Source organism: Ochlerotatus camptorhynchus, unplaced genomic scaffold (genome assembly GCF_037179485.1).
Source record: "Ochlerotatus camptorhynchus isolate MF236.1 unplaced genomic scaffold, CSIRO-AGI_Acam_v1.1 ptg000592l, whole genome shotgun sequence".
Lineage (NCBI taxonomy): Eukaryota > Metazoa > Arthropoda > Insecta > Diptera > Culicidae > Ochlerotatus > Ochlerotatus camptorhynchus.
In genome coordinates this window covers 4,838-75,628 of record NW_027041072.1, presented here as the reverse complement: position 1 = coordinate 75,628, position 70,791 = coordinate 4,838, and the positions used below count along the sequence as shown (strand labels likewise).

The 70,791-nt window shown below is 38.0% G+C and overlaps 2 protein-coding genes and 1 pseudogene across 3 annotated transcripts; 1 reads left to right on the top strand and 2 right to left on the bottom strand.

Annotated features, from left to right (window-relative positions):
* Positions 1 to 12,229: 12,229 nt before the first annotated feature.
* LOC135713913 (uncharacterized) lies at positions 12,230 to 16,206 on the bottom strand (annotated as a pseudogene).
* Positions 16,207 to 24,845: 8,639 nt separating this feature from the next.
* Positions 24,846 to 49,008, top strand: Wdr33 (WD repeat domain 33). The gene is made up of 8 exons (XM_065237106.1): positions 24,846 to 25,468; positions 25,556 to 25,825; positions 25,975 to 26,126; positions 42,551 to 42,648; positions 42,713 to 42,839; positions 42,912 to 43,145; positions 46,835 to 47,388; positions 47,455 to 49,008. The coding sequence occupies exons 1-8, from the start codon at positions 25,205 to 25,207 to the stop codon at positions 48,714 to 48,716; spliced, it is 2,961 nt and encodes a 986-aa protein (XP_065093178.1). The 5' UTR covers positions 24,846 to 25,204; the 3' UTR covers positions 48,717 to 49,008.
* Positions 49,009 to 63,148: 14,140 nt separating this feature from the next.
* LOC135713909 (uncharacterized) lies at positions 63,149 to 66,615 on the bottom strand. 2 transcript variants are annotated; one of them, XR_010518791.1, is made up of 3 exons: positions 66,415 to 66,615; positions 63,699 to 66,140; positions 63,149 to 63,662 (listed from the first exon to the last, which is right to left on the bottom strand). XR_010518791.1 is itself a non-coding variant. In XM_065237132.1 (2 exons), exons 1-2 carry the CDS (start codon positions 66,417 to 66,419, stop codon positions 65,030 to 65,032), a joined length of 1,116 nt encoding a protein of 371 aa, XP_065093204.1. In that variant the 5' UTR covers positions 66,420 to 66,615; the 3' UTR covers positions 63,149 to 65,029. The 2 variants fall into 2 exon arrangements, 1 of the variants encoding a protein (XP_065093204.1); XM_065237132.1 differs by having other exon boundaries at positions 63,149 to 66,140.
* Between the last annotated feature and the right edge of the window lie 4,176 nt (positions 66,616 to 70,791).

Here is a 70,791-nt window from a genome sequence, read left to right as displayed (position 1 = left end):
CGCATAGTCGATTCCCTTGCGTTTGACGTTTACACACTACCGCCATCTGTTAAACGCAGTGCCCACCACAGTGTACTCAACAGATGGCGGTAATGACCTCTAAATGATTCATAGTTTGGTGACCCCAAACTTATGATCGATGACTTTAATCAGTACTTTATTGATTAAAATATTTTCTACATGCTTCCACCAGGATTTCAATAAAGTTCCTGATCGGGAGTGTTGGTCTTTATTTTCAAATGTAAGAATTTTTTTTTTAATATCAACTAATTTCAGAACCACCCTATTGTTTTTTAATCAAAATGAAGGGACTTCCAAAGCAAAAAAAAACTTCACCGAAGACACCAAACGTCTATATACTGAAAAAAAAACAGAAGTACTAGCACATTTTATTTAAATTTGTCTTTAAGGTACCCAACAAACAATTTGAACTGATTCAAAGCTGAATAAACTAAAAAATTGCTGAAGAAGCTAAATTTTGCATGAACAACAGCTATCAATAATGTGTAACTTTTTTATTTCAAATTTTTTAAGAAAGCCATCTTCAAGAGACTCTTGAAACTTCGTAAGAAGCATGTTTTGCAGTAAATAAATTTCTGTATCTCTTTTTATAAAATGTTATATCAATTATATTTAAAAAAAAATGAAGTAAGGACTTTTTTGAGTTTAAAAAATAGCATATCCCTATTGTCGTCTTCTTTAAGTTGTGCTCTTTCAAATGCAGGCTTGAAAATTTGTATGTATTTTCCCCATGCTGAGTAATTAAGCTTTGAAAAGGGCTTATTTTATAAATAACATAATTAATATCGCGTGATCTTTAATGGATATCAATTTACATGAATCGGAATAAAGGGTGATACGGTCAAAATTTGGTCAATATCAACTTGACGTATTTCTTTCAATTTTGCATTTAAAAAACCTGAACACCCCTCATTTTGAAGGTGTGTGTGTGTAGAATGTTGCTCCTATTTTGATTTTGGAATTCACTCTTCAGTTGTCAAAATGCCGTCCAAGCAAGAAGAGCAGCGTATCAAAATTTTGCTCGCGCATCGCGAAAATCCGAGCTACTCGCACGCAAAGTTGGCAAAATCGCTAAAAGTTGCCAAATCAACCGTTACAAATGTAATTGAAGTGTTTGGGGAACGTTTGTCGACAGCCAGGAAGTCTGGATCGGGGGGAAATCGAAAACCGGAAGCCGCTGAGACGACAAAGAGAGTTGCCGGTAGTTTCAAGCGAAACCCTAACCTCTCTCTCCGAGATGCCGCAAATAAGCTGGGTGTATCGTCTACAACCGTGCATCGAGCCAAAAAACGAGCCGGACTATCGACTTACAAGAAGGTAGTGACTCCAAATCGCGATGATAAACAAAATACGACGGCCAAAGCGCGATCCCGGAGGCTGTACACGACGATGCTGACGAAGTTTGACTGCGTGGTAATGGACGACGAAACCTACGTCAAAGCCGACTACAAGCAGCTTTCGGGACGGGAGTTTTATACGGCAAAAGGAAGGGGAAAGGTAGCAGATGTTTTCAAGCACATGAAACTGTCAAAGTTCGCAAAGAAATATCTGGTTTGGCAAGCCATCTGTACCTGTGGCTTGAAAAGCAGCATTTTCATAGCTTCCGGGACTGTCAACCAAGAAATTTACGTGAAAGAGTGTTTGAATAAACGTCTGCTGCCTTTCCTGAAGAAACACGGTTGTTCCGTACTGTTTTGGCTGGATTTGGCATCTTGCCATTACGGTAAAAAGGCCATGGAGTGGTACGCCGCCAACAACGTGCAGGTGGTTCCCAAGGACAAGAACCCTCCCAACACGCCAGAGCTCCGCCCAATTGAGAAATACTGGGGTATTGTCAAGCGGAACCTAAAGAAGACCAAAAAACTGCTAAGGGCGAGCAGCAGTTCAAGGCAAACTGGCTTTCTGCGGCGAAGAAGGTGGACAAGGTGGCTGTACAAAATCTGATGGCAGGGGTCAAGCGTAAGGCCCGGCAATTCGGATTTGGAAAAGCGGAAGCCTAACTGAATATTTTTCCTGAATTTTATACTAATTGAACTTGAAAAAGAAATTTAATTTGATTTTTTAAATAAACGATTTCACCGATTTACACGCGTTTTCCCTTGACCAAATTTTGACCGTATCACCCTTTAAATGTGTATTTTAGTGAGTGTTAAAGTTTCTTCCAGACGACTTTCACGATAAATTTGAAACAAAAGATTTAGAGCTAAATAGCTTAATTTTTCAGGTTCACCCTAATTTAATTCACAACCTCCAAACGAAGGGACTCTTCTAGCACAAAAACTTTACCAAAGACACCAAACGTCTAAATATAATAGCAAAATCTCTCGGACTTCTATTCCTGCTAAATTTCCATTCTTTGTGCATTGACTGAGACATTAACAGTAGAATTTCTTCTACGGTACGATCATATGATATGGTTGAGATATAATTGAAAACGCAATTAGTAGCTGCTTTTAGGCCCCACATAAGCGACACATACCCTATGTAGAACAGTATACCTAACTATTCTGTCCGGAAACACTCGTTGTAAGGTTTTTTTTTCTCCCACTCACCAATGAAAATTATTTGTTGATTAAATGCTCAGTCCGTCAACATTTTCACGGTCGAGTGGTTCAAAAATAAAACTCGTTCATTAGAGCTAATTCGCCGGAGAATATCTCCCGCGAGAAAGATCGTTGTCTCTGACCACTCCCTGCCCTGCACACATGTGATGTGTCGTTCACTGTTACACTGGTTAAAAGCGACCCAGTAAGATCTCAAGACAGAAAATTTGCACGTCATTCAAAACAGAAGCCGAATTTCAATTGATTAATGTGTGACACATCTTCTTGGTGGGTATTAGGGTGGTTCAAAATATCGATTTTTCTCCACCAAACTCATTTGATTGCAAATCAGGTGCTGAGCATTCTCCCAATAATTGAGTTCATTTGGTTGTGCTCTCATATTACACTGGCCTTTTCCAATTTATACATATATGGAAATTACTAAGGGAATAGTGAACTTTATGTTCGAATCATCCTAGCCATTTGACATTTGATGAATTCGCTTTTCCCATAAATAGTACTTCCCATATAAACTTCAAAGGGCCAGTATGAAATCGCAACCAAATGAGTTCGAATTTTGGGAGAATAATCACAATTTAGAACCTGATTTTGATTCGATTGAGCTGGGTGGACTATATTAGATATATTGAACCACCCTATTGTTGCTTGATGTATTGTATTAATTGTTAGTTTATAACAGTTGTTCTTCGTTCATGTCTTTGTTTGTCGTTTATGTAGTATGTGGATGAGTTATATGATTAAGCCTTCTGGAAATTTTATTACTCCGATACCTATTTGTTTTCTTGCGAACGTGTTTTGAATATTTGTAACTCAACACAAACGACCGTGCTTCAATTAGCTAAAGCAAGCTAAATAACGAAAATAATTTATCACTTCAATTGGTTCCGGCAGGATGATAAATTGATCTTTGGTGGATCTGTTATTCAGAAGGTTAGCTGAACAATGGTCATTCCACGCCAAGAGATCACAAAAATATGCATATACTCATTTGGAAACAAAATATTCAGGCACCTATTAATATTTTTAAGCGTCGATATATCCGAGCCAAATTGAGTTTTCAGCTTGGACATTTGCAAGGAATCTGAAAAAAAAATTGTCTATTTTTGGCAGTGTTGACAACTATGTTATTTTTGCAAAAGGAATAAATAACGCATATTTCTCGATTTCTCAGCGGAATCGTATTCTTAAGACATTTTTCAGCCTAGAACACTGAAATGCGCCATTGCTGAGATATGGCGTTTTAAAATAATTAAGCCAGTAGGTTTTCATATAAAATGTAGATTTCATATAAAATGTAAAATTCATATAAAATGTAGATAAACTATGAAAATGACGGCATTTTCATCTTTCTATTGATGGATACACTCCAAAACAATGTAATTCTTATCATAACCAAATATATGTCACAAGTTTGATAATAGTGTTGCTATTATTGTAATCAATATCTATAAACAGAAGGAGCACGAAGAACCGTCCAATGTATCTCATAATTTGACGTCAAAACATATTATTTTGTAATTTCCATAAAAATCGACATTACTAAGGTTGTGGTGCATGGTCAGCTATAAAACAATAAAAATGTGACATATGGGACAAAACTATATTTTGGTCATGTTTGGTATTCGAACGTTAATTTTAATACATGTCTTTGAAGATGTCATCTATTAGCGTATACAAAATATTTTTTTTGGGTTTTTTTTTTATATAGGGGAATTTACGTATTCTCGGCAACCTAAGCAGCGACCTTCTTTCTTTAGCCTTTTTCTCTAAGGAACGCACACATATGCAGTATTGGTTTGTTTACAATCTTTTGCTGCCAGCTGCTCTAACAATTTCAGTCGAAAGAATTGTCAAAAACTGTTTTGAAACGCTTTTACAAAGCTCCAATCTTCTCTAGTGAGAGCGAGTATTGTCGGCAACCAGTTTTTCTTCGGCAACCGTTCCATTTGAACTGCATGTAAATCTGCTGTTCTATTATCGGCAACTCGAAATCAGCTACAATTTGTAGTGCGTGTGATGCATTTCAAGAAAACCTTGCTAGATTGCTTTTTCTCAGTGGTAAAAATATAGTCAAATTGAAGCTGAAAGCATAAAGAATCGTTTGCATGCATTCAGCGAAGTGTTTTCGTAAGAAAATCCAGTGAAAATAGTGTTTCAGTTTGGGTTGCCGAAAATAGTCTGTCATGCCGAAGCCGTCATTTCCCCTAGTAGTCGTCAATTTTTTTAATCAATCGATATTAATGCTTACAAGTTATTCTGAAGCTACTCATTTTTGAGTTGAAAGCCAGTCAGTTTGGCCAAAAGGGCACTAACGCAAAAATAACTAAACTAATTTGGAATTGACAAACTGACAAATAAACAATATCGATTGGATTCAGGTAGTTGTTGTTCATTTGTTTACTGGTTACTCCCAACATAGTTTACTCATTTTTGGGTAAGGCCCTTTTGAGCAAACTGAGTGTTTTTCATATGAGTAGCCCCATAATAGCGTGTATAACGTGGCGTCTAGCTCAAACAAACACTTTATCTCTGGCGCATCTGTCAAGTTCGTAAGAAGTTTACAAATACCGAGTGGAAAATGGTGTGTTCTATTGCAGTATTCTTAAATAGAAATTGTGCCGTGAATAAGCGGCTTCGTAAACAGTTCGCTTCTCGACAATATGACCTTTTCAAGCTTCGTTCTGATGTTCCGGAATTGGAAAATGTTTGTGATGGCCATGCTAATCAATATGGGGTCCTATATGTGACAGCGCAACAACAGTGTTGCAACCCATTAAACCTGCATACAGCCATTCGTCGCAAGAGTTTGAAGCGAATTTCTGCACGGTTTCATGATGAGTACAATAAGGGCCTTATTACGGGTGTCACTACACGGTGATAAGGAAGTGATACTCATAATAAGAGCCGTGATTGCCGTACAAATCAAATGGGAATCATTTCACCGTGACGACAAGTGACAAATTTTCACCGTGAAGTGACATCCGTAATAAGCCCCTAAGTACTCGCCAAAAGAGGGTCGGATACTTGCCAAAAGAGTACCAATAAGTACTTCGAGGGTCGGAAACTACACTGATAGGCAAAATAAAGTGCTCATTTATTTGGTTCAAATTAAGGTAGACACACTGTAGAATTTTTTGATATCTTGTTTTTTTTTTTAATATTATTTTAATGTTTCATTTATGAAATACTAAAAATTGCATTTGCATTGAGAAATAAAAACAGTGACAAAAAAGTGCCCGCTTCATTTTGGCTCCAGAAAAGATAAATTAAAGTATAAGAAATGCATTTTAATAATTAATATGTCCTCCTTTGGCCTTCAGGACCTAATGCAGGCACTTTGGCATACTCTCCACCTGGTTCTTTAGGTGCTGTGGATCTTGTTCTTTCCAGGTGTGCTCCAGGGCTTCAAAATAGTTATTTTTATAGGAAACACCAGTTTTTTCAACCCTGGCATCGAGAATCGCCCACAAATTCTCGATGGGGTTGATGTTCTGGCTTTGTGGAGATCATTCCAGCGGTTTGATATGACAATACCGAAAGAAAGCCTTGGTCTTCTTGGCAGTATGCTTTGGGTCGTTGTCCTGCTCAAATACAAACTTCTCTCCAGATTTTCCCGCAGGATGTTGATGTAGAAATGTGCCGTCGATTTTCACGAGGCTTCTCACTCCGCCCCACGAAAAACACTCCCAGACCATCACATTTCCTCTTCCATGCTTCACCGTGCCTTGGATGTGGTGCTCCTGAAGCTCCTCACCCGATCTGCACCACACACGAACCCGTCGCTTTCGGTTAAACAGCTCGATTTTTGATTCGTCCGTCCAGAGATACGTTTCCAGAACACTAGGGACTTATCAGCATGCTCCTTAGCAAACTTAGTAGTTTTTGTTTGCCTTGCTGATAAATGGGCGCTTCCGGGTAAATGTGCTATTAAACCCCTGTGCTACGCGATAAGATTAAGATGAGAATAAAGATAAAGATAAAAACATTATCTTGAACTTCTAGTCAAATGCCTTTGCAATTCTCCTTAGATTCCCTTTAAAGTTTTTTCCTCAACAATTCTCCTCATAACTTAATTCCCTGCGCTTTGGTCAGAGAGCGTATAGGGCATCGTTGTGCCAGATTGGTCGAGGCACATTTCGAGTATGAGAAGGTGGTTACAGTTTGCTCAAAAGTACCTGAGCAAAATGCAAGTACTTTCAATGATTACCCGTAGTTGCAATACCCAAGCAGCAACTTTGACTTTGTAAGAGTTGTTTACACCAGTATTTAAACTTAAAGAAGGTTTTGAAACTTTCATAAGGTGTACAATGCTGTTTGGGTAGTGAAGGTATAATTTTGAACTAAAATAGGATACAGTCAAAACATTGAGAAACATAACGCATAATTTAAAAAAAAAATGCCTGAATTTGCAACCGATGAACCATTCTGATGGCCTATGGGTACCCAAGTAACCATATAGTCGCAATAAAGCTTTGTATATACTCACTTTGCGATAATATGGTTAGTTGGGGAATCCGATGAAAATAATCACTTCTTCAAACTAATCCCGGTTGCATGTATTTCTTTCTTTCTTTCTTTTGCAATTTGCATATAACACCGACGGAGTGCACATTCCAAGTGCTGGGTGACCTAAAGATGACCAGTGACATGGGACGCGAATGTCCTCCCAGAAAAGCAGGGGAATACAATAAAATTTGTTTTCGTTGAAGGATGTATCACAACAAATGTAATTTAGATGCATAAAACAAGTTTACATTTATGGGCTGCTGACCTCCACAAACATATAAATAAAAATAAAAAAGATAATAATAATAATAATACTAATAATAAACATTTAAAAGTAAAATAACAATCAAATAAATAAATGACCTTTTCAAATACAAACATCCCTAATAAAAAGCGAAGTCGCTCCGGATTCAATTCATAAACTGGCAGGTTCAAGATGATCATTTGTGCTCCGGTTTTCTATAGAAGGATGAAGTAAAAAGAGACAAACAAAAATGATAAAATAATATTAACATAAAAATAAACAAATTAAAGACTAAATACGCAATCCAAGTAAACCCGATAGTCATTTCAACGTAGCCGGCTATGTACCATTTTTATTAGATCAGCAGACAGTCACAACAGGCAACATCATCATCAGACTGTAAGTATTATTGATAATCATTATACCTAACTAAATGAAACATAAATACATATTCATCAGCACTCACTCTCTACCAATTCTGTTTTTCAATACCTTTTTCTCTCCTTTCTCTTATCCTTCATCTATGCATCTACGCTTCTATGTTAAGGATCACCTAAACCCTCATTCAATATTCGGCTGATTTCAATCGACTCGCATAAGTCATTATCTAAGAGCCATCTCATCTTTATCTATCTGATTGCTGCATGGAAGGTGTATAATTGGTCACCAAAATTACACTGGCGACCAGGCTCAATGCCCCCTCCAGCATGACACAATAACAATAACAATAACAATAATAACAATTCTCCTCATAACTTAATTTGCATTCTCATTAAAATTATATAGACAATACTTCAAACTGTGCTAAGATGTTGTCCATATCCAAGAGAAACGATTTTTTTTTAATCGGAGATCTTGAAACTTACACCATATTTAAAATTTTACATTTTTCAACGTCTGATGTCTTGAAAAGTTCACTTCGGTAAAAATCTTTCCTTTTAATGTTTTCTTATTTGATCTAAAAAAAATCTTAATATGGGATCTAAAATGTCATTCCGTTGATCTCATTGTTTTCTTAAATAATGTCTATGTTCAAGTTGCACCCGGGAAAACCCGAGGGGGGCGACACATCTAAATCTCAATTCTAGATGCTCAACAAATCTCACTCTAGCGAATCAATCTTCGAAAAATCTTCAATCATTTCTCGCATCTACTTGCATCGCGCATCATCTTTTTGCAGTTAATCTTCAGAATCGTCATCAATCTTCTTTGTATCTACTCAGCGTGCGCGCAGCTAGCAAAATACAAATCTTTCTTGCATCTTAGATAGAGTCGTCCAGCTCGGGAAAATCTGGGAATTATTATTTTTTAATTCAGTTGCATCCCTGACGTAACATGATACCTCACCAATTTCTGCACACAGTTAGATCCCCCTTTATCATTAGGGCCTGTTTCAGGTGGCTGGTTCGGACTCACGCCGACAGTTCGCTCACCTGAGGACGGGACAGAAGGACCAATGTTTCAGGCGGCTGGTTCGGACTCACGCCGACAGTTCGCTCACCTGAAGACGGAACGGAATCTTCTTCACACGCTTGGTCTTGAACTCTTAGACACAGTTTCTTATAAAACTGTGTAGAGGAATCAAACACACTGTCAAATTAACGGGGTAACAAATTTTTAATTGATCTTCAATTAACAATGGTTGTTAGGGGAATGAAAATTTTCTCCGATCTCGCTTCCTGGCTTACTGATCTCCAACAGGGCCTTTACTATAACGCCAGTCAGCCAAAAAAGTTGCGGTGTCTCAAATATTACAGAATAATTGATGCATCATTTGTACGGATACCATGGGGTCAGCTTTCAGCATATCTGCTAATATGCGATTGATCCTGGGAGCCTTGTTGGAATTCATACTCCCGATAGCTGCTTCTATCTCCAGCAATGATGAAGCCTTTGAGCTGACACGAGTGACGTGCATGTTCCAGAACAATTATAAGCTTGATGGAAGATGAAACGATACATCCGAAATAACCAAACGCATAGAAATTTAGGTGTACGCGTCATGGAAAAGGAAACCACAGGCTAAAAGAATTATTTAATATTCTATTATTTTTTCCATCATCGGTTTTGGCATTTAACGGGCACACGATCATTGATCAATCAAACTCGGGAAAATTGTAGGTAGGTACGCTGAAATGGACAGGGATAAGCTTGCTTGGGGCCTCCCTTAGCTCAGTCGCAAAAGGGGCAGATATGAAACAAGACCATGCTGGAGGAGGCTGGGTTCGTTTCCTGGTCCGGTCTATGTTTTTTTTTCGGGTTGAAACATTTCTCGACTTTTCTGGGCATAGAGTATGATTGTACTTGCCACACAATGATATTAATGCAAAAATGGTGCTGGCTTAGAAAGCTCTCAATTAACAACTGTGGAAGAGCATCTAGAACACTGAGTTGAGGGCTGTCTTAAAGTCCCAGTAGGGACGTAACAAAGCAAGAAAAGAAGCTTGCTTAGCTTTAAGGTAAACGAACTTAAAAACCACAAACGGCTCTGAGAACTGAACGATCAACGAATGTCTGCTGATCGATTTGTTTTGTAGGTCAGAACCTGGCAGCAAAATGTTTCATTTGTTCAACGCAAACCGGTCCCAGAATGCTGCAAGAAAAGGTAAACCATAAAAATAATAAAACAAAAATCGATGTGCGAAAAGAAACCTGAAGGAATAAAAATCTGGATATGGAGGCAATGTTAACAAAAATGACATACATTTGATGAAACGCTGGGCGTGCCGATGGAGCTATATGCATTAGCCTAATTGGTGGGCACATCCGAGAACCGTTACTTTGTGATTAAACTACGCACAGGGAATCGAAGTCGATTGTGTCGTTTCTTGAGCATGGTTGTTTCATCTAGTTGAGCATTCGCTTTTTTGAACAGCTAATGAATAATTTGTTTGAGAAACCGCATAAGTAACAGGTTTATAAAAAACGATTGGAACCGCTTAGATTTATACACATCTTCTAGGAATATCAAAAAGCTTAATGAGCTATACCACTTCAAATTAAAGTCCAAAATATTGATTTGTTTAGGAAACACATAAGACCCAGTTTCGATTTATTGTTGTTTTCCAGCATTTGCATCGATTGAACATATGCGGTTTCTCAAACAAATGATTCAGTTGTGAATAAGGGTGATTTTGAAAAACATTAATAACTTGTCATTCAAAAGAAATAGCAATTTGAATGCTTGAGCATAAATATGCACCATCAAAATTGCTTGAAGTGCCTTGAATAAATTATATGTGTGAAACCAATGTGAAAAATAAGTTAATTAAAAATACGATCCACCCCAACACGTAAACCATAAGAGATAGAAATTGTTTTTTTTTTCAGCAATGGTGGTTCAAATTAATTGTCCTACAACTTTGTCCAACATTGCGCTGTTTTGCCTCAAATACTGAAATAGTTGATACTTTGAACTCACTAACTAAGGTTGCAAAAGCTTATTGCGTCTAAAAAATCATTTCGGAATTATTGAATAATTAGATATGTTATCCGAGATGTTATCTTGTATTTGCAAATTACAAGAAGAGGCTATAAAGTATGTGTTTGACTCAAAAAATCTGTCAATTTTGGTTTCAGAGAGTCACAATCAGCGGTTTTTATCATATTCACTCGCTTACTTGATCATAAAATTGCTCGTTGTGATTTTCTGAAAGCGACGAAGCTGCAGCAACTGGCGATATTCGACTACTTTGCTGAAATTCTTAAAACAATTTTTGACTGAGTTTAAACTAACTTCCAGAAAAAAAAACTTCCGGAGAAACTTGGAAGAAAGATATCTTCCAACATTTTCCGGAAGTTTCTGTTTTTTTTTTTTTTTTTTCCTTTGGTTTGTTTTTTCCGTCGATCTAGTTTTCCGTGCTGAGCACCAATGCTACCGACGTGCCAGGAAGGCAGCTCCCACACCTGGACCCTACCTATCGACCCATCAACTCATGAACCTGGGACCAACGGCTTTACTTCCCATCCGAATGAAGGCGTGATCAGAAATGTTATGCCTCAGAACATCCCGGCGGCGCCGACTGGGATTGAACCCAGGCCTGCTGGGGTGAGAGGTAATCACGCTTACCACTACACCACCGGCGCCGTTGGAAGTTTCTGTCTGCACACTTAGATTTTTTTTTCCGAGATGAGCAGCACCGAGCAGCTCGGCATTTTATTTTGCTGGATCTCAGTGAAAAACTTGTCGATAATCAATCATACTTTTTTAATGGTATGAATAAATTTGGCCAGCCTTTAAGCAAAGACATCATACCGAGAAGACTGGCAACTTTGCCAGAATCCAAGCGACAGATACAATAGCGCTACCCTTGAGTGAAGGTGGAAGCAACGCATAGAAAAATGAGCAAATACACAAACCTTTCTTCTGAGGATGTAATCTTTGCTATCAAATTCGTTCGAAGCATTTACCTTTGAGCGGCAGATGAGGCGATTGTACCTGTCTCATAGCGTTCGTGTGAGAAAATGGAAGAGTTGCCAGTCTTCTTGATTTGTTGTCTTTGCTTTAAGATACACATGTTTTATCGCTTTACAATTTAATTTAAGGATAACATTTTGAGCTTTAGCGGCGCCGGTGGTGTAGTGGTAAGTGTGATTACCTCTCACCCTAGCAAACCTGGCTTCAATCCAAGTCGGCAGCATCGGGATGTTCTGAGGCATAATATCTCTGATCACGCGTTGGTTATCGATTAACCCTGCTATCCGAGCGTGGTTACTTCTGACAGAGAAGAAGTTAAATTTTGACAACCTTGGCTAAGTTCTTCTCGAAAACCGGTCTATCGACAGCACAGGGATTTTCGAACATAGAAAATAACTTTCGAAATCTATCTTTTAACCACGAGTTAAAGTTAACTCGGCAAATGGTTCATAGCTTTAGAAAACCAAATTCATAACTTCAAATTCTTACCATAAGTCCATTGTAGGCCAGCAAATGGGGAAATATTCTCAAAATTGATTTGCAGACATCATTTTTCTGCTTGAGCAACCATTGATGCAAAACCGTGAAATGCACCATTTTTCTGATATTTCGCGAATATTTTGTGGTGACGGTGTTAGTGCTTCTGTGTACGACGCGGTTTCGTGGATACCATTAGGCAATTAGCGTTGACGGCGAATCTGTAGCTCTTTACTCCAATGGTAAAATCCATAAGCAAACGTCAGACTGTGCGTGAAACATGGCGGACTTCGATCTATCCTTTCACTCCACTGAAAATCCCAGTAATAAATTGTCAATATTTGCTAGAAGACACGATTTTTCGACGGTGCCGTCAACGCCAATTGACAAATCCAAGTTTCAATCGACCACCGTGACGCTGCAATCGTAGCGGTGATAAGTCCGAAATAATGTGTCAAACTGAATACATTTTTGAAATTTCATCCAAAAAACTATTATTTTCTATTTATTCTAGCGAGTTTCTGTGGAAGTCAAAACATGATCCGAGCAAAAAAGTAGTACTCGTAATAATAGTATATAATGCTGAATTTTATCGTGCTTTGTTTCGAAAATATCTTCCAAATAAACAAACATCATCCAAATCACCCGATTCGCCAACCGACTAAATCTATTGCCACTTGTAATTAATTTTAGTTGGTGTATTAATCAGCATATTAAATCGTTTTTCGTTTGATGATACACCGAGCAATCGGCCTATTTTATAGTTTTTCGTCGATGGATTTAGTCGGCCAACTTCGTCTTCTGTTTAATCGGCAGATGATTTCAAACCTTAACATGTTTTCTGTAATTTATAAGTCTTATAGTAGCTTTTTTATTTAGGGACAATGCATTACAAAGTAGTTTTATGCATTTTGTACAAGATTAATCCATTCTAAATAGAAATTTGCATGAAATTACATTGAAATTAATCAATTTTGAAAACAATCTATGAAATTATCAAGGGCTGTCACAAACTTATCACCGTCGGTTAGTGCTTATTCCTGCCACCTGGCGCGCAGGAGTTTAAGTTGGATTTCTCAATACAACGGAATCATTCTTTGGAACCGTCGTTCCTTCGAGGGGAAATCCTTACGCATTATTTCGTAATGGGCACCTTTTCCTCGTCCCTCGTTGCGCCAGAAGAAGTATGACTGAAAAAAAAATATATGCGATTTTAAGACAATTTATTTTTGTTTTGTTTTGTTAAATTACCTCTTAGGAGCATCTGCATTCACTCTTGTTTTTTTTTCCTGTGGAAAAGCTTCAACGATTTCTACTGCTAATTCTTGTTTTTCATGCCACGATGGATATCTCTGTAAAAGAAAAAAAATCAAGCAATAAAACGATGAATTTCTCGCCTGACATTTTTAAAACGGCCTGTAAACGTTTGTAAACAATCTTTTGTAGGCCCTTTACTCGCCACCCGAAGTACACCCACGCAAACCAACATCATCGGGAAAGGGAGAATTTGCGGGTGGCGAGTAAAGGGCCTACAAAAGTCGGTTTACACAAGTTTATAGGCCGTTTTCAAATGTTACGCCTGATTTTCTTACCAAAGCCTAACTTTTTTTACTTCCCGAATCATGCGTTCAAAATAGAAATTTGTGAGAATTCAGTTCACATATCACATATCTTAACATATCTTTGTTATCGGGTATGGTACCAGCGTTAAGGAGCTTAAGAGCCCGCTGGAATCTCGGTTCCCTTGCCAAAACCTATTGAACTGTCTGCAATACATACTTAAATAATATTGCTATTAGAAATCATAATGCAAAAATAACTGTTATCTGTATATGGAACAAAATAGGATAAATATTTAATTGAAGTAATCATTACCTTTTCATGCAGTAGGTGAGTTGCCTCCGGAGGAGTCTCAATGGTTTCACGTTCCGAAATTAATTGAGCGATGACGCTGAGGATCATCTTTCTTGGGCCTATCTCAGGAATGCCTAATTCTGCCAGGTCATTTGCATCCAAATGGATCAACGGCTCATCAGTGATAAGATTTGCTGTGAATAAATAGAACGTTTTGATATTTAATTTGTACCGAAGGTTTGAAAATTATGAGTTAGTTGAAAATTGAGAAAAAGGCGAGGAAAAAGTACGGCAATTAATCCCGATAACATACGGATAAATTTGGGAATTTGAGACATTATTGAATATTTCTTTATTAAAGTGAGCTATTTAGTTTAGTTACTGTGGGGTAAGTGAAAAGTACTTGGGGCAAGTGAAGTTATTCTAAAGCTACCCGAATAAAAAATTACCATACAACAACAATAGAACCTTTTTTGATAACATAGAAAGTATTGTGATGACAATATATGATCATTTGACCAATACCAGTTTTCCATTTCGTGCATTTCCACATACATTTGACACACTTCGAAAATCCCTCAATTTTTGCGTTGTTGTTCGGCCGATTTTTGAGTTCGTAAAAACTGATTCCTGTTTATCAGAATCAAAACAAACTCTGTTAGCCCATCTGAAGAATCGCAATTCATGTAACGCACAATCTGATCGTATCCCGCATTCCATTGGGGGTTTCTGCTGGTTTAATACGGAATAAACGTCCTTTTGCACGTTTTCTACGGTTCTGTGGGTAAAACTGTCGCCTCACCGGATTTCACATCTCGTCTAGAAATGCAACACGATCTACAGAAAAGGTTGGCTGAAGGTCCAAGAAGCCCATAAATCTCGTGGATATCGAAAGTATCATCCAAAATATTTACAAGAACGGTGCGTAATGTCCAGTTTTCTGACGTTATTCTTGTAACTATTCCCTGTGGTGACTCAAGTGCAAGAAGATCTTTAAGCGTGTCTTTAAGGGGAAGCTCACCGGCCCAAAAATAAAAACATATTTTCGGTACGTTTTTATTTTTCTAAAAATATTGAGAAAAATTATCAAAAATCCAAGAAAATCAGTTTCTTCCTTAGATTTTTGTCAAAAATTACATGCAAAAATTTTTTTTTCTATCCATCATGAAAAAAAATTGGACTCTAAGAAAAACCGAAAAGTTGATGTTTTGTGGTTTTTTGAGTCCAACTTTATGCCATAATGACTTATAAAACATGTTTTTGCACGTGAATTTTCTTTAAAAAATTAGAAAAAATGTGATTTTTTTAGATTTTTGATACTTTTTTTCAATATTTTTAGAAAAATCAAAACGTAATTTTTTTTTGGAGCGGTCTGCTTCCCCTTAAGTACTGTTGCATAGCCGTATTTCTTTAGTACACTCGATTTGTCCATCAATGCCAAGTAAATCCTATCCATTGATAAATTTGCTCGTGAGTCAAAATTTTGAACCTTGAAATAAAAAATATGTTAACTTGTTTTTCCCTTTACAAGATCCAAGTGGGTTCACATATTCGACGCCGTCGACGTGTAAAGAAAGTCTCAATGCATAAGGATGACTTTGCAGGAAGGGATGTTGAAAAAATTGCTTGCTGTCTTTGGAGGATTACATCGGGGATAAACAAAGAACTTATCAAATTATGAAGAGCTTTGAGTGGGTTGGTTTATTTCCTTTAAATTCCGTTATAATTGCTTATCTTTTGACAGATACGCGTATTTCGTCTACTACTTGTAGACTTCATCAGTGCCAAGTACTCAACACCACTTGGCACTGATGAAGTCTGCAAGTAGTAGACGAAATACGCGTATCTGTCAAAAGATAAGCAATTATAACGGAATTTAAAGGAAATAAACCAACCCACTCAAAGCTCTTCATTAAGGGATTCCGTTAAGAGGTTCGACAAATTTAAAGGATTTATCAAATTAGTTTTCGTTATTCAAGAACCGCTTCACTTGTGACATAGCGTGTCGTTGACTCAAGAATTAAAATTTGAAAATGTACATATTACTGATAAATAAAATAGTAAAGCTTACCTGTTAACTTTTGGTAGCTTCCTTCGTCGATCCTTTTCTTTAGATGCTCCATTTTTATTGTTTCCATCAATTCACGCAATTGTAACACCTTCAAAACTTTTAAACTTTTAATGCTGTGAACCATTTGCCGAGTTAAATTTATCTCGTGGTTAAAAGTGACATTTCGAAAGTTATTTACTTTTCTATGTTCGAAAATCCCCGTGCTGTCGATCGACCGGTTTTTGAGCCAAGGTTGTCAAAATTTAACTTCCTGTCTGTCAGAAATAACCATGCTCGGATAGCAGGGTTATAGCAACCGATGGAAACTAAGGCTGTGAACCATTTGCCGAGTTAAATTTAACTCGTGGTTAAAAGTGACATTTCGAAAGTTATTTTCTATGTTCGAAAATCCCCGTGCTGTCGATCGACCGGTTTTCGAGCCACGGTTGTCAAAATTTACTTCTTGTCTGTCAGAAATAACCATGCTCGGATAGCAGGGTTAATCGATAACTTTTCATCTGTCAAATTTTAACCAAAAGTTAAAATAATCCACCAAATGGTTCAGAGCCTAAAGATTTTAAATTAGGTTCTTTAATTTTGAAAAATATATCGGTTTTTATATATCATCTGAAAAAGCTCCGTTTTCTGAGCACAGCGATATTTTTTTCGAACCCACACACTTTCATCTCGATTTTTAAATCAAGATTTAAAGCAAAATAATAACTTCACTGTTTGACACAAAACTGACAAACTGACAGCTCGCTCCCATACAAAGTGACACCGAGGGGCGCTGATAAGGTGATTTTTGCAAATGTAATCGTTCTTATTTAAAATAGTTCCAGTGTACCAAAATTGATGAAATTTTGGGTTTGGATTCCATTTTTAATGCAGATTACGAATATGCATTTACCTCAATACCCTTAAAGAACCCAATTGGCGCACTACTTGACTAGCCTATTGGTCCCAAGCAAATCGATTAACGTACCTAATTCTAGTCGAAATTCTAGTTCTACACTATGTTTGTTTTGATTCGCTATGAAAGTTTGACAGATTAAATTAGGGGTTAGTGGATTTTCCTATGTTTCGAGGGGTGAATCGATTAGCTTGGGACCGAAGATAGTACCAGAGCTGAGCCAAAAAGTTGAGCACGTTTCTTCGGGACCTTCTAGTCTTAAACGCTGTACAGACTGGAGAGTTATAACATGTTATAACGGTTGTCAAATAATTGCAACACAGAAACCACCATCAAGATAGCACTATAACATGTTATAACTTTGTAGTCTGAACGTACTATTAGAGTTACCTCTATGGTTATAGTACGTTCAGACTATAGAGTTATAACATGTTATAGCGCTGAGTACTGCGAACTAACTCAAAATGCTTGTCATCTGGGAGCCAAGTCGAACTGTCAAACGGGAGCCAAACATTCAAAAGAGCTCAGAAGTCATGTGGATAATTACTGTTTGAACCACAAGTAAAGGTATTGCCACCTACTGGAAACAAATTAATAATTATATGAAACTTAGTAGGCGGATAATGTAAATCATAGAACGTGATGCTCAAACAAGTGTTTTCATTTGACTGAAAACAAATTAATAATTATATGAATCTTAGTAGGCGGATAATGTAAATCATCGAACGTGATGCTCGAACAAGTGTTTTCATTTGATATTTATAATAATGCCAAAACTGGGTTACGAACGAGGTTACGAATTGCTGATACAAGAATTTAATCAAACTTTATAAGAGTCATGTGACCTTTGTGGGCAGGTGCACTCCCAACACCATGTATACGTTATTTGTGGAGCAGAGAAGGAGGAGCCAAGAGTTCATTTGACAGCATGTATATACGATTTCGTGAGCTGTTTCAGCAAAACAATTTAAAGCTTCGAACCATTTTCAAGATGTTTTCTTGCTCACTTGAAAAATTAAATCGACAGAATTCGCAATACCCAGTTATAGCGCTATCTTGATGGTGGTTTCTGTGTTGCAATTATTTGACAACCGTTATAACATGTTATAACTCTCCAGTCTGGACAGCGTTTTAATCGATAACTTTTCATCTGTCAAATCAAGCTGAACATGCGCTGAACATAGCTGAATTAGGTACTACACGGTTGCTGAATTAGGTACTACCCTAATTTGGGTAGAATCCACCCAGATCGGACAAAACTGAACCTACCAAAAATGGGTAAACTATGTTCGGATTGACAAGTTGACAAATGGACAACATCGACATGAATCTGATCGACTTTGTTCATTTGTCAACTTGTAACTCAGAACATAGTTTACCCTTTTTTGGGTAGGTTCAGTTTTGACCGATCTGGGTGGATTCTACCAAATTTGGGTAGTTTTAAAATAGCGTGTAAGTAACATTAGGTCGTATGAATAAAAGCGTTTACTTTACTTTTCCCGTAAGAAAAGCACGGGAAAGTAAAGTAAACTCTTTTTATTCATACGGCCCATTGACAGATTCTCTTCGTCGACTTTCGAGCTTTGCACCGAAATACCAACAGTCGACAAAAAGGAAGTCGGTATACGGTAAGAAAAAAGACCCAACGGCCAGTTCACTTTTACCTATTTTTGACTAGTATGTCTCCTTTTCTCCTTCTAATGTTGTCAAAAACGGAGGAGCAAAACCACCCAACAGGGGTAGTAAAATGTGGGAACCCAACGTTGAGTATAATCGAAGACAACATATCAAGAAGACTGGCAACTTTGCCTGAATCTGAGCGACAAGCACAGTAGCGCTGTGCTCGAGCGAAGGGGGAAGCAACGCATAGAAAAATGAGCAAATCAAGCTGAACATTTCATTAGGTCCTAAGTAACATTGACAGATTCTCTTCGTCGGCTTTCTCTTTGTATTCCCACGGCCGAGGTTTTAACCTTATGTATTATGGTTTTTTGGAAGTGAACCTTACAAATAATGGGTTGTTAAGAACCATTACCAATACAAATTCTTGTTTTCTCCATAGTACCACTGACAAACCGACATGACACTTAATTCTGACTTATGCCCGAAAATCGTAAATGGCCGATATGAATGTGCAGTGATCCGAACTGTCAGAACCATAGAATTTTTTGATCTAGATAAAAACAATTTGCGAGGGGCACGCAATACTAAGAACCGGTGCGTTGAAGTTAAAAGGCAATCAAAAGTAATTAAAGTAATTAATGCGTTTTGAAGTAGTACTGACGGTAATTAAAATTATCTATCCGTAATTAATGTAATTAAAAGTATTGAAAATGTAATTAATGTACTTTAATTACAAAATTTCAACTGTAATTAATGGAGTTAAAAAGTAGTTAATGTTCTACATTGTGTAATTAATGTAATTAAAGCAGTAGTTAATGGAATTAATTTAATTACAGCCGTTGCCTGCGTTGGAGTTAAAGGTTGTTGCGTGTCCCTAGACAATTTGTCCAGAATAGATCAGACACGAATCAATTCATAACTTTTGCGTGCGGGTTCATGGCTTACCTAAATATTTCCCGCGAACACGGAGCCAGTAGGGTGCTTTGGTCAGAAATTTTATTGTGTTTTGCTATTGTCATTCATGTCGGTTTGTCGGTGATCGAACTATATTAGAACCTTTTAACTTATGGTTTGAGAACTTTAATGGTAATGGTTATAGTAGTCAGTTAGGTCCATGAATGGTTTTGTAACATCGATCAACTTTATGTGGAATATATCGCGAATTGGTTGCCCGTAAATTACTGATTACAAATTCACGATAGATTTCACGTAAAGATGACCGATAACACAAAACCATCCATGGACCTTACTGACTGCCATAACCATTATCATTAAAGTTCTCAAACCATAAGTTTAAAGGTTCTAATATAGTTCTCTTTCCGAAAATGTATGGAGAAAACAAGAATTTGGAATGGTAACGGTCCACTTCCAAAAAATCAAAATACATAAAGTTAAAACTTTATCAGTGCGTGTAAAGTTCCATTGACTTCTCGACGCAAGATCTCACCAATACAACCTAGCTAGTGTAGCCGTTTAAAATCGATTTGTTTATTATTTTCAACCACGAAATCAGCCGTCAAAGTGTTTGTTGACAGCGGTTTGTTTTTTTTTTTTTTTTTTCAACCAGTAAAACGTAAAGAGCCTGAATTTATAAAGAGACGACATCTTATCCATTTGACAGGTCTTCTGCTCGATTGTTATGACTTTGACAGACAAATGACTGTTCCATTTTTGACATGTCGCCTCTTTTTAAATTTAGGCTCTTTAGTAAAACCATAGAGGTAACTCTAAGACTATAATAATAACGTGCTCAACTTTTTGGCTCAGCTCTGGTACTCTCTTCGGTCCCAAGCTAATCGATTCACCCCTCGAAACATAGGAAAAACCAATAACCCCTCATTTTATCTGTCAAAATTTCATAGCGAATCAAAACAAACATTGCGTAGTACTAGAATTTCGACTAGAATAGGGTACGTTAATCGTTTGCTTGGGACCAATAGGCTAGTCAAGTAGTGAGCCAATTTAAAATCGTTAGTTTCGTATTGATTGTTGGTAAAACGCTTGTATTCGTGAAAGGAGGGGTTATAAACAATTTATAACCATTATCGGTAAGGTCAAGTGATGGTTCACGTCAGGGTTACTTCCACTCACTTCGCTATAAAAAATGCTTCCCGAAACTATGGAACCACCGGATGCTACAATAATACTGTGTTCTTGCCAGACACAAGAAGAGGTTGCATAGCATGTATTTGACACATAAAACCTGTCAATCTCGCCTTTAGTGCGTCACAATCAGCGAATTCACGACTCGTGAGCGTTCACTCAGAGTGAGCGCTCACGAATCATAAAATCGCCGCCGAAGCAATAATGACAGGTCTCATGTGTCAAACACCTAGTTTTCAACCTCTTTCTGCAACTCACAAGTACCAATCATCACTACAACGTCCAACGACCTCACAATTCCGAAAAACATTTTTTTTAGCAAGTGAGTGGAAGCAACCCTGGTTCACGTTTATGTAGGTTTCATTGTTTATAGTTTTCATTTACTTGTGGAATTGCACAAATACACGGCGAATGAGTACGACCCAAATTTGAGTTCAGTTCACTCATAATCGCCAAAAGTGCAGGAACTCAGCGATGAGTAAATTTGTCTCATGGTTTCCTGTGGAAAACCTAAAAAATCTGCCTGAAAATGAGGAAATTGACGAAAATTTTATTCAGTCTCGGAGTAGTACCAATAGACAATCTTTACTTTTCTCAAATTCGGGAATTTTTCCCTGGAAAATCCTGGAAAAACCTGGGAAAACATGAGGCAAATTTACTCATCGCTGAGTTCCTGCACTTTATGTGATGACCAAGCTCAAATTTGGGTCGTTCTCATTCGCCGTGTACGGAACTTTCTTCTCGCTTTCTACACGGAGATGAAAAACTACCCAAAATTAAGTACTTTTCCCTCAATTCCGGGGTTCAGCCCAATAACCCAAATTTGAGTAAATCGCATATAGTAGTTTCCATTTAACACCAGCAAAAAAAATTACCTACTCTTAAGTATATTCTACCCAAAATTAAGTTTAATTCACGTAAATTTGAGAATATGCATTTTACTCAAAAGTAGCTTATTGGGCTGAACTATATCGTTGGGTCGAATCTCTTGTTCCTTTTTTGACAACAATAACGAGTGCAAGTGAGAGGCTGAAGTCAATATTAAGTAAAAAGAACTCAAATTTTGGGTAGTATTTTTTCTCCGTGTACCCTTTCTACCCAACACGGTAACCAGCGTAAACACATTAATGTGCAAAATTTCACACATTTTGTCATTTCACAAAGGGGTCTACTCATTAAATGTGTAAACTGCGTTTACACATTTATGTATAAACCCAGCAAACGTCTATAGAAGTGTATTTTTTTACACATTTTTCAAGAACGATTTTTACAGCAAAATATGTAAAAAGTAATCATTTCTAGATCTTAAATATAATGGGTGCGCATGGTTTTGACGTAGAACTACGTCTTTGTCGACTATACTGGGGTGCAAATCAAAAAATATGTGTGGTGAAGGAGTGTTAGGTTTTGAACGCTTGTAACTTTGTCATTTATAGATGAAATTAAAATCCAAATACGCCAATCGATAGGATATTACATTACGAACCTGTTGAAATAAATATTTTTCCAATTTTTCTGTAATCAAACTATTGAAAATGTACAAATGATAATTTTATCACTGATTTCATGAAATAAGCCTTTTTCCCAAACCCAGTCATCATAAACGAATACCACTTGGTTGCACATCATTCTTCTTTAACCTGAAAAGATATAAATAAGTGCTGCTCTCATGCCTCTGCTCATTACCACTTCGGACGGCGTGGCACTACGTCCTGCATCAAGCAGGACTAGGTCAGCGGCTAAAGGTGGATCACGGCGTGTCCACCACAATGAGGAATGAGACTTGAAAAAACGTGCATTTATAACCCCCTCCCGCTTAACAACGCCCTCCCCCTCCCCCTTAATAATAACCCGATAAAGACATGGACTTTGACGATCATTTTTTTTTTCGGGAAATAAATTTTAAGCAAACCCTAATAATGTATGAACAATTAATTTTTTACATGCAGAGCCAACATCTTCAAAATAAAATATTGCTTAATAGGAGACATTCACTCGATGAATTACCAACAACTGACTGTAAAACATATCTGGTACCTCTATATATGCAATTATATTAAGATCCAAAGTCTATCCTTTTTTACATATTCTGCACAAAAGAAACTTTCTGCTCCGCCCCTTTCATAAAAAAACTGCGGGAAATCCTATCAGGTTCTGAACCTGAAAAGATATAAAACAGCGCTGCTGTCATGCGTTTGCTCATTGTCGCTTCAGACGGCGTGGCACTTGGTCCTGCAGTAAGCAGGACCAAATCAGCGGCTAAAGGTGGATCACTGCGTGACCACAATGAAATTAGTGATGTAAACCCCCTCCCCCTTCACAACACTCCCCCCCTCAACAACCTCTCCTAGCCCCCCCCCCCCCCCACTCATCAACAACAGCTTCTAACCCCCTCCCCCCACTCATCAACAAACTTTCCTACCCCCCCACTCATCAACAACCTCTCCTAAACACACCCCTCAAATCCCACACATGAGTTGTTGCAACGTGATCAACAAATCAATATCTATGTGTCGGCCACATACTTAATATATGTACATATTAAAACCATGCGTGACCACACATACTATTCATTAGCGTATAAATTTCATGTGTACTTCTGAGTGGATTCTGTTTATGTGTGGTCGAATGAAAATCATGTGGAATTTCACATGGATATTTGTCAAGAAAAATGTGTAAATTGTTTTCAGTCAACCATAACCGAAACATTGAAATACTTGAAAATTTTAAGATAAAGTATAATAGTCAAAAATGCATGAAAAACATCAATTTTGTGTGGTTCTACGTCATACTGCGGTCGTGTCTAGGACACAACCCTTTAATTTTTTTCAACTTCGGATTTTTTTATTTATGTCAATGATAAAATAAAGATTGCTCGAATACAATCATATTTTATTTAAAAAAAAGGAAGCCATCAAAAAATCAGTACCGGCGCCGGTGGTGTAGTGATAAGCAGGCCTGATTTCAATCCCAGTCGGCACCGCTGGGATGTTCTGAGGCATAACATCTCTGATCACGCCGAGAATCAAGCCTTCCTTCGGAAGGGAAGTAAAGCCATTGGTCCCCGGTTCATGAGTTGATGGATCGATACACGGATATAAATCTCCTTATACCTTTTGGCAAATTTCTATTGCTGATTATTCATAAAATGTATAAGTCAACTGATAAGCTAACGCCTTGCAAAAAGTTAATGAAGATCATGTATCAAATGAAATGTATAAGCGGTCACACATACCTTTTATGCATTTTTATAGGACCTATTTGGTTTGTCTAATGGAATGTATAAGGCTGATGTTTTGGCAAAAATGTATAAGTGAAACACATGAATAAAATAATTGATTTTCATTTCGTGTAGGTAGGATCCAGAACAAAAAACAAAAATCAGTATGAAGCAAGCGAGACACCGGACATAGATTATGATTTTTTTTTATAAAACTTAACTATGAAAATAGTATAAATCACATCCTCTAGTATGTCCATCGTTGCGCTGTCCAGCTTGGACCGTAGTTCCTCCATTTTCCTGTTGTACTTTGCTGAAATATATACAAATGGCGTGCGTAAACAAGGCAGGATCCAGCAAAGTTTGAAGTTTTTTTTACCCATGAATGAGTATAAAATAACACATTTTTTGACTGGTACTACATAATTAAAATGTGTATTTTTTTACACATTTTAAGATCTACAAATTTACACATTTTTTGACAGCTGCATATAAATATAAAAAATGTGTATTATTTTACTCATTTATGTGTTTACAAAGGTTACCGTAAAAAGTAAGTGAGTTGTACCCAAAAGTAGGTAAATATGATTATACTTAACTTTAGATTACCACACTTTCCAACCCCTGTTAGGTGGTTTTGCTCCTCCGTCGTTGACAACATTAAAAGGAAAAAAACTGATACACTAGTCAAAAGTAGGTAAAAGTGAACTGGCCGTTGGGGACTTTTCTTACCGTGTAGTTATAATTTACCGACTTTGAGGTATGTGCATCTTAGCGTGTAGGCGAAATTTTACGTATTATTGGGAGTTTTCAATTTAGCGTGTAAAAGTCATTAAACGTCAAACGGTATAAAAATGGTCGCTTGTTTCACGCGTTGAGTTGAGTGTTGTTGGAAGAAAATCTGAAAAAACTACGTATTTTTGGAAACTACAAGCATTAAATATCGATTAGTTCGAACCTCGGAGTCGGCGCGAGTGTTTTGGTGTATGAATTTATTCATGAGATACGGAATAGTTGTGGCAATATGAATGTAAGGTTTTTGCGCTGTCGTTTTGCATTGGAGTCACGAAAATGAAAGCTTGCAGAAATAATGTCTTCGGCTCGAACTGAGAAATCGAACTTGCTCGTTGTTGAAAGTGATTAGCTTATTAGTTCTGAAATCAATAAATAAATAGACAACATTGGTTTTTCCTAGTGGAAATTGTAAGCAGAATGGAGTTTTCACAGCCTCCACCCGATCCTATGGGAGGTGCAAATTTTGCCAATCCCCCTCCAATTAATCGTATTCTGAGCTATCAGAATCCACAGTCGCAGAAGCCACAGCATAACTTTTACCACCACCGACCTTATCACCATTTCAATGGCTTCCGTGGGGGACTTCCCATGACACAGGATGATTTCGATGGTAAACGGCTCCGGAAATCGGTAATGCGTAAAACTGTGGATTATAATGCTTCTATCATCAAGGCGTTGGAGGTAAGTATTGACCTTGAACCTTCTTTTTTTCCTTGATCGAGGAAGTACCGTAGAAATTAATCATGGATTTTCTACTGCATACGTCAGACTCGCACTTGGGAACGCGACTACCGCGATCGACGTGCCCTGCAGCCCGAGTGTATCTACATTCCGGAATTACTGCCGCCTCCGAGCTACATGGACAATCCGACCAACGCAGTCACAACGCGGTTCGTCAAAACAGCCACCAACAAGATGCGTTGTCCGATATTCACTCTTGCGTGGACACCGGAAGGGCGCCGTCTTGTCACCGGTGCCAGTTCGGGAGAGTTTACTCTGTGGAATGGATTGACGTTTAACTTTGAAACTATTTTGCAGGTAATTTTAATTTTACAGCCTGTGATGGTCTGCGATTATTGATCAGCTCATCAGCCTCTGCAGTTCACACAATCACAACTCATAAACAGCAATCATAATCATATTGACAAAGAGAACTACATTCTGGGACTTCAAACCTCTTTCCTTAGGCCCACGATGTCTCCGTGCGGACGATGGTGTGGTCCCATAACGACAACTGGATGGTGACCGGTGATCACAGCGGTTACGTCAAGTACTGGCAGTCGAACATGAACAACGTGAAAATGTTCCAGGCCCACAAGGAACCCATCCGAGGAATCAGGTACTACTGCCACAACAGCAGCAACAGTAAGCCGCCGTTGCCAGATGCAACCCAATGGTTTCCTTGTTGGTTCTTGCTGACTGCTGGTTCTGTGTATCGCCTTGTGGCAACCTATCTTCTCACGATTAAGTATACCCTTTTTATTCTCTTGTTAATATACTCTATCAAAATGATCCCCTCGATTGCCCAGTACGAACACCGAATACACAAAAGCTGGCTCGTATGATTTTGCGTCGGTCTGTAGAGAGCAAAGTACAATAAAAAACGTTAGGGTCCTTTTCCTGCCTTCTAATCCCCATTGCAAAAAACAAAACAAACAAAAAAGTTGCGTGTTGCTATCTGCTGGTCAGATTTTATCTTCCTACTCAAATAAAGTGTAATATAAATAAAAAAAAGGTTGATCTCCGTCCCACAACAAGTCCCTGGAATGAATGGATGAGTCAGTATGAGTGGATACCGTGTACAACATTAACATAACGTAACTTCTAGGTTTACTAAAAATATTATGTACGTCCAATGAAGAAGAAAAAGTGACTCAAATTCCGAACAATTGATTTTGTATGGAATTTTTTTTTTTGTATTTCACAGGAATAATTTTAAAAGAGTGGGAAATTCTTGTCATACGGAAAGTTAGTTGAATATCGCTTGTAGCGTCAGGTGGGGCAAGATTGGTCATGGACTTGATTTTTTTTGATAACAGGCTCAATTTAGCACCAATACTGGTTTGAAAAAGTAAACCATCATTGCTGTTGCATTGATATTATATACCTATATGTACATTATTGCATATTATCGTTTTCGTTCGAACTGTATTTTTCATACAAAAAATAAGAGCATGATTTTCTACTACCCTTTAAGGAATCTTCAAAGTGTTATGCAGAGAAATCCTAGAATGTTGTGGAGAAAATTTTAGGGGAATTTCACACTCATAAAATAAATTACATAACCAGTGGAAAATATCCATTTGAATTTCACATAACTTTCATGTGATCCCATAATTGTAAATTGCACCCCTAAAACACATGAACGTTATGTGTCCAATGAAATCTATATGATTTCTCATATAGAATTTCTAATGCTATGTGATATTCAGGTAAAAGTCATTGTTTTTGGAAAAATACTATGTGCGTTCCTAATAGAAACTAAGTGAAAACTTTTTTTCAGTGCAGAAAGAATCTCAAAATTTGTTTAGAGAATTTTGATAAAAACACTGTTTGAAGACGTCAGCAAAATCCATACAACAAATTAAGTTTTATGAGCAGACTTAACTAAAAGATTCAAATTCACTACAAAACATTGCTTGTAGTTCAATTTTCAACGACATTTCGTGTGAGGTGATTCTCCGTTTGATTTGCACTGTTAGCTAGGTACCTCACATGATGTTGTCACCTCACTAGGGGTGAGGTGATGGTGATGTGATAATTGTCACCACGGGTGAGGTGACTCTCCATTTGATTTGAAAAGAGGGTCATCTCACCCGAGGGGACAGTGTCACTTCAAAAGTAACAGCATGTCACCTCACCTCACACGCCGCACAGAATAAGCCTGAGTCACCTTACTCGTGGCGCAGAATAGGCCTCATTGTTGGTTGGAATAATCCTCCTTATTTCTGTTTTCGAACAAATCGGATACGTCATAGGTACATTTTTTTTTCTTCTATGTATGACGTATCCGATTCGTTTGAAAACAGTGAATTAATCAGGGGCCTTAACCCTTTCGTTGTTTTGAGATACAAATATGTGTTCTTGAACAAAGCGATAGACCATTGATGATGTTCCACGCAGCCTAAAATTATCGAATCTAAAATCAATAGTTTTTTAATTGTTTTTCAATAGTTGCTCAGTTGAATTCTCAACAATACATGTTGGGCATACAGAGCAGCTTCAATAATTACTGACCATTTAATAGTACACACTAATTCAGTCACTAAGGTTTTAATGCATTTTAGAATTGCGGAACTGTTCGGTAAAAGTTTAAAAGTCTATGGAAAAATCCCATGTTAACCCCATTTAATGATAGAAAATAAAATTTGTCGATTTCATTGATTCCTTATGGATAACGATCATTTGAAGTTTTATCGACTTTTTCAGCAACTTAAAAACCCAGTAAAAAATACTGACTCCTGTAATTAATCTAAGTGTGTAGTTTGACAAACATGAGACAGACCGAAAAGTGTTGGGTCACCTGTGCTACCATGGGAACAAGATGGTTGAATAGCCAAGACAGTGGAATCGATTCCCGATCCGGTCTATTTCGAGGATATTGTCTCGACTTCCCTTGGCAGTCACCCCTATTCTGCGAGTCGTGTGACTCTCTGTCAATAGTGAGGTGATGAAAGTCACGACGTGTGAGGTTACTCTCCAATTGTTTTGTACGGAGAGTCATCTCACACGACGTGACTTTTGTCACCTCACTAGCGACAGAGAGTCACACAACTCGCAGAATAGGCTTGAGAGTATTATTGCGCAAACAATATGCAACTGATTGACAATTGATAACTGTGGAAGTGAGTTGAGAGTAGGCTCGTTTGCGAGCGTCAAAGTCAGGAAGAAGAAAAAGTATTAAATTGATCGTGCGAGGTGTTCGGACTTTGCGTCTGGATATTATATGAAAAATTCCCGATGGAAGAACACATCTTTTATGCGATTCTGTGACACATTCATGATAAAGAAGGGAATATTTCATTCTTTGAAAATATAACAAAAGGAAATAATTAATTATTGGATGAACGATAAAGAAGGGAATATTCCTTTCTTTGAATATACAAAAAGAAAATAATTTATTCTTTGGATGTATGATAAGGAAGGGAAGGGAATATTCCCTTCTTTTAATATATAAGGAAAATATGTAATCAATAGCTTTTGGCAAGGGATTCGGGGTAATGACCATTTGCGATAATAACGTGTGGAATAATGTTATAAATTTGTAATCGATAGTTCAACGTTCCATGCACCGATTTTTCAATCCATAACGAGAAATTCTTCAACTCAGGTCTAGACTCAGGTCGAACAATTCTTTGATAAGGTTTAACAGTTTCCGACTGGTATTGCATATTGAATTGGATTGCATATTAGACCATTTGACTTTTTAAATGGTGAACGAAGTGCTCGAAAACTTGAAGGTTGTCATTTTCTAAAGAGCTTTAAAATGGTTTGGAATTGATAAATACATAGTTCCATAAAAGTAAACGTAGTGTATCATCAATTTAGTAAAGTGAAACTAATCAGAGAGTTTAATCACAGACAACAGACATAACACTTTGAAAAAGTTTTTCTTGAAAACATAGTATCTCAAAACATAGGACCTCAGTAACGACATCTCTCGGGCTTCTCGCGTAAAACAAGCTTGCTCGCTTGCAAGCTTCAAAATTCCAATAAAAAATTATCATTTGTATTCAGTATAAATTCCAAAACGAAATTTCCTTCTAAAAATGTACCCTTCTTTTGACCCCTTGCTGTTCTTTCATTTGTCCTAATTTCGGGGTAATGGCCATTCGGGGTAGTAGGGCATTCGGGGTAATGGCCATTCGGGGTAGTAGGACATTCGGGTAGTGGCATTCGGGGTAATGGCGTTCGGGGTTATGGCGTTCGGGGTAGTGACATTCGGGGTAGTGTCACAGAATCCTTTTATGCAATTAATAGATGTTACCGTATGCGCGATAATGTTTGCCCCATTAAACACTGTAAAAACAACAAAAAATCTGAAAATATTCGGGGTGGAAAAAATTATTTATTTAAAAGGGATATGTTTGTTAGAACTTAAACCTATGTTAATCATCGATAGAATTTCCATTTGCCACAATTACGGCATCAACACACATGCTCGACATGTTCTGATAATTTAATCCGGTTTCATATTTCTTCAGGCGCTGGTCAATGTTTGTCTGAGACTTGCTGTACTGGAGTGGCGTTTGGCACAGGCCTTGACCTTTATGACGCACCACACTTAATAATCCAAGGGGTTAAGATCGGGGCTGGATGGCAGATGTTCCTTCAGCCAATTCTGCGTGCGGTTCGAGGTGTGGCATGGTGCCCCGTCTTGCTGAAAGATCACATTCGGCTCCAGTTTATATTGCTCAGTAATCCAAGGAAGGACATACTTACTAATAATGCCGATATACACATCCGTATTCACTTTATCCCTTTCAGGAATGGTGCAAACATTATCACGCATACGGTAACAAACAGAGTTTCGCTGACTACACAGTGGTTTCATGAAAAATTGACGTCAATAAAATCAAGTTTCCTGCTCGACGTAATATGGTCTTAGAAGTATATTTCAAAGTGTAATACTTGATTTCGACAATTTGAAGAGTTTTATTAGAAATAAGTTCGAATAATATGGAAGCGTGCTGGGCGGTTCGATATTTTCATTGGAATTTAGTGAATCCAATGAACAATTTTTCGTCTGCTATAATATTTTGACGTATATAAACTGTACTGCTTTTGTACGATTTCTCGTAAACAAAAACTCAATCATTCAAATTAACATTACCAATAGCAGAGCTGATATATATCACGGCAGTCATGTGACAATGAGAAAACAGGTTCACTATCACTCTCACTATCATGAGACGGAACTACCTATCATGAGCCGTCTTGTCATTTTCCAATGTTCATGCACTTATGTGAATAATTTCCATCCGGTTTTGGAATCAAAATTTCTAGCTAATTTAGATAAATTTAGACAAGCAACAGAATGTAATCTGTTGAGTGAATATATTCTTAAGATTGTCGCGGTGCATATAACAAAAATACCAATAAATGAGTTAATAATTGCAATGATCCCAACACTGTCACGTTCTGTCATGACAAAAAAATCGATGAGATTTGGAAGAAAAACTCTATCGTTGTTTTCCCATCCGATGATAGTGACAGAAATAACTCTGTAAATATCGCGTGAGATCGTTCATTGAAAATGACATTTGCCAGCCCTGACCAATAGATTGGGGATTGTCTTCTCTATACAATACAGGTTGGTCAACTTTTCAACCGCCTGTCCCCACAGCTCTTTCGATTCGTATTGAGTTCCCTACCTACTGTGCCAAATTTGAATGAATTTGGTTACGATCTGGATTTGCGGGAGAGCTTTATAGTTTGTATGGAAATCTATATATGGGAAACCAAAATTATTCAATTGCTTGTCAAAAATTCAAAAAATCACTTACCAAACCTTGGACATTTATCTGAAACTCATATTGTAGAAACTGAAGCTTTTGATCAGCCAGTTAATAGTAGTTGTAGATTTGAAGTTTTTCACCCAATCACATTAGATGAGAGTTATTTGTTTTTCATTAGGAAAATCGGCTGGAGTAGATAATGTTAATGCTAGAGTTATTCAAGATTGCTTTCATGTCATTGGCCACATCTTGCTGGACCTTATTAATGAATCAATACAAACTGGACATGTGCCACAAATTTGGAAGGAATCCTTAGTGGTCCCTATTCAAAAAGTTGCTGGAACGATTAAAGCCGAAGAGTTTCGTCCCATCAACATGTTGCACACATTAGAGAAAATTTTAGAACTTGTTGTTAAAGGCCAGTTGTTGGAGTATTTAAATAGTAATAGTTTGTTGATACCAGAACAATCGGGATATCGGGAAGGTCATTCTTGTGAAACCGCGTTGAATTTGGTATTAGCGAAGTGGAAAAATAACTTGGAGTGTAAAGATACGATTGTTGCTGTTTTTTTGGATCTTAAACGCGCTTTTGAAACAATTTCTAGGCCCTTATTGTTAAGATCAATCAAGCGCTTTGGAATTACGAGTGCTGCATATAAATGGTTTGAAAGCTATTTGTCTGACAGAACTGATTCTGTTTCCAGTCCCGTGGGGAATACCCTTGGAGTGCCCCAGGGAAGTGTATTAGGGCCCCTGTTATTTATTATGTATATTAATGACTTGCGACGTGTTTTACGATTTTGCGACATTAATCTTTTTGCAGATGATACTTTGTTATTCATTGCAGCTAAGGATTTAGATGATGCCGTTTTACACTTGAATAAAGATTTACGTTCTCTAAGTAGATGGTTGAAGTATAAGCAGTTAAAATTGAATACAAGTAAAACTAAATTTATGGTAATTTCGCGGAATCGAGTAAATGAGAACGTCTCTGTTGTAATTGATGATGAGACTATTGATCGCGTTCGGGAGATTAAATATCTTGGCGTGATTATTGATGACACACTTAAGTTCAACTCTCACATTGACAATGTCATCAAGAAAATTGCCAAGAAGTATGGAATTCTATGTCGACTGAAAAACGATTTAACTATTGCCAGTAAAATACAGCTATACAAATCAATCATCTCTCCTCATCTTGACTTTTGCCCTTCCATTTTATTTCTGGCCAATGCAACACAAATATCGAGATTACAGCGCTTGCAGAATAAAATAATGCGTTTGATACTGAGATGTAATAGATTCACTTCCTCAACTTTGATGTTAGACGCCTTACAATGGTTGTCGGTGAAGCAAAGAATTGTATATTTGACTATGGTGTTCATTTTAAAGTAGTTAACGGTTTGCTGCCTCGATATTTGGGTGATCGAATTGAAAGAGGAAGTGACTTTCATAGATATAATACTAGAAACGCGGTTGAAATAAGAACACCACATTTCTTGACTTGTGCTTCACAAAATTCATTATATTAGAAAGGAATAAATGTTTTCAATTCGATGCCTAGACATATCAAACGTTTAGCAACACTTACAGAATTTAAAAGACACTGCATTTCACACGTTAAAACTGTCTTTTGAACAGTTATCCAGTGATTTTTTTATGAATTGACAAATTATGTATCTTGACGAAGTTATCTCTAACGGATTATTTTATATGGATAGCTGTCATAACGACTTTTTAATAATTATTGTAGCACTGCAAAAACTATTTCTGTTCGCCACGAGGGTGATGATGGATTTTTAATATATGATTTTATAGTAGATTAATTAAAAAAAAAAGTAGTCTATAAAGGTTTGAGCCTCGCGCGCGTATTACAGATATAGAGGACTGAATTTAACATTTGATAAAAAAATGCAATTTTGAAGCTTATTTGGAAGATACTTTGAGTTAGTAGTAAGTTTTCTGGCAAATGTTGGGGGTTCGTGAGCATTCCTGACATTGCTGAAAATTATGATAGCATCAGATTGCGGGGTTACTAGTGTAATAGGATGCTTTGTTGATTGTTCATTAACTCTTGATTGCTTGTAATACTTATGAATATTTTAGGTGGACAAAAAGGCGAACTAAGAGGTGGACGCCTGAGCTTTTCCACATTTATATCGCTGTGAAGCAACTGTAAACTTTAGAGGGAATTTATATCTGTAACTGAAACCAGTTCTATTTTGTTTGCCAACCTGGTTAAAATGTCATATTCAATTATCTTAAAGATAAATCGTCCAGCTCAAACCTTTGTAGGGGTAAGAGGTGGGACCATCATCATAAAAAAAACATACAAAACAGCTTTGTCGAAGACCGCAAATCGATTCGACTTCTGTGCAAAAAGGTTTTTTTTTTATTATGACCATGTGCTCCGCTCATACCTATACTGCCGGTAATCGCAAGTCTGTCCCATCCCAGATAACCAGAAGTCGTATAAAAATGTGCAGACAGTATCGTAAATTGCTACAGTTTAAGTCAAAATCGCATATAAGAATGGCATGCATCGCATTATGTTTAAGTTAAATCGTATAAAATGCCAATTTTCGACCTATATGCGATGACTCATTTTTCCGTCGTACTGTATCACAAATCAAATCGGATTACATCGTAAGACTTTTCAAAGTGAATTTGTTATTACAGATTAAATCGTAAAGGATGTTAAATCAACTCGATTAAAATTAAATTAAAATTTCCACGTATATGGCCTCCACTTTTGTACGTAAAAGCTATTTCTTTGCATTCTATACGATTTGTTTGCTTGTATATATGATTGTATATCACGAAAACAACTTTAAATATACGTGCATTCTGGTTGTCTGGGATCTGCATTTTTATCAATTTTGAGTTAGCATCATTATTCAGTTTATCTTTTTATCTTTTAAATTTGTCGTGTTGGTTTATTTCCTTTAAATTTCGTTATAATTGCTTATCTTTTGACAGATACGCGTATTTCGTCTACTACTTGCAGACTTCATCAGTGCCAAGTACACAACACCACTATCTTTTTATGTTTTTTGAGATGTGCTATTGAAAAAAAGGTGGTTTGTTCAAGAAAAATGAAAAACAATACCAAGTCAAATTGTCCCACAGCGAAAAGTAACCGCAAGTAAGTCCCATTAGAAAAAATAGGCTTTCATTAAATAAACTATAAAACAACGTGGAGTGCTTCTATATAATTAAAATTGTTAGACAACACATCGCATTATGAGATTTGTCTCAAGATAGATTTTGTCCACTATCTAGAACATGTCCGGATGTGGCCAATATAGTTCTTACGATTCTCAGTTTGACCGCCAATGAATATGGCTTTGAATTCTCATGTGATTTGATGTATCGCTTGATAGATTTTGATTTAAAAAGGATTTACCACTTCCCCGGGGGTACCCGGAACATGTCCGGGTGTGGCCAACATGGTGTTGGTCACTCATCATGACTCTTATTGATCTAATTTTTGAATTCTCATGTGAATTGATTTATCGCATGGTGGGTTTGGCACGTTTGGCTTTGGTCTGATGAAGACCCATACTCACTGGAATATGTTCCGGCCATTGCTCTGGAACCAGCGAAACAATTCCAGAAACATACAATAACGTTCTATGGGACCATGGTATCTTTCTACTGTTCAATACTGTGCTAAACTAATGCAGCATCGTCATGGAATTATGACTGACTTGCGGTTATTTTTCTCATTGACGTTAAATGTAATCGCAAGTCAGTCCCACTCAGCTTTTGGCCATAAAATAAAAAATTCACGAAATTTTATCCAATATTTTTTGGTTAATATAGATGCATGCTATCACATTGTACGTTTATTTTTACATTTATCCCTCTAAAATAAGTGTCAAATCAAAAAACATGTAAAATCTTGGAACGCTGTTTTCTCATTTCCAGGTTTTAACAAATGGGACTGACTTGCGGTTATGGGCAGTATAGGCGGAGCGCTACCCGAGCAAAGTTGGAGATCAAATTGAAATCAAAATTTGCTGTTATGATGCAACTTATTTTGAATACTCCAGTTGCTCTCATTTTGGTTGACTTAACTGTTAACACAACAAAAATAAGAGCAAACTTTTACACTGTTGAATCAAACGGAAAACTAATCTTGCTTTCAAAGAAATCAATTTGATTTCTGATTTTGCATTCATAATGTTTAACTAAATACGGGCCTGGTTAAAATCGTTAGCATCCATGCTTCTCACGTTGAAAGACTTGAGCTCAAATCTCACCCCGGGCAAATAACGAATGTTCTAAATTGCGTTAAACAAAACAATTAAACAATAATCGTTAGTTCAACGACAAATGAGCTTAAATTAAATTTTAAACAAGACGTTAACAGCAGAACTTCAAGTTAAGTTGCTTTCATTTAAAAAGTCTTTACTGCATAATGGAAGCACAATATGATATCAGACTAATGTCGTGACAATTGAAATCAAAATGAGTTTTCATTATGATAGCAACTGCAAACTTTAATATCGATTTGCTTTCATTTTGTTTACCGGCTTTGCTCGGGTAGGCCGACAGTAAAACCAACAATCAATTCGAAACTAACGATTTTAAATTGGCTCACTACTTGACTAGCCTATTGGTCCCAAGCAAATCGATTACCGTACCCCATTCTAGTATAAATTCCAGTACTACACTATGTTTGTTTTGATTCACTATGAAAGTTTGACAAATCAAATGAGGGGTTCGTGGATTTTTCTATGTTTCGAGGGGTTATCGACAAGCTTGGGACCGAAGAGAGTACCAGAGCTGAGCCAACAAGTTGAGCTCGTTTCTTCGGGACCTTCTGGTCTTAGAGTTACCTCTATGGTAAAACATAGTTTTCTCAATCTAAGTCTCAGCTTTAGTAGAAATTAGGCATTTTTGAATTTTTGACAAGCAAATGAATAGTGTTTCCAGACACGCATCACATCAGTGGCGTCCCGTAACCTCACTTTTTACCTGTGCACCAACTTTCAAAACTAGATTTAACGCCATATTCATACTCGAATCGGTTGAAAAATACATCTTCTAGTTTACTCGATATCTATCCATTTCAAGCAATATTTTGATAATTCCAGAACAACATGTGAAAAGGGCATACAAGCTTTTTGTAAACAAACCTTTGTAGGCCCTTTTCTCACCAACCGAGGGTCGCCCACGCAAACCAGCAATATCATCGGGAAGGGGAAAGTGTCCCCTACCCGGTGATGTTAAAGGTTTGCGTTAGTATCACATGGGTGGCGAGAAAAGGGCATAAGAAGGTTTGTTTACAAAAAGCTTGTATGCCCTTTTCACATGTTGTTCTGGAATTTGTTTATGTTTTGACAGTTGGTGCACAGGTAGATTGAGGTTAAGGAAACGCCACTGCATCACATCAAATAAGAATTAAATATAAACATTTCTGGTCAATATTGTTAGTGCTCCATGCTTTATTTACCATTGCAATGTTAATTAATTACGTTGCCTGCATCGGAGATCAAGATCTCCAAACAAATTTTAGTCTTAGATGTATGCACAGTTTATTATGAATAAAACAACGTTATGTTAATGAACTCAATTTTTCATATGTATGTTTTCTATAGTATTCTCTTTCAATAGGAGGAAATAATCCGCAGTTCCTTTAATTGTATGCCAAGGAGCGAACTTTTGATCTGAGCTGCCCATGAGCTTCAGCACAGATTAATTTTGGCCACTTTTGTCCAGTCTTTTTCAAATTGTTCGATTGAATTCGCTGCCTTAAAGTGTTTCCATAGATATCCCTTGGAAAGGGCCCAAAAAGTTTCGATTGACCGGGCCTCCGGACGATTCGGAGGATTCATCTCTTTTGGCACGTATTACACATTGTTTGCTTTATACCAAGCTACCGTTTCTTTCGAGTAGTGCATTGACACCAAATCGGACCAAAATAGTAATGGGCAATCATGTTGACGGATCATGGGCAACATACGCCGATTCAAATACTCCTGAACGTATATTTCAGTGTTCTTCGTCTCCTTCGTCACAAATGGCTTTGACAACTTGTCATACTCACATATCGCTTGCCAAACCATGGCCTTCTTACCAAATTTTTCGGTAAAAATCGACCTATGGGTATCGTCAACTTCCTGACCATCACGGACTGTGTAGTATTGGTCTCCCGGAAGCGTCTTTTAGTCAAATTAGACGTATGTTTCATCGTTCATGATAACACACGCCAATTTTCCACACAGCAGGCTATCATATAGCTTCCGAGCCCTCGGTTTGACGGATGCGGCTTGTTTCTGACGCCGTTTAGGCTTCTTCTGCGTCTTGAACGTTCTTCAAATCTCGAACAGAGGCACTTTTCTTATTGACAAAAGCTTGGGTGATCTTCTGGTCCAGTTTTCGGTCCACCGGTCCCGGTTTACTGCCAGATTTTGGTGTGTCCTGTTCGGATGGTGGTTTGGACTGCTCCGATACTTACTTCCTCCATTTTTGCCAAATTCCTCACTGATAGGTTGGGAATAGTCACACGAGTGGAACTTCGGATCAGAAAATGGCTCCACTTGTCATTTGCGAACACTAGCGCACCTAGCGGTAGAAGGCATCTTCTGCCTGCAGTTAAGATAGGCAGCATACTATGATAGTGTGAGTGCACATAGAAAGCCCATGTGGAACGGTACAACACATTGCTTGTTGAGCAGAAAAACGAACCACTATTTGATTCATCGATTTGTTTGCATTTCCCCTTCTGTTCTGTGGAATAGTGCACCATTTGTGCACGATCTGTTTGCGCTTTTCCGGGGAAATGCCTCGAATGATTTTGTAAAAAAATACACTTTGTGCACACAAACTTGTTGAGCAATAAGTAAACAACAACACACATCGATGAACAGCTGATAAACTTCACCGGGGTAAAAATGGTGGCGAGTTGAAAGTGTGCTTATACTTTCTGGGACACCCTATATGTAGATGTCGTGACCATACATTTCCCAGGTCCCAGATTTTTTTTCCATGATCGGGATTAAGAAATTCGTTTTAAGTCCCTGAATTATGTTAATTGGGTTCTTTAATTTTGAAAAACATATCGTTTTTTATATATCATCTGAAAGAGCTTCGTTTTCTGAGCACAGCGATAATTTTTTCGAACCTACACACTTTCATCTCGATTTTTAAATCAATATTTAAAGCAAAATAATAACTTCACTGTTTGACACCAAACTAACAAACTGACAGCTCGCTCCCATACAAAGTGACACCGAGGGGCGCTAATAAGGTGATTTTTGCAAATGTAATCGTTCTTATTTAAAAAAGTTATAGGGTACCAAAATTGATGAAATTTTGGGTTTGGGTTCCATTTTTAATGCAGATTACGAATATGCATTTACCTCAATACCCTTAAAGAACCCAATTGGTGTATGGTTGAGACATAGAGGTAACTCTAAGACCAGAAGGTCACGAAGAAACGTGCTCAACTTTTTGGCTCAGCTCTGGTACTATCTTCGGTACTAAGCTAATCGATGCACCACTCGAAACATAGGAAAATCCACGAACCCCTAATTTTATCTGTCAAAGTTTCATAGCGAATAAAAACAAACATAGTGTAGTACTAGAATTTCGACTAGAATGGGGTACGTTAACCGATTTGCTTGGGACCGATAGGATAGTCAAGTAGTGAGCCAATTTAAAATCGTTAGTTTCCACCGGTTGGTTGAGATGTTATAGGTTTTTCCTTGTCTGAGAACCCAATCCAAATAAAATAAAATCTGTCGTGTGAATTTTTCCATGTTTTGTGGGGAAATTTTGGATATATCTATCATTTCTATGTTTACCCTCTCATTACCTGAAATGCGTTCTACTGAACTTTTAACGATCTAAATAGACTCTCAACTATCCTTAATTTTTTGATTAATTGGTAAAAAGTGAGGTTGTAAAAAAGGTTCAATTTGAAAAAATGTGTTGAAATCGATTTTTTACAGAGCAAATTTATAAGATGTTAAAAATGTTTATGGTGAATCATGAATTTATACAAATTCTAAACATGTTGCTAGCTAAACACAAGGCTAGTTAAGTTTGTCAAAAATAATGTTAGTTTAAAATTTTGCCCTAGAATACATTTTTACATAGGAGGTATGCTTTGATTATTTTCAAAGCTATTAAGATTCATTTAAATTTTTGTATTGTAGGTCGACACTTATAGGCTTATAGAAGCTATAACCAGAACATGAAAATTCTTGACGCTTCTGGCTGATTTCGATTGCACCGAACCATTTAATTCGTTTCCCTATCCAAACACTTAGAAAAATTGATGTTAATTTAGGTGCTCTGATCAAAGTAATGGTCGCGGTGGTATTATGTCCCCAACATAGGAAAAAAAAGGTGCTCTGAGACTGACATATACGAGCGTCAATTTTGACATAAAATTGAATCATAATATAACATTTGGTTGCTCATTGCGCAGCGACTCATGCCGCTTGCCTTTGTTAACTTTTTGAAGAGCCAACAACCACCCAGCTAAAAAGTTCATTGCGGACTGGAGGTGATTTTCATTTCATTTGAAATATTCATTCGCAAGTTAATAGCATCATGTTCTTTAAAACATACGTAAAAAATAGTACGTCTTCATAAAGAATGTATCGAATGCGTCACCGGATGAGTGCTGTGTCGTTAGGAATTTATTTTCCAGAATAACAAAAACTCACGAGGAAGAGTATTTGAAGATATGGTCTTGGTCTAGAATCCAAAATGGAACATTTTCCTGCTTATTCTACGTATTTGTGGTTGAATAATGAGTTCTTAAGAGAGTGCCAAGGAAATTTCGATAAGAATACCAAGTGAATTGATTTTTAAAAGTTGAATTCCAAAACAATTCTGAAAAATCTGTCAAAGGATTTCCGAGCATAGTTCCAATAGCATTCCGATAAGTTTTTATTATAGAATACTAAGGAGCATTCCAAGTGAATTTTCAGAAGCATTCAGAGGATAACTTACAAACATATTTTTCTGAGCAGAATTTCAAGACATTTCAAGCTGAACATTGCATTAGGTCCTATGTAATATTGACAGGTTATCTTCGTCGTCAGATCACAAATCGATAAAAGAAGTTTTTATCTAGCATCTAATACGAGAAACACAACAAGAAACGGTTATGTGCTCAAGTTATTAACGAAAGAGAAAGTCGACGAAGAGAATCGATCAATTCGACAGTGAGCATGTATAAGGGCGTAAACGTGATGATCGATTCTCTTCGTCGATTGTCTCTTTTGTTACAACCTGTTACAGCACTACATTGAACAAATTCCAGAAAATTGTTTCGCTTAGCCGTAGCAATGTAAAGAGAAAATCGATGTTGAGAATCGATCTCCGTGTTTACACCCTTATGCATGCTTACTGTCGAATTTTACTTGGGACCTAATGCATGTTCAGCTTGATTTGGCAAATGTCCATGGCCTTTAATGTTGCTATAAATATATATGGTTGATTATTCAACCAGGGATAGGGGATGTCTAAAACCTCTCAAACAGTGTCCTCGTGGTATATGGACAGCCCCAATTATCAACAAGAAAAATGTCATCAAGATAGCCGTATAACATGTTATAGCCATGTAGCATTAGAGCATCTTTGGATGAACTCTCGATTAATTTTATTGAGAATAATCCCAGGAGTGGAACAGAGTCTCCCCCTGTTTAAACCGTTTACCATAGTTTGCTATTTTGGCCATACCGTAGAATCTTGTTAGTTTGAATAGCTAAAATCAGAATTAATCTGCGCTCATAGTGAATTTGTTTAACTGGTACCCGTGAGGTGCTCAATGGCGTTATATACCCGTGAGCGCTTTTTAATTGCGATTTTAGCTATTCAAACTAACGGGTTCTACGGTAAAACACAATCTTCTGGCATTTTGTGAACAATATTTATGTATATCTCGATGCATACGGTTTGAATCAACAATCTAGTAGACAATGTGACATATTGCCGAAAAATTGCCAAAATAGGTGCCTTTCCCCTACTCTACTCTCTACTCTGCAAAAAGGGTAAAACGCTGTATTTTTTGCAACAGTGTCATGGGTCATCACAGCCATGAGCGGGAACTGGTACACTGATGGTATGTGTCTGTATATTTGGTTCAATAATAAAAGATTATTCTAATCTACTATAAATCTTACCTAAGTGATTGGGTTGTAAAGAAAACATTCCATAATTTTGTGTTTTTAATCGCTGTCTCATTGTGAATCACTTTCACCACCACCGAACAGACAGTGGAACTAGAGTAAAAAAGTTAAACAGAATCAGGTACCGTAAAACGGGGTAAATTTGATCATTCTATTTCTTCAAGTGCAATATTTTTGTTGTAAGAATGTGTGATACAAAGTACTATATCTACCAAAACAACGAGAAACCTCAGTGATCAAATCTGGTCAATTTGACCTCGTTTTACGGCGCTCTCCATCATAAAAACAATAAGTACGATTTGAGTCACAGCAGTAGATAGTACTACTCTTTATGTTGTACACGGTTTGTGTTTATCCGAAAATAAAGAATGAGTGATATAAAAGTGAATGTTTCTTACTGATACTATAAAAAAATCTTAATCTGGACTGGTATAAACCCATTTTTGATGAAGATGAAGACTGTAGTAAATTCACAAGACTGAAGCTGGATTGAATTCCACTATAACAAATAAGTTACGCTTTTTGTAAAATTTGTATGATTTTTTAATAAAACAAAACAAAAATGACTGAAAGCCCCGTCTCGAAAAAACGTTACCCTTCTTCTGTTAATAGAAAGCAATAAATCGAGTTGATTTTGCGACAACCATAAACCAAGGGCTTTTTATTTCTGTTAATGATTACCATTTCGACTGACATTGAATAGAACTTGAATTGTTCAATTTGTCTCATCCATCGCTAGTCGGTTTCCATGCTCTCCCGCTTCGCAGTTTGATTGAATAAAGAATAAATTTTGAATTGCTTCTCACAAGTCCCTACCTTTCTATCTCGAACTGATCGAAACGCCCTTGGATTTGGACCCTGGACTGAGCAGAACTTTATAGAAACGACGCCCGCAGCATACCGAACACAAAAGGACCAGCTTTCTCCGGCCACTGATTTCACTTTTTTTTCACGATTTTTGAAATATAAATAAAATACAACCAAAGAGAATAAAAGTTTTCCCCCTTCCCCTGGAAGCTATCTGAACTCGGCTGATACACATGACATAGAGAAAAGTTAATAAAATCGAATAAATCACAGTCTGTCCCTGCTATAACGGTGTACCTAATCACGCAACGGTCTATCTCTCCCTTTTTCCATTACCCATATAGCTTCAGTCCGTCGGATTCCAAGTTTGCCAGCTGCAGCGACGACGGTACGGTGCGTGTTTGGGATTTCCTACGTTGCCAGGAGGAACGTGTTCTGAGAGGTTAGTTCGATGTTCTATGTGCGAGAGTGATGGTCAAGATTCTAGCATAATTTATACTTTGAAGGTCACGGTGCTGATGTGAAGTGTGTCCACTGGCATCCTCAGAAGGCGTTAATCGTGTCCGGTAGTAAAGATAACCAGCAACCGATCAAAATATGGGATCCGAAGAGTGGCCAGGCGCTAGCCACCTTGTAAGTACCGAAACCTATAAGACAATTCGTATAGCTGTAGATCATTTAACTTTGGAACGCATTTTTTTTTAGACATGCCCACAAGTCGACCGTGATGGATCTGAAGTGGAACGACAATGGAAACTGGTTGGTCACAGCATCCCGAGATCATTTGCTAAAACTGTTCGATTTGCGAAACCTGAGCGAAGAGGTTCAGGTATTCCGTGGTCACAAGAAGGAAGCTAGCGCAGTATCGTGGCATCCGGTGCACGAGGGATTGTTCGCTTCTGGTGGTTCCGATGGCTCCATTCTGTTTTGGAATGTTGGGTAGGTTGACATTATGCTGGCTAGTTGTAGCATTTCCTTTATTTTACCGAAGACCCTCATATGTACTTATGTATTCTATGCTCATGCACCTTTCTTAAGCTCAGCTATTCAGCGTTTCTAGTTCGCTGATCGTTTCTTCACTTTCGCTGCAGGCTCCTACAGTATTTGAGTGACTGCCCTGCTGACGGCATTGCGGATGCCTTAATCTCGACACGTTTCATCGACGGTAATTTCCGCGTTAAGGGCACATTGCGTCAAATCTAGGACAGTCCATATGCTGTGTTTGCTCTACATTTTACTTTCCGAACAAAGGGGTGACCTTGCGTGTCCGAACCGATGTAGGTACTTCCAATCAATCATGACCAGATAGGAATCGTGTTAGGGGGAAGATGACATCTCCATGCTTTCTATTCTCCCAGGTCGAGATATTCGTTATTAGTCTATGAGTCCATCCACTGTTCTCCGCCGTGTCCGATTCATGCTGCCACTTGGCCTTCGACTCCGCTGTCAACATTTTCCATATTCCTATGGTTTCCCTCCGCTTGTAACACTCACTGTCCTCCACCACTGCCGATAGGGATCATTCCGACGATAGAACATACTGCTTCCGACGAGATGGTTCTGTACGCGCTTTCGACTCGCATGGCCATGAGCCTGAACGTTCTGTTCAAATTCGCTGGATTCCGCTTGGTTTCCAGTGCTACAACCCAGGCTGGACCTCCGTACCTCAGTATCAACGAAGATACACTAGCCAGAAGACGCCTCTTGCTACTGTTTGGTCCAGAATTGTTCGGCATGAATCTATCTACCGCGTTAATGGACTTCGCCGCCTTCTCCCAGGCATAGTCGACGTGGCTGTGATTTCAGCCGTTGCACCGCTTTGTAGTTTATGATCAATAGCACTTCCGTTTTGTGGCAGACTATCTGCAGCTTCGCTCCTTATATCCATTTTGCAGCCGTTTCGGCCGCCTCGGTGCCCAAAATTTCAACCTCTTTCAGCGTCTCATCTGTTGCCGTTAAGATCTCGACACCTTTGGGTTGCTTGATCGTCAGCACGCCGTTGTACCAGCCATGGTAAAAGCACTGAACCCTTTTGCACGGGTGGCAGTTTTGTCTACAAACACACCACCAAGAGCATTGGGTTTTACGTTTCGTACCAGTGCTCGATGGACAACACCAAACGCAGCGAACAAGGCACCGGTGCCGGTGCCTTGTTCGCTGCATTTGGTGTTTTCTATCGAGCACTGGTACGGAGCATACAACTCAATGCTCTTGGTGGTGTGTAAAAGAGGCAGTACGCAGTGTAGTGTTGCGTTTAGACATGCCTGCGTTGTACATCCCGTTCCAGATCGTAGGACCAAGGATGGAGCCTTGTGGAACTCCCGCCGTGATCCTAATCGATCTCTGACCCACAAACTTCGATTTTTTTTTTTGCTGAGGTGGGCGTTTTATTTTGCTGTACATTAGTGAAACACTTGCCGAAATTCAACTTACAATTGGGAATTTTGCCGAGATCTCAGCTAACAAACATAAGTTTTGCTGAATCTTGCCAAGTTTTTCACTGAGATCCAGTAAAATAAAATGCCGAGCTGCTCGGTGGTGCCCATCTCGGCAAAACAATCTAAATGTGCATGTCTGTCTTATAGACCACAAGTCGGTTCTAGAAGCAAATCATCAGAATCCTGCACAGGTTGTCAGGAACCCTCATTCTGTGCCAAACCACAGAGAATGTGCACAGATAAGATATGTAAGGGTCTTTGCAGTTGCTCACCTTGTGACCGAAGCCGATGCACATACAGCATCTTTCCAGTTGCTGGGTAACCATTGGCGTAGCTAATGGGGGTGCCAGGGGGGCCAATCCCCCCCAGAATTATCTAGGCTCCCTCCAGATAAATTGTCTAGCTACGCCAATGTGGGTAACCCGAGGGGCAGCCTTCAACGAACACACTGACCAGCAAACTTTGCCAGTCTCCAAAAGTTTGTTAGCTGCGGCCGTCGAAATTCATATCGCCGCTCTCTGCGTGCCACAGTACGCGTTTGTTAACCGGATGTGTCCACGGTGTGTACAAATTTCCGAACATTTTTATGGACGATTGTCTACGCAGACGAACCGAAGTCTAAACCTCGTCTACATAATGTAATACCAAACCCCTAGTTTCCTGTATGTTTAGAGAAAGCAGCTGTCAATAATAGTAATAATATTGAATTAAATTCAATTATTGAGGACATTTTTTTCTCATTAACAACCTACATTATATAGGTATATGATCCTATCTGCCCATGGACGCATAACTGTCCCATGTGTATAGGAATTCCCATTGAACATGGGAAAAGTATGCGTCCACCGTAAATCAGTAAACGGTCCCTAACCTCACTTTGGGCTCCCTATCATTTTGCTTCTGAGTAAAAGAGATGACAACGAATGGGAGAAAAACAAACCACCCAAAACTGTCAACATTTACGGGTGAGGGAAAAGTGAAGGAAATCTTCGTGGACTGATCTATGTGATTGTGATGGAAATTTGATCAGTGACAGCTACAGCATGCTATTAAAGGTGATAATCTGACGCCAAATGCTATTTTTTCTCTGAATTGGCATTATCCACAATCAATACGAATTTTAAATCGGCTCATTACTTGATTAGCCCATTGGTCCCAAGTGCATCTATAAGCGTATCCCATTCAAGTCGAAATTCTAGGACTACACCTCGTACTACACTATGTTTGTTTTGATTCGCTATGAAAGTTTGACAGATAAAATGAGGGGTTCGTAGATTTTCCTATGTTTCGAGGGGTGCACCGATTAGCTTGGGAGCGAAGATAGTACCACATAGTACCAGAGCTGAGCCAAAAAGTTGAGCACGTTTCTTCGGGACCTTCTGGTCTTAGAGTTACCTCTATGATAATACACTTTTGATCCATATTCAGGTGAAAAAAAGTTGACGGCAACCTACAACCTCTCGGCAATTATTGTTAAACAAGCCTGTGTCCCAATTGGCGAGATAAATTTAACTCGTGGTTAAAAGTGACAGATGGAAAGTTATCGAATAATCCTGCTATCCGAGCGTGGTTATTTCTAGAAGGCTAGAAGTTAAATGACAACCGTGAATGAGTTCTATTTGTAAACTGATCGATCGATAACAGGGATTTTCGAACATAAGAAATAACTTTCGAAATGTCACTTTTAACCACGAGTTAAATTTAACTCGGTAAATGCTTCACAGCCTAAATAAAAATTAGTTTTCCCCATACATTTTTTACCCGGTTTCCTACCCCTCCACAGAGAGCCAAAAAAATCAAAATTTAATGAGAAAATTCTTTCTCACGAGCTCAACATGCCATGCATTTTAATGACACACGATTTGTGATTTCCCTCTCACAGACTTCAGAATAGAGTACCTAGATTAACATTTGAAATCCCTGTTTTTTTGCATACTCGGAACAAAATATACTTTCTAAGGTCCGCCCCATTCATAAAAACGGCAGGAAATCTTGTTAGGGGCGGGGCTTAGATCATATTTTTATGCCGAGTGTGCTTGTGAAATGTGATGATGATGGTGGATGTGATGTGATGTGATGTGATGTTGTGAAATGCCTTTTTCATATGATCGTAACCTATAGGATAATACCTAAAATAAAAACCAAGTTAGTTTTCCAACTTAACTATTCTACCATAATCTTCCATTACAGCACTGACAAGGAGGTCGGTGGAATCGACAATGCCCACGAGAGCATAGTGTGGACTTTGGCGTGGCATCCGCTGGGTCATATTCTGTGTTCGGGTTCGAACGATCACACGATCAAATTTTGGACCCGCAACCGACCCGGCGACCAGATGCGAGATAAGTACAATCTCAACACGCTGCCGGCCAGCTTGGCTGGTTTGGACGAATGCGAGCTGGAGGACCACGTCGTCATTCCGGGCATGGGACCTGAAGACAAAATCGACATTGCGGACAGTTTAGGCACTAACAATAATGGAGTTATTCCTGGTCTGGACTTTGCCAATGTTACCAATTTCAACGAAAAGATGAGGGAAAAGAAGATCCCCTACAGTAAACCGATTCCTCGCAACTTCCAAGCTCAGTGGAATGAAGCCAGCAAGTTTGAGGAACATCGTGAAACATCGGATGAGATCAAGGAAGTTATATCGCAAATTGTTGAAAGTACCCCGGGTGTTGTACCACTTAAAAAGATTGCACCGTCCGCTATAATTCTTTACGACCGAGTCATTCAGGTGCAGCGTAAGTATTTTGTAACTCGCTTTCAAATGATTGCCATGAATAACATTTACCCCATCATTTTTCCAGCTGGTTCTGATTTGGAAGCTGCTATTCTAGAGGGACCTACGGCATTGAACAGATTCATCCTGATGGGAAAAATAGTGGAATTGCAGGATATATTACCATCCATCGACGACGAAGATCTCATGGACGAGAATGGCGCAGAAATTCTGGCCACCAGGATAAAGATGGAGATTGATCCAACCTTTATCTACAACAAAACGACAGTAATCGAGCCATCCGAACCACCGGAAGCTACCGAACCGCTGTTATCATCTACTTCGTTAATGAAACGGAGGACTCCGCCTCCACCCACGCCGGATCCTACAGCTGGTATACCGTCTTTACTGCAACTGGAAATTGCCCCCCCAATGGATATTAAGTTTAGTACGGATGAAATAGAAGATGAGATGGCACTTAGGAACAGTAAAAAAGGCAGAGAACGGGAAAAGCTGAAGGAGAAAGAACGTCGTGAACAGGAAGAGGAGAAAAAGTTCTGGGCAGAACACAACGAGACGAACTGGGACGAGGAGGACATGGGCGGTGATAGTAAATTTGTATCGTCAAGGCCAATGAGGTCCCCTGTTGAAAGTCACAATACCAACAGCAACGGACAGTGGTCCACCGTGAAATATGAAAGTAGCGCCAGGGAAGAATCTGGCCTTGGCGGAAACTCCTGGGAAATGGAAGTAGATGGACCCGGTAACAGCAAAGATAACAGCAAAGATGGATCTGGATTTTCCAACCCACAGAAAAATTTCGGTTTTAATCAAGTCCCACCGAGCTTTGGTGGTCCAAACAACTTCGCTTCCAACAATTTCAATGCTGGACCGAACAACTTCAACAGTAGACCTATCAATTACAGTTCCGGTCCGAACAGCTTTAGTCAGGGGCCACCAGGAGGTCCAAACAATTTCGGTCCCGGACCCAACAATTTCAACCCTGGTGTACCGAACAGCTTCAACCCCAATGTTCCTCCGGGCTTACCACCCAACTTTAACCAGGGTCCACCGCCTAATTTCAGTTCTGGGCCACCTGGTAATTTCAATTTCAACGGGCCACCGCCGGGCGGTTTCAACAACAATTTCGCCTCGGGTCCTCCACCGAACAATTTCAGCAATTACAACAACGGAGGCAACAACTTTGGTCCAGACCAGGGAGGCAACGAAGGTGGTGATGGTGGGTGGAATAACAGCAGGGGTGGTAATCGCAGCAGAGGCAACAACATGGGACGAGGTGGACGAGGAAACCAACAACGTGGGTTCCGGGGTGGGAATCGAAGAAATTAAGTCGCGTAGTGGATAAGTATTAGACGTGTACTGATATTTTTCTTTCTTTTGGTTTGTACAGCTCATTTCTCATCGGGTTTTGTCAACCATTAGTATGTAGTTTAAAATGGGTGTATAATTGCGAAGCATAACAGAGAGTTTGTGTGTGTGTGAGAGAGTTTATAGTAAGAATTTACGGAGCAGTCTGTATAGCATAGAGCGCAGCTTGTATGAGAGGCCAATCGAACGAAAGTCCGTTGGAATGCAGAACTTAACTGGTTAGAATAAATCTAAAGTATGAAAATTACTAGAAGCTAACGAGTTACAAACCACCCCAAGCGGTATCTCAAAACTACAGCGGCACGTAGTGGTACGTAGTGAGGCCTATTCTGCGCCGCGAGTGATTTGAGGTGACAATAGTCACCTCATGTGACTCGATTCTCCATATGATTTGCACGGAGATTAGCCTCACATGAGATGGCTATTGTCAACAGCTATGACCTCACCTCATTCGCAACGCAGAATAGTCCTCAGTACAAATTTAGATGACATGGTCCCTAGTCAACCTCCAGTTTGCAGCAAATTTGATAGAAAAAAGACAAGTAGATATTCATTGGGAGGATTGCTTAACTGCAACCTGGTCCCAGGGCTTGTCTGTATCTTTACATTTTGAAAGATGCACACTAGTGATGTAGCGGACCAAAAGTTTGCTGAAATTTAACTACTAGCCAAAATTAAATAATTGTTTCTTTTTCTAAATAATTGAGTCTAATGGCTGCAATTTTTTTTATTTGGTTCAACACTTTTGGAATGGGACATCACACAGGTGCTACCTTTGAATATGGCTTGATCGAGTGGCGATTTTCTTTTCTTTAGATCAAGACGATGAAGTTTTGAAGAATGCAACGATATTAACTATCTGCACACTGGATCAACATATAGCCAGCCATGGTAGAGGGATAGAAAATCATTTTATTTTCATAGAAACAGAACCATGAACAGATCATCAGGAAAGCCCTTTAGTATGGGATCCCGGAGAAGAATAAAATTGGAAGACCAGCGCAAGCCACGATGTAGAAGGAAGCAGTCGATCGGCGGATTATTGGCAAGAGGTGGCTAATAACTGAAGCAAGTTTAAAACAGCCACTACAACATTGTTCACTGAAATGGTGGAATCAGAATACGAAGACTCGGAAGATACTCTCAGTGATTCAAATAGCGATGATCAACTGAACGTCCCGGATTTCAGAGGTTTCTCTAACAACGACGATGATGCATTCCCAGGATTTGTCTAATCACAATCATAATAATATACCATCGCGCTATTGATCAACTAACTTCTCGTACTTTTCACCAATCTCGATCATTATTAACAGGTAAATATTCATTTTATTCAATTAGTATATTATACTGTCATTACTGTTCATACTAGCATCGCAACTAATTTATTTAGGCATATTCAATTGATCTGCATTGGGTAATTATTTTGCATGCAATGCTATGGAAAAGGAGGTACTCACGAGTCAGCATGGAGAGTGTATGGGAGTCATTCTAGGGGTTGTTTGGGGCATGTGGTTCATTTCAGACATTAAAGTTTGACGTGATCACCATGATCCACTCACGTTCTGGAATGTGGCCTTGAAACTTGAGATTTGGCCTTCATAAGACCCCCTCCTGTCTCGCAAAATCAAAAAAAAAATGTTAAGATTTCATGCTTAGAAAAATGTATGATCTTGGATTAAGACTATTCTTCAAGATTCAAGGAGTTTTATTTTAAAATATTCCGGACATGAAGGACAAAACTAACAAGAGTATTCGTAATGCCGAACTTCGATGTTTTTTTGTTTAAGATTGCGAACTTGAAATGAATCATTTCATGTTTTTTTTTTATATTTTGGCACTTTGAAAATAGGAACTCGGACTTCGAATTCGAAACTTTAAAACATTGATTTTTTTTCAGATCTTAGACTTACTGAAATTAGGTTAACGTTAAACTTCAACTCTGGTTTTTATTGCAAAGATGTTCTTTTCTAATTGATTATCATATCTTAGAAAACGTTTGCAACAACTAAGTTGTCGTTTTACCAAAAATCTTCCATTTAATTCCACTTAATTATTTGTTTGTATCCATGACAGATACGTATTTCGACTACAATGTTACTTATTAAAATGACTTATTAAAATCTAACCCTCTTAAACAACCTCCTGACTCTTCATATAGCCTCAAGAGAACATAATATTTTTACCCGTTGTTTACACCACCCCGACACAGGGTGCTCATTTTACCCCAACGGTTTAATTTCGGTTACAAAACGAACATTTTGACGCAGAATTACGTCTTTCGGCAACATATTGGGGGTGCAATGTAAAAAAACTAAAATCGACCGTGTTACAAAAAGTGGTTAGATTTTGACCACTTATAACTATGTCAATAGCGGATGGATTTTATTTTTTTTTTATTGATTAATTTATTTGATAAGGCTCAAACGAATTAACTTTACAGAGCCGAGGTTTCTTGTTCACTATACAATACATCTTAAAACTATAGTCAAAAGGTACAACACAATAAACATTTTATCTTCCGCTGTCCAATAAGCCTTCTCCACCAGAACGGGAGCCGCTTCCAGTGGTTTCATTCAATAGCAGATTCGCCAACGAAGGTCTGAGCGCTTCCATTGCAGCAATGGACGCAAAACGTGATCAGTACTCACACATTCATCACGAAACAGTTGCTTTCAAAAGTCGACGACGCATCGACTGAAAGAACTGCTGATGAAGAACAATGAGGAGGACCACACAATGGTTGCTGCCGAGTAAACAGACGATCGCGTGACACACATTGAGAGTGGTCTGCCTCTGTCGACAGCCGAGTGAACACTGATTTTAATTCTAAACAAGTCAATCGATTTGAAATTTTTCTACAAACCTGCTAAAATGAACACTATCAATTTTCAATATGTCACTATTGAAAATTACACAAATATCTAACTGTTGCAATGGTGAACAAAATTATCAGCGAAAAGCGCTTTCCCTAACACAGATTTCAATATCGAATTCCATCCGGTCTCGCAGAACGCTGCTTATCACCGTGTGTGGTGGTAACCGACAAACCGACATGAATGATCATACAAATTACAAATAAATTTCTGATCAAAGCACAAAACTGACATCTGTCGCCGTGTTCGCAAAAAATATATATCCTAGCCACGAACACGCGTACAAAATTTATGAGTTGGTTCGTGTCTAATCTATTTCGGACAAATTGTTTTTATTTAGATAAAACATTTCTATGGTTTTGGCAGATGGGATCGCTGCACATTTGAATCGGCCGTTATGGATTCTCGATCAAGAGTTAAGTTTAAGTTTCATGTCGGTTTGTCGGTGTGCTGGTGTCCGGTCGGTCGTCATCAGCAGCAGCAGTGCTTTCGGCGCGCGGCGTTGCCCTAATAAAATGTGTATGGTTATTTTGCTTAACGACGTGTTCGGTGTATCATATAAACCATTTGTGGAATAGTTCAATCGTTTGGGTTATCATTCGTTTGTGGTATTTTTATTAGGGTGAATATTTTTCTCCAGTACACAACGAAAGGCTGCTAGCAAGCAGCGAGCTGCAGTCCCCATGAGCGTCCATTCACCGAAGAAGCCGCACCGCAATAGTTCTTCGTGAGTCGCTGTGGGCCATCTATGCCAAGCGCGTCACCCTCGTTCCAAACAACGTACAGCTCGCCAGCCTCATCTGTGTTGAACACCTTAATAGCTCAGCATTACTCAACCATCGCGGCAAAACGGTCCTTTTCAGGATCACCATAAATTTGTTAAAGAGTATTTTCTGGACATTTGTCAAGGTCATCAATCGGATGTCTATTTAAATCTAACATAGGGGAATTTACGTATTCTCGTCAATCTAAGCAGCGTCCGATCTTCTATTAGCGATTTCTCAGCGTCACACACATACATGACAGGTTTGTTTGTTGACATTTATCTGCTGCTTGCTGTTCTACCAATTCCAATCGATAGAACTGATCAAAACGGGTTGAACATGTTTTTACAACGCTCCAAACTTCTCAGGTGAGTGTGACTATTGTCGGCAGTCTCTTTTTCTTCGGCACCCTTTCCATTTGAACTGCGTGTTAACCAGCTGTTCTATTATCGGCAACTCGAAATCAGTCGTATTTTGTAGTGTGTATATTTAATTTAAAGTAAAATATGGCATAACAGGATTGCACAGTCGTAAAAATGTAATCAGATTGAAGCTGAAAAGGTAAGGAATCGGCTTAATACATTCAGCGAAGAGTTTTGATGGGAAAATACAGTGAAATTCACGTTTCAATTTCGGTTGCCGAAAACAGTCAATGGGTGCCGAAGCCATAATTTACGTTGCTCACGTAAACGTTTGCTCACTTTGAACGTTTGCTCACTTTGCTGCCAGCCACATCACCTCTAAAGCTCTTTGATAATGTTCCCAGCAACCAAACGTTTGTTGTCAAATGTGTAACAGTATTGAAGTAGTACATACAAATTCTCGCAATGACTGAATACCACATGACCTTGTCAATTAAGGACACTTCGGATTAAAGTAAGCTTTTTCCAAGACGCTAGAAAAAAGCAAGCAAATCTCGAATTTATATATTTGATCGTGAATATCTCGCGATATGAAAAAATTAGCAAGAAATTCCTCCAATAAATTTTCGCTCTTTTATTATCTATTGAATAAACTAAAAATTGCAATTAAATATAATTGCCGTGGACTTGCAAGGACCATTGCCAAGTTCCTTAGATAACTTGTCGTCTGGGCTAAGAATCTAGGGATCGAATTCTCGCCGCAGAAAACTGAACTGGTAGTGTTTACTCGAAAGCGGTACCCAGCCCAAATGCAGCTTAATCTTTTGGGCAGACACATTACTCAATCCTTGTCCTTCAAGTACCTTGGGGTCTGGTTTGATTCAAAGTGCACTTGGAATACCCATATTACGTAGGGGAATTTACGTATTCTCGGCAACCTAAGCAGCGACCTTCTTTCTATAGCCTTTTTCTCTAAGGAACGCACACATATGCAGTATTGGTTTGTTTACAATCTTTTGCTGCCAGCTGCTCTAACAATTTCAGTCGAAAGAATTGTCAAAAACTGTTTTGAAACGCTTTTACAAAGCTCCAATCTTCTCTAGTGAGAGCGAGTATTGTCGGCAACCCGTTTTTCTTCGGCAACCGTTCCATTTGAACTGCGTGTAAATCTGCTGTTCTATTATCGGCAGCTCGAAATCAGCTACAATTTGTAGTGCGTGTGTTTCATTTCAAGAAAACCTTGCTAGATTGCTTTTTCTCAGTGGTAAAAATATAGTCAAATTGAAGCTGAAAGCATAAAGAATCGTTTGCATGCATTCAGCGAAGTGTTTTCGTAAGAAAATCCAGTGAAAATAGTGTTTCAATTTGGGTTGCCGAAAATAGTCTGGCATGCCGAAGCCGTCATTTCCCCTATTTGAAGAAAAAATGTCAGCAGAGAATCAACTTTCTCCGTTCAATTTGCTGCACATGGTGGGGTTCTCATCCGGGAGACTTCATAACGCTTTATAAAACAACAATTCTCTCTGTTCTAGAGTACGGCTTTTTCTGCTTTCTCTCGGCAAGAAAATTTCACCTAATAAAATTGGAACGAATTCAATATCGTTGTCTGCGTATTGCTCTCGGCTATGCACTCAACGCATAACATGAGTCTCGAGGTTCTGGCAGGAGTAACACCCCTCCAAAACCGTTTCTGGGAGCTCTCTCTCAGAATTCTAATCAAATGCGGAGTGACGAACACACTTATAATTGAAAATTTTGAAGAAATTCTTGGGCTGAACACACAATCTCGATTTATGAGAATCTACCACCACTACATATCGTCAAATATGTGTCTTCCTTGTTACACTCCAGACCGTGCTCACTTCACCAATCGCAGTTCCTCAATTGAATATGATCTGACCATGAAACAAGCAACTCATGGGATTTCCGATCAACTTCGACCTATTATTATCCCGCGTATTTTTACTGAAAAGTACCAACACGTCAATTGCGTGAAAATATATTTTACAGACGGGTCTCGTCTCAGTGGATCCACTGGCTTCGGTGTCTTCAATGAAAACTCTAGCGCCTTCCGCAAACTCCAGGAAACTTGTTCCGTTTTTGTTTCTGAGCTGGCAGCAATCAACTTCGCATTGGGGATGATTTCCAACATGCCCGCAGACCATTACTGAAATTGGACCAGGGGTAGCTGAGTTATTAACGTTCAAAATCTTTCTTAATTTGTTACATGTTCCATTTTCAGTTTTCACAAAGTGTACCCCCATATAGAAATCAAAGACGTAGTCCTACGTCAAAAATTAGCAAGAAATTCCTCCAATAAATTTTCGCTCTGTTATTATCTATTGAATTCCGTGCGTTTTGTGCACGAAAATGCGTAATTTTGTCGTCAAAAAACGAGGCATTTCCGTGATGGGACAAATTGGTTTCTCTAACACAGTCGCCTAATATTGATACCAAGCACGTAATCCCGAGCGTAATCCTACGTCAAATCTATATATCTATATTGTGGTCCGTGCACTTGGGACCTGACCTTTATAAGACCTCCTTATGTCCCGCAAAATTTGGAGCTGTCATCTTCGACTCTTCTTCTTCTTGTTGTTCGCATTTCAAGCTTATTGCTTAGAGCATATTAGCTTATTGCGTGCTCTCAACTTAGTGTTCTAAATGCACTTCCACAGTTATTAATTGAGAGCTTTCGATGCCAATACCAATGCATGAATTTGTATATTGTGTGGCAAGCACAATGATACTCTATATGCCCAGGGAAGTCGAGAAAATTTCCAACCCGAAAGATTCCCTCGACCGGACCGGGAATCGAACCCGCCGCCTCCGGCTTGGTAATACCGTGACTTTACTGACTAGGCTATGGGGCCTATGAGACTCTGGGTACTATTAAAACCTTGAGGTAGTTTTGTCCCAGGGATGATTGGAAAGATACTTACTAGTGTTCCCAGATCAGTGGCGATGCAGACCAAAAGTTCGGAATTTTGGATCGTAGTAAGTAGTAGCGTAGTAGTAGCAGTACAATTACATTTTATTTCCATTGACAAATGTTTTTCATTTCAATTGATTTAGCCTGAGGGTTCTTCATCTTTGGATTTGCATTGGGTATTGATTATTTCATATTAATTTTCCGTTTGAGAACTACCCAATAACCATAGGCAAGATATTTCGCCTTTTTGGCTATAAACAAGCCTCATCAGAACTTACACATACTGGAATAACCGTTGTTCAGCTGTATTTAGCCAAAAAGGTGAAATAACGTGCCTATTATTACTTGGGTAGTTTACATTATTTCCCCTTGGGCATATTTAGTTAGAATTGAAACATTTTATACACGGTCTAACTACAAATAACTTATTTTAATGAGCTAGATCCCTACGGATCTGTTGATCTGACCTCCGACAGGTGTCTGAAGCTTTCCAGGATGAACGTTCTCCGCTCCACGAGTTCTGAAGGTCAGCCAGGTGGTAGAACTAAGAATTTCGAGTCCGCAAAGGGCGGTTTAGGATCATCCTAAGGATCTTGTTCTGGATCATTTGTAGTTTTGGGTGGGACTACGATTGTTCTTAAATATTTACAGAACTAGAAAGATTATTATAAACCCCTGCCATTGTCAGAAATCGGAACGACGACTCAGAAGCACAAATTCCAATAGGTTCTCATTCAAACGTGCTAGCAGTGTCTTTTTAATCGCCATTGGGTTGTCTCTTCTGGTGTGCAAGTAGCGAGCGGATCTATTGGTCCATATGCTGGCAACCAGCCCCCCCCCCTCAAAGGCAGCTGTTATCTTAAAAAAAGAAAATATAAGGAACTACACTCCCAGAAATCATTGTGCACGGTAATTTTTTTTTCCGAAATCTCAACAACTGAACATTTGGTAAAACCAACAATCAATACAAAACTAACGATTTAAATTGGCTCACTACTTGACTAGTCTATTGTTCCCAAGCAAATCGATTAACGTGCCCCATTCTAGTATAAATTCCAGTACTACACTATATTTGTTTTGATTCGCTAAGAAAGTTTAACAGATAAAATGAGGGGTTAGTAGCTTTTCCTATGTTTCGAGGGGTGCATCGATTAGCTTGGGACCGAAGATAGTACCAGAGCTGAGCCAAAAAGTTGAGCACGTTTCTTCGGGACTTACTAGTCTTAGAGTTACCTCTATGGTAAAACTCTGACCTTTATTGTAGTTTCTAAACACGTTCAACTTTTATCAAATTATCACATCTTGTAATTTTAGTGAAGTTTTCCCTTTATAGAAGTATTAAATCAATTCAATTAAACTGCCTAAATTTTACCAAACAGTTCAGCTGTTGAGATTTCGGTAAAAATTACCGAATTCGGCGATATTTTCTAAATGGCATAAGGTACCATAAGCCACAGGGCTTTTTGAAATAATGTAAAACACTGGTTATCGGTTTATTTTCGTGTACATTTATTTTAAGCTTCTTTGGACATTTATCAGTTGTTCGGCATGTTTCTATCATATCACTAAAGTACTTATGTAAGGTACATTGTATTCTCTTCGATATAACGCATATTCGGACATGTCAACAGGCGGCTACTTAGGACACACATACTAAAATGGAGAAAAACTAATCAGCTTATAAAATTCCTTTAATAACGATTGATCTTTACGAAATTCCCAGTGAGATCTGTTAATTTGTTGGTACCTACTTACAAAAGACATCAATAGTTGATGCGATTAGTACATAATAATAACATTTGTTAAAACTATCTTCGCTTGAAGCTTCTATACCGGAGTCCGGGTTTTCTCCCTCAGAGAGTAACTTTTACACTTTTATTAATTATTAATACTTACAATATGATTTTGAATCAAAAGTTTAGAAGGTTTACGTTAGTTGAACTACCTAATTTTCCAACAAATATTAAAAGCTGAATAAGAGCTTATTCAGAAAAATGCCTATTCACGGAGAACAAATTATAGCAGACGCAATTATTGTTCCGGTCAAAATAACTATATAACTATAACTTGTTCAATTGTTTTATAGATAACCCGAAACTATAGTTGATTTGACTATATATAGAGAGCAACAACCATAGTCCATAGTTGGCTCCTCGGTTGGCTCAACTATATTTTTCAGTAGATGAACAAACGTCAAACTTCAAAATACAACTATGCTTTAGTTGATTCAAGAAAACTATTGTTAGAAAAGCAAAATTTGACAATGTTTATTAAACGAACTGCTCTTCATTATCGACATATTAAGGAAGTTTGTTTTGCTTCTTTATCGATCTCAAAAACACAACTGCAAAATCATAAAAAGTGAACAAGAACATTCAACTTAGATTTGAACCGTGTGCATCTGCGTGAGAGTTAGCTATCTTATCGCTTGCTCTACGCATCACTAGTTAAAAGTATGTGGATTTATGATGATCACTTGAAACAAATTTTATAAATAAATTACATTTGACGGTATTTATAATTGATCAAAGTTATAGTTGAATTGAGTATAAGATGAACAGTTGAATCTATTAGGTAGATATGATTGAGTTGACGGACAAATTAATGTTGGAATAACTATAAGTTTCTTTCAAACAACAATATTTTTCCATGTGAAAGTAACTATTAGGATTGTTATCTTAACTTAACGAATTTGTTCTCCGTGTTCAGCTTTTAATCAGCTCAGATTGTTTGTTGAGTTACTTAATTTTAAAATATGATTTTGCTGGGCTTTTGTTTAATTTTAAAATTTACAACGAAATAAGTATTTTTTTATAATAGATCGAATAGATTACGTTGCCAGAAGCCAGTTATAGACAAACAATCAATTATTTGTAAAATAAAATGTTCTTTTACTGTCGAGTTTACTGTCAAGCATGATGATGCCCAAAGTAGCACGCCAAATCCAAAAAAGCTCTCCGCGACGGTAATTACAAAAGCATGGTTCGTCACGTACAGAATTAGGTTTTTTTTTATGATTCACTTAATTTACAAATTATTAGGTTTGGTCTCGTACCTGCAGTAACTTACAGATTCTGCAACTTACCCTAGTAAAAGTGGCTGCAGGTATGGGAACAGACCTATTGTACACAGAACAGCAAAATATTCAATAATGACTATAAAGTACGCATTTTCGAAAGTAAATGGGACCAATCTTTACCCATTAATGAGTTACTGTTACTTATTTGTGTAGTAATTATTACTCTGGGTAATTTTTTATTTTTAATGGGTTGTCCCTTTTTTTCTATAATAATGCACACTTTATAGTCATCATTGAGTATCTTGCGATTACCGTGTAGGTAGGTATGTTCTGTATAAATAAATTAGGGTTGCTAAATTTTGAAAATATAGTTTTCTGCCATCAGCGGAAGCCTTCCCCTAATAAACAAAAACCACAAACGAACTGTATCCCGGATGGGTAAACTATCCCACAAATGGTTTGCATAATACCCCGAACACGTCGTTAAGCTTTCTTTTATGGTTATTTTTATTAGGGTCTTCATGCTTTTTTGTGTCACTTTACTTATTTTCGGGTACACGACTAACGCTCTACACTCTATCTACTCAGTATTTGCTGCGAGCATGGAAATAAAATTTCAAATCTGCACGGCTTCTTGATGGCTCTACTCCATTTGGTGTAACTATCGTTTGGCATACATGCGAATAAATCGCATGTTCAAGCTTCAAATTGTCAAATTTTATGTAGAGTATGTACCTTTTGGCAGTTGCTAAACATCAAACTAAAGTATAACAAGTATAAGAAATGAACCAACTTGTTGTTCTTGACAACACGAACTCACCAACTGTTTTCTTTCCTCAAATTTGTTCTATTGAAATCAGAAATGGAATAAATCGTTACATGGTTTTTTTTTTAGAAATCAAAGAAGATAAAAATCATGGAAGGCACTGTATTGCCAATTCAGGGAAACATGTTCAACGCAACTAACTACCGTTAAGTATGTGTTTGACAGGCTATCTAGTTACCTCAATGACTCTCCTTCGTTTTGCATAATGGCTATTTGGCATAAATGTGGCAAACTTTAATTATACCAATAAATGAATGTTTTACCATCTGGGATGTACTTCAATGAAAGAAAAAAGAACAGTTCATAATAAAAAGAACGGCATGCCAAGTGGTCATTATGCCAAACGGCACTTTAGCCAAACGGGGTAGAACCCATTCCGAAAAAGTTTTTTTTTCAGCGAAACGAGTGGAAGCAACTTTGCGGCTGATTCAGATCAGTGGTTGTTTCTCAAATTGTTCTTTTACAATTATTGCACGATAGGTGATGTTTGAAGGAAAATAAATTGACATATAAATGGCTTATTTCCTTTATTAGGTCGTAAGTTGTATTTTATTACTTCGTTAGGTTGCATCTGTACGATTCTAATTTAAAAAAAAGAACGAAGAAAGACAAATTATTTAGATCTAGGATTTTGGGTTTTCTTCTGGGTCCAAGATCTCGAATATGTTTAAAATCTCAGGATCATAACATATTTGCTTAGAATTGGATCATGAAAACAAAAACTGTCGAAATCAGGGTGGCCACTGAACCAGGAAAACCGGGAATTCGATTGCGATAGAGTAGTTCAAGATCTTGATGATTTTTTGAAGTGTCTGGATTTTAAAATGATTTGATCTTAAAAGTTTGTCCAATTCAAACATCTAAACTTTGTTTCTTCATAATATGAAAATTGGAACTGGAATTTTTGAGGTCCCAGACTCACGAAAAATAAATTCTATGACCAGGATCATCCTCATTTTTCTAAGTCTTAGATCTGTTGTGAGTCCCAGAATCCTAAATTTTTTGTTAACCAAAGATCATTTTTCTCCTTTTGGGATTTTACAATTGCTTCTAAATCCAGAGGAGTTGACAACCTGAAAGGAGCACGCCTCCACAAGCAGGCATGGAAAATCATTTACATTCATTCACATTCATTTGCCTCTAACTGTTTTCATCAACAGCATCCCGCAAAATGATGTATGTAACTTTTGTAGGTTTTGTTATTAACTACAACTTTTGCCTGTAATTTAAATCTGTATCTCTTATGCATCACGAATTAGAGCGGGCAGAACTTATTACTGTTTTTCAGTGAATGTAAAATACATTCACTGAAAAACAGTAGTGGCTTCTATTCGCTTTGGTTCGTCAGGCATAAGAGATACGGATTTGAGTTGTAGCTAATAACAAAACCTACTAAAGTTCAATACATTTTTTTGTGGAATTTTGTTGATGAGAAAAGTTAGGGGCAAATGAATGTAAATGAATGCATGAAATGAATGCAAATGATTTTCCATGCCTGTCCACAAGTCATATGATTACAAACGACTACCAGCTGAAACAAGGACACAGCATGGCATTTGTCAATCCGACAATAGTAAAGTGAGGAGGTGCGGCGGGAACATTGGCACAATAACCGAAGTACGGCATTTGAGGAAATACTTCGCCAACTCGAGCGTCCACCACGCAAGACAGAAACTAACACAGAAAGAAAGCAAAGAACACGGATAACTAGATGCACATGAGGATCCAGTGGAGATGCCAAGGTGTTTTTATCCTAGGCAAAAGGTAAGCTCGAAATTCGCTATTATCGTCGTCGTTGGCAGTATATTTTAAATTAACCATCGACGGTAGAAAATACATGAATACGATAATACGATACGCGATAACTTAATCGTTCGTTACATACCAAAATAGGAACTTAATCGTACTTGGACGCGGAGCGCTGTGAATTGTGGATGCCCGATGACCCCGGAGGGATCGTTTTTGCTTACTGGCCAGAAAATCATGGATTTAACCCCAAGCTTTTCCACAGCATAATAAATCGCCATCGTAATTAGTATATTTTAAATTAACCATCAACCTCGGATTTCAATCGTTCGTTACATACCAAGCGAAAACGTAGTCGCGTTTAGTCGCGAAACGTTATGGTTCTGTCAACCCATACCCGTACCTGACGAGTTCGGGTCGGGTATTCAGAAAACTAAACTTTCGGCGGGTATTTAAAAAACACATTTCGGGTTCGGGTCGATCACATACCCGACAATCCCTATTATTCAGTTATGGCGGTTTCACCAAACCGATGACGGTGGTTTCATTTTTAATTTAAAATTCTAGTAACCCTAAGACCATCAGAAAAGGGAGTTTCTTGTAGCCTCATTTGCTGTTTTTTTTTTATTGATTCTGCGTTCCGTTTCGCAACGTTCCATTTCGCTTCTCTCCATTCCATCTGCTAAATGTCGTTTGAGAATTAATTTGCACGGCGTGTCAGTTTACCGGGAGTCCACGGTATTGTTTTTTGAAACTTTGACCTTGCTTGTGTTTTATTATGTGGTTGGCGATAAACGCATCTCTCAAAATTTAAAAATATAAAAAATATTACATTGGCGGCGTATCCAAAATTATAATGACGGCGTATCAAAAATCATCACGGAGGCGCGCCGACTCAAAATTGTCGGCGGTGGCGGCGTGTGAAAAAGTGCCGGCGGCGGCGGCACACACGACTAATAAGAGATAAGATCCCGTAGAAAGAAATTCATGTCCAAGATTAACATTTTTTTCATGATGCATATACTTTCATTAGTAACAAATTTAAAGCTCCTGGCTCAATAAAACTGTTCAAAATTACCGAAAAAGTGTAACACTGGGAGGAGAGGTATGAGATCTCCATCTCACACTCGTAATTCTCCTGGAATCCTCTTCACAATCGCCATGTTATTTTTCACAGAGGTAAGTAATTACTCAGAACTCACACAATTGATCCGTAGAGTTCTTCCCAGAGCTCCCTAGAACATTTTCTCTGAAATACCTCAGTGTTATCTTAAGAATTCATTCCGAAATCTGCTCAAAATTGTTTTGGAAAAAAAAATCTAAAATTGTCTTAATAGTTCTACAAAATGACTGTATCGCGAAAATCTAGTTCAGTCCAAGGGTCTTGACATTTTTCAAGGTCAAAAATCTAATTATCATTCAACGCAAAGTACTTTTTCCCCGATTTCTCATCAAAATTCACTGGTCACCCTGTGTGTACCTTAAAACAACAAAACCATAGAAATAATATCGTTCGCCGATGTCGTTCAAAAAGCATTAGTTTCGCTTTTATGACAAATCGCCAAAAGGGCTAGACCCTTTTGGAGGAGATTTATGCCCCTACAAGCGCGAAGCGTTGGTACACAGAAAAAAAAAGTTGTTGAATATTTCATCCAAACAGCTGCACAGAGGTCATGGTCATTCCGCTGGTTGTGTAATATTACGATGTACATGTACATCAATTTTGTGAACAAAATTACATCCATTGATGTAATATTGTATCTGCTTGTTGCTATTACATCATTATTTATACATCAGCTTGAATTGCGTTGAGATATTACTTTTTTTTGCTGTGTACAGATGCGGTTTCTCTGAACCTTGACCATCAACCCATTAATGGCGATAAGCTCCAATTCGGAAAAAAACGTTTAATCCCGCCCCTGTTTGGATGATCTGCAAAAAGTTTGCTTAAATCTGATGTCGACAACAAAGTGGCCGGACATTCTTGATCGGGATTTAATCCGAGGATAATACCGGTTGGAGCTTACCACCATAAGTGAATGATTCTAGATAACACTGGAATTAGGGCGTAACAGCTTTTGTAAACAATTACTTCTCTCGATGATTTCTAGGAATTAAGGCACGCCTGCACAAACCAACATATCCATTGGGTAGGGAAAGTCTTCCTTGAAGAGGTTGAAAACACCCAATTCAGTCTCTTTAGTCTTCCCGTACTCGATGGTGATGGCGATTAGCCAGGGAGAGCCATGACATTCATGATTTTGTTTTAGTTTGCAACAGTTCCATATGGTGCCACTTTGACAATTGCATTTTCTCCGAAAATGTATGGCTCAAGTCACACATTTTTGCCAAGTGATGAGTGTTTGAGTGTTGTTTACATCACTTTGTCATCCCACGGCAGTGGGGCTGTTGATCAACTTTCGATTACGAAGGTCCAGACCAATTGATACCCTACAATTTAAATGGCAGCTGATTGTTCTACAATCAATTCTTTCTTGATAAAGAAAATATCGATAAGGATCTAAATTATTTAGGATCAGATTATTTTCGCACTTTCTTAAAAATAGCCTAGTAAAGAGTTAAATTTCTTCCATAAGGTTGTGAAGTCCAAAAATGAGTGTGTGCTATTTAAAGCTGGACTGATAATTTTAAGATGGACCGAAAAGCTACTGCTACAGTGGGAAGTAAAATAGAGAAAAAAAATAGAGAATTCAAACCAATTTCAGTACTTTGAGTCCTAAAACTGACGATTAGGGTGAGTCAACTTTACAACTGCCTACTCCCAACTGTTTTTATTTTCCCGCAACAACTGTGCCTCATGTGAACGAATTCGGCTACGATCTGAATTTTAGGGATAATTTCAAAGCGAGTAGGTATGGGAAACGGAAAGAAAACAATAATTTGCTTGTCAAAAATGCATACATTGCTCAAACATTGCCAATAACTGAGACTTAGATTGGGTGAACTGTGCAGAACTAATTTTTCCAAGACCGAAAATCGAATCGATTTCTGAGCAAAAAGTTAACCATTATCACATTGGCTGAAAGTTATTTGGAGTGTTGGAAGCAACTGAAACATAACAATGTGATGAAAGTGCACGTTTTCCGTAAAATTGTTTTGGTCTCTTCGGCGCACTTATTTCATGCTAAGGGCAACGGGGCAACGATTAGACGGAAACTTGCACTTTTATCACATTTATTTGTATAGTTTGGTGAGAAATGAGCCATAATAAAATAATTGCACAGAAGATAACTGAACTTAGGGTCGTCGACACAGTTGTTCTAATTAGTCTGCCAACTCTAAGTCTCAGGTAGATATAGACAATATTGACCAATGTGTGGATTGTCGATAAACAAATGAATGTTTCCTTTCCGAAATTTGGTTCTGAAAGTCTCTTTAATAAAGTAACCTAACCTAACCTTACTTTGAAATTCATCCGCAAATCCAGGCCACAACCAAATTCGATCAATTCGTGTTTTTTTTTTAAATGTTCAAATTTAACACAGTTTTTTACAAATCGAAAAAGCAGTGGGTTGTGACCTGCCACACAAACTTGACCCACCCTAGGGATGATTCAAATATGACGTCCACTCTTTAGAGGGAGAGGAGGTCCTAGAATTCGAAAACTGTATGGGGGGAGGGGGGGGGGGTGTTAGGGAAAAAATCGAAAAATGTGTGGATGTAATATTTGTATCGTCCCCTATATAGTATCAATCGTTCAGATGGATTCAGTTACATACTATAAGCCCCTAGTTGGAACGTTTTTTGTAGATAAAATAACCGGCTCCAGCAGCAACAATGGCGATTATAACCACCACCGCAAGCACGATTTGCCAGCTTGAATCACTTTCGTCATTTGCGGGATTTCTAGGGTCGAAACGGATCGTAGTATGTTCACTTGGTGCATGGGTAGTAGTCACCGGTGAGGGAGTCGATGGTCGCGGCGGTGGTGGAGGACGAGGTGGCAGCGGACCTTTACAACACATGCCTTCGATTTGCTGATCTCCGCAGTTACTGTCCCGATCTAGTGGTGTCGCAATATTATGTTGGTTTAAAAACTCGAGCATATCCTTCACTTTTCTGCACGGGAAGTTGTTGCCATTCAAATGTACACTTTTTAGTGACTTGAAATCCGTTAGATCAGCGTAATCCAGTTGTACCATGTTATTGTCGTTGAGTTTAAGCGTTTCTAATGCGATAAATGGTTTTAAAATATCCAACCTCAAGTCCGCAGGCAGTATGTCGTTCTTGGACAAATCCAGTAGCTTTAATGATTGCAATCCGACATTTTGCAGTCCAAATCCATCCAAGTAAAATACTCCATTGTCCGATAAGTTGAGATCCTCCAACAGGTTTAAGTTGGCAAATGCAGATAAATCAATAGTATTTTTCCTCCACAATTGTTCGTTTATGCCCAAATTTAGCACCTTGAGTTTTTCGCAGTTGGTGACATTCTGAACAGTCGTCAACCTATTGCTACTTAAGTCCAGTTCCATTAAACTGGCACACTCGTCGTTTTGGTCCATAAACACTTTCTGTATGACGTTATTCCTAGCATACAGAGCTACCATATTTCTTGTGATGGTCACCGACTGGAGTCCACAGTCTTCCACTTTCAGAACTTCTAAATCATCCCGAAAAACATCCAGAAACTTGCCGGGAATTCCCACCATGTGGGAATCCTTGAAGGCTACATTCACAGGTTTAGTAGCACCGGAGAAAGCAAACGCAATGTTGGTCGTATTTTTAAAAAATCTTACACCCTGGAACACACAAAATTCCTGATCCATGGTACATTCGTAGGATTGCGCGTGTGAGAGCTGAATGCATAGCAAGGCCAATAGAATCACCTTCAACGACCTGAAATTAATTTGATTTAGCAATACAATGTTTTGCCTGTGGCAATTTTATTATCTTTGATGAATAAAATTCAAAAACCCTTTCTCTTTCCTTCTGCTGTAAAAGTTTTACCGTTTCTACCAAAAAACCCCCGTGCAAGATAAGCTGAGTAGATGTGGGTTTTCTGCGAGTGGTTTAATTTTTACGGCAGTACAAAAAAGATAAAAAGTGGTTCGATTTTATTCATCGATTAGCTGATCAGTTACCGTGTTAATACTTTGTAAAAACTACATACCTCATTTTGGGGGCGTATTCTAGAAAATTGGTTGTTTATGCTAACAGATGAATATTACTGTGTACCCTAGATCTTAGTCATTGGTTATAGATAAAATGAGTCACCTTAAATTCTGAACGAATCGGACGAAACGATAGAACGAGTACAACGATACCCGGCTAAACAAAGTTATGCGATGCGATATGATGCCAATGAGCTGGATTACCGAGGTGAAGCAATCACTCACAAAACCACTGTACGATACACGCAAGTACACGCAAGTAGTGACGTCACTACTTGCGTTTACGTTGATTTTTTGGTTTACTAATACAACCCTATTTCACGATCTGCGTAACCTCTCTATGTACTCATTGATATGATGCGCCTGGTTGTATTGGTTTCATGTCTGGTTGTATTGGTGCGATATGTGAGAGCGGTTAGTGAAAAAATCCAAGGAAAATCAGGAAAATACATAACAAATCACTGTCAATCTATTTTTGACAGATCGAATTTCATACAATCCTCGCGTAACTTTTCAAAAGGTCCTAAGTAACAAAAAATGTAAACAAATCGAGTTAATCGATACCTCGATCGATACAAACTATTGCTCTTCTATCATTGTATTGCCGCGAATACACTTGTATGACAAACTATGAACATGACCTAGAACATGACCATTATTTTTATAATAAATAATGAGCACTCGTGACAATCGATTTCACTCTCGTTTTGTACACAGCAAAAAAAAATGTAATATCGATCAACGTTATTCAAGCTGATGTATGAAATAATGATGTAATAGAAAAAAGCAGATACAATATTACATCAATGGATGTAATTTTGTTCGCAAAATCGATGTACATCGTACAATGTGATATTACACAACCGATGAATTGACCTGGTTGCAGCAGTTTCGATGTAATATTCAACAACTTTTTTTGCTGTGTACGTTCAACATAATGTCGAATCTAGTGTACTGTATTCGTTGAATAATGCGCTTTAATGCAGAACTAGAATAAAATCGATTGTCACGAATAGGTTATATCGGTCTACAACTCTAGCGACAATATACAGTGAAAAGGAAGTGATACGCATAATGAGCGCCATGATTGCCATACAAATGAAATGGGAATCACAGTTGTGACGACAAGTCTTCAAATTTTACATTTCCTTAAATTCAAGCAATTCCTCGAGCAAATTTCCTCCCGATTAAAAAATGTTCAAATTTTAAGCCATGCTCGCAGCACAGTTCGACGGATGATGATATTAGCACAGACAAACAGACATAACACATTGAATATTTCTCACTGTAAAACATCGTCGCTAAAACATTACCGCCATCTGTTGAGTACACTCTGGTTGGCACTACACTGAACAGATGGCGGCAGTGTGTAAACGTCAAACGCAAGGGAATTGACTATGCGCGCCACAGGTGGCGGTACTACCAACTATGATACTTTTAAATTGTCCGTTAAATGCTTGTTATGTCTGTTTGTCTGTGATATTAGCTTGTGCCTGAATTAACAGATTCAATGGAAGATGTATTTGCATTTGCATTAATTTTCTGATGTTACGCGTGAATTGTTCGATTATTTCAATATTTCTTTCAAACTTAATATTATTATACTAATAATAATTAACAGATTTAAGGCAGAGTTCATTAACAAAAAAAATTATAATCAGGTTTTGGTTGCAGACACTAAGATGATACAAACCAATTGTGTGCTTTTATTTGTATTATCGCCATCATATGATCACATCCGTATTCAGAATTGACGTGATAGCACTTATGAAATTCGCCTCTCTTATTCGTCTTTCCATGGGTCAACTAAACTAAAATACTACGGGCAGAACTCCAAATCGATAGGAAACGATGAGTCCCATGTGTACAGGACACGAAATGATCGTTACCGATCAACTTGACACACTCAAGTTATCCGTGCCGGGAAGACAATTGCATACTAGCTGCGATTTTTTCCCGGAAGTAGAGCAGCGTGTGAATGTCCAGCTCCAGTGTCCGTTCAGCTCTTTCTCTTAGGGGTTGTTCATAAACTACGTAGACAGTTTAGGGGGGGGGGGGGAGTAGACAATTATGTACGGCCCATACACATTTAAACAATTTTGTATGGACAATTGTCTACGCTGGTGAAGGGGGGGTAAATAATCCAGTCAAACACAGACACATCGGTGACTGCCCGGATAAAAATAAACCATTGCTTTTATGGTATAAACCATTGGTATACTGTAGACTATATAAGATACAATGAGATATATTGTATTTGAATGACAAGACAACATGTTTCCGTATTGTAACTACCACACATAAAGATCATAATCTTATGTAACAATACAATGATTTGTTATTCTTATGTTTGAACCTTTCTTAACTTAAGAAGCTCCACCATTTTACTGCAGTATTCCATGCATTAAAGACGTGTTTTGTATTACTTTCTTGGTCGATTTTACATAATGGCACCGAAAATTGAAACTTCTGTGAAAAATCGTAAACAATATGTTCTATGATTATTGTATTGTTGTTGACACTACAATTTACAGTAAATACAATCAATTTTTTTTTTTTATTATAGTCACTTTAACACTCTTGGGTCATTCGTGACTTGTCCGGGGGTGAGATTTGAACTCGTCACTTTAGCGTGAGAGGTATGGATGTTAACCACTACGCCGGGGTCGCCGCCTACAATCAATTATATTGTATGGTACAATACATTTTACTGTATCTTTATGGTTCTTGTTTTACCCTTGCATGTTCAAATTTTTCACCCGTGCATAGGTCCATAGCTATTTTTCTCTTTTCCTCAGAAAATTATCCAGCCTGAAAATAATAAACAACAAATTTTACCGTCGTTGCATTGTAAAACAATACAAAATTGAATGGTGAAACCATTATCATACCATTCAATCAATCGTTAAATCAGCGATTTAGTCACTTTTCAAAATAGTACACACAAAAAATTATTATTGCTTAAATTAAAAGAAACGTTGGTAGATTTAAAAATTGGCGTTGGTTCTTTTTGGTAGAAAGCGGATAGCTTTCAAACCAACAGTCAGCCAACTGTCAAATCAAAAGTAGTCCACTTGCTGCTTTTAAAAGTTTTAACTTCAAAATTAATTGTACTACTGTCAAATGAAAAACATGACAGTGTTGAAAATAAAAGTGAATTATGTTTGTTTCGAAACAAGCTTTTGTCATGAAAGTTTAACATAATTGAAATGAAATGAGCTGATTTTAATTAAAAAACAAATACTATCGATTCAAATAAAAGCATTTTCTAAATAACAATATATTTTTCATTTTAAATTCTAATAACTATACCACAGACAAACAGACGTAACTCTTTGAAAAACTTGTTCTTGAAAACATCGTATCTCAAAACATATAACCTCAGTAGCGACATCTCTCTGGCTTCTCGTGGAAAACAAGCTTGCTCGCTAACTCGTAAACAATATTGCATAAAAGTTCTATAGAATATATAGAAACGTCAAAGTTATCCGATGCCAGCGCTGCGGCGAGTAGTTCGCGGAACTGATAATATTCAAATCAACCGTTAAATGCATGAACGAAGATACACAATGAAGAGTTACGTCTGTTTGTCTGTGACTATACCATCAAGAAGCATTTTTTATTATATATATTTTTAACTATTCGCATAAATATTATACTTTTATAACAAATTTATTAATCTTATACCTTGTTCACATTACAGCGTATATCACGTGATATACACACCAAATTTTGAATCAGCCTTCCAGCAAAACGAATTGCTGAACAGAGTCCAGCAAAATTAAGATTTACTGTGAATCCAGCATGCATGTTTGTTTGCTGGATGATCAGTAAAATACGGGAACTGTCAAATAGATTGCAATTTCGTAAGTGGATTCTTTATCGCATGCCTGATCGCAAGTTGATTTATTTTGATTGTTTTATACTAGTTTTCAATGTGTTTTGCTATTGAATGTGATTTAAAATCATAATTAAAGGTACATTTGCATACAAATATTCGTTATAACAGTGCATCTGTAATGTGACGCCTTTTTTTATTTATTTGCAAGAGGAAGTGGATAATTAGTCGGCGTCTTTGAACGTTTTTGATAGTATTTCTTCATTTTCACTGAATTTATCGCTACATAATTTGAAATACAGTTATGATGCTAAAGTATGAAATAAATTAAGTTTGAATTAAATAAAATCTTTGAAAAATAATACTTCACTAATTTTGCTGATACAGCAAAATAAATTCCTATTTTGTATTACTGAACAACCAGCAAATTTTGCTGGTTCTACAGTAAAGTGCTGTCATTTTTATGTCAGATTATTTTGCTGGTTATCCAGCAATATTTTTTTGCTGCTAGGATTGCTGGATTTCCAGCTCGGCAAAA

Excerpts from the sequence above, each read along its gene's own strand:
- Wdr33 (XM_065237106.1), top strand. The coding sequence starts at position 25,205 with ATGGAGTTTTCACAGCCTCCACCCGATCCTATGGGAGGTGCAAATTTT. Across the intron at positions 25,826-25,974 it reads ACTTTGAAACTATTTTGCAG|GCCCACGATGTCTCCGTGCG; the intron begins GTAATTTTAATT and ends CTCTTTCCTTAG. Across the intron at positions 42,840-42,911 it reads GGCCAGGCGCTAGCCACCTT|ACATGCCCACAAGTCGACCG; the intron begins GTAAGTACCGAA and ends ATTTTTTTTTAG.